The sequence below is a fragment of the Lemur catta genome, chromosome 5, assembly GCF_020740605.2.
Source record: "Lemur catta isolate mLemCat1 chromosome 5, mLemCat1.pri, whole genome shotgun sequence".
Taxonomy (NCBI): domain Eukaryota; kingdom Metazoa; phylum Chordata; class Mammalia; order Primates; family Lemuridae; genus Lemur; species Lemur catta.
Window position 1 is genome coordinate 3,356,456 of NC_059132.1, and position 69,652 is coordinate 3,426,107.

Consider the following 69,652-nt stretch of genomic DNA (forward strand, 5'->3'; position numbering starts at 1 on the left):
CTGGCACACCCAAATCTGCGCCTTCACCAGGTGCCCCATGCAGGCTTTGGGTCCTTCCAGCTCTGAGCCTCGAGGTTACCTCTGCCTCCTCCCTCTCCCTGGCCCTCCCTGCCCCAGGGGTTTCCAAGTCTAGTCGATGCTACCACTGAAACCTCCCTTACCCTGTCCCCTCCTCTCCACTCGCTCCACCATTCCCCACCAGCCCTCCATAGCTTGCAGCCCTCCGTGCCACACCCTCCTCCAGCACCCAAGCTGCTTTGCTCCATGCCTCTCCTTGCTCCTGTCCCCTCACTCTCATTATCCCTCCCTCCCAAGGCTTTGACCCCTCCTTCCCACCTTCTTCCTATCAGGATTCAACATCTCCAAGTCTCTCTTGACTTTTGCCTTTCCATGGCTTCCATCATCCTAACTCCCCCCTTCCCTTCTCAGATAAGCCTCCGGACAGGACTGTCTAGAAGCTGCTCTCTCTCCATCAAGCCACCATAACCTGGCTTGGGCCATCCTTCTCGCCACAGCCAAGACCCCAGTGACCTCTCTGTTTGCAGCATAGCGGACGGGATGCGGATCTGTCCTGGTGCACAGCGTTCCTCATTCCTGGCTGTCAGCAGAGCTCTCCTCCTAGGCTCCCCTCCCCCCGCTGCAGTGCCACACTCCCCACTTCCTCCTGCTCTCCTGTTGTGGAAGGATGACCCCAGGTGTGAATGTCCTTCCTGGATCCCTTGCTCCAGCCAGCTTAGATCTCATGGGATGCTCCACCTGGGTGAATCACAAGCATCTCAAACTCAGTGTGTCTGAAACCACGTGTCTGTTCCCTGCAAGCCTGCACCCCTCTGTGTCCCTCATTCTAAAAATGGCACCATCCTGCCACCATGCCCATGCCACAGACACCTCCATCATCCCTGACTCTCCCTCCTCCCCCACTCTGTCTGCACAGCCTCCGAGTTCCAGTGAGTACATTGCCTCCCAGGCGCCCTCAAATTTGCCCACCCCTCTCCGTCTCTGCCTCTACCACGAGTCAAGCTCTCACACTGTCCCTTCCTGCTCACCTGATCTTCTTGCCTCCTTAAGCCTGCTCCTGACACTGACCATGTCATCTGTAGGACTCCTAGCTGGGGTCTGGCCCTGCTACAGTCTACCCCTCCTCTTCCACCCTTGACTCCAAGTCCCCATGCTTCAGACAACAGGGTGACTTGAGTCCCTGAACAAAGGTCTCATCTTGCCTTGCTAACTCCTTCTCATCCTTCAGGCCTAAGAGCAGGTGTCCCCTCCTGTTGGGGCAGGTGCCTCCTCTGGGCCCCCAAGGCCCCAGCTGCCCCTCTCCATGGCACATTGTTGGATGGTCCATGGATCTCCTTGACTGTGAGCTTTTCCGGAAAGGGCCTGGGTCTCATCCACTCTTCCATCTTTGTGCCCTCAGGGCTAGCGGTGCCAGGTAACTGGTGGGTGATTAATAGGTGCTTGGGTGAGTGCTACCGCCCCAGCCACCGTATGACTAGCTGTCTGCTTGCTCTGAGCTGCTCCAGGGCAGGGATCTCGCCTTTTCCATGTCTGCACAGCATCTACCTGGCAGGTGGCCCGCAGCCAGGTGGCCCGCAGGGACGTTTACCGAAGGAAGGAATGAGTGAGGACCCCACCCTTCCCCAGAGCCAAACCTGCCCCACATTTTCTGGCTTCTGTCACTCGCAAGATTTACACCTCATCTGTGTTTCAATGAGCATGGTTGGGGGGGGGGAGACAAGTCCGTTGGGCCAGGTGTCCTGGGGGTGGCACTGCCCCCCCCAGGGTCAGCGAGGGGTCTTCGGGCTCAGGCCGTGCAGGACCCGAGCCCGGGGTGAGGTTGGAGGGAGCGGCAGAGACAGCTGCCCCTGCCCCGCATGTGGAAGGACCCGCGCGGCGGGGGAGGGCGGCGGTGGGCGCGGGGCCGGCGGCCCGCGTAGACGCGAGCGCGGCGGGGGAGCGGGGCTGGGAGGCGCCAGGCGGCCGCTCCCGCCCTCGGCCGCTCCCCCGCCGCTTACTTAACGTGGCCGGCGGCGGAGGCGCCCTCACTTCCCGAGCCTCGCCGCCGCCGCCCGGTGCGCGACCCCGCTCCATGGCGCTCCTCGTGCGGTTGCTGGCTGTCGCCCTGGCGCTGGCCCTGGGCCCCGCCGCGACCCTGGCGGGCCCCGCCAAGTCGCCCTACCAGCTGGTGCTGCAGCACAGCCGGCTCCGGGGCCGCCAGCACGGGTAAGCCGAGCCGCCCGCCGGGACAGACGGCCGAGGGACGGGTCGCTGGGGCCCCCAAGCGCTCGCCGCGGGGGCTTCCGAGCGGGCTGGGGGCGCAGGGGACAAAGATCGAAGGAAAAGCAGGCAGCGTTCGCTCGGAGACCAGCCCTGCACGCGGTGGAGGGAAGGAGGGAGGGGACCCTGGAGGGAAAGCGGCGGGGACGCTTTGTAGAGGAAGCAAGTGGGGGCGCTGACAGCGACCTGCTCGGACCAGGAGCGTGGCCCGCTCCCAGCCTCTCCTCCCAGCCCACGGGGGAGGACGAGTTGGCAGCCGTCTGCCCAGAATCACCGTGGGAAGGCGCCCAGGCCAAGGTGGAAGCCCACCCAGCAGTTCACAGCCAGGTCCCTGGCCCGCGACTTCAGACAGGCGCCTGGGGGCCACACAAGGTGGCAGCATCCAAGGCGCCCCAGGTCCCTGTGCACCTGGCCATGCCCTGCACTCACACTACCCGGGCACAGCAAAGGCAGCAGGCTGGTGAAAAGCAGGAGAATTCAGTGGGCCTCACATTGTACAGATGGGGAAACTGAGTCCTGAGCGGTCAGGCCACTTTCCTGCAGTCCTGCAGAATGCACTGGAGCCAGGACTGGAGTCTTTCTTAAAGCAATAGCTGGGTTTGTAAATACGGGACATTATCATTCCAAGTGACACTGAAGATGGGTTGGCTTTAGGAGACAACTCAGGCCGATGGGCTCACGTGGTAAAGACCCTAGCACAGACCCAGGCAGAGCTGGGCAAGATTTCTACACCCGACACCAGGCCACGCCTGCTTCACACACAGCCAGGCTTTGCCGCGGCTTCCAGCCGGCGTCCCCTTCACAGCTAGGTCAAACTGCATGTGAGTAAAGTCGTGTCACGGCTCCTCAGAGGAAGGCCAGGTGCCGCTGGGGTCTGGCATTCACAGCCCCAGGCACTGCCCGCACCTCCGAGGGACTGGGCCGATCTGTGCTCTGGTCAGAACTCATTGTGGGGGTGACAGAGTGGACTTCACAGCCCCAGCAAAGCCCTGGCCCTCCACGCCCAGGAGCGCTCCGGTGTGGGCACAGGCTGCCTGTCCTAGGGAGGACTTGCCCTGGTTTCCTCTGCCTGTGGTTTTTATGGTCTAACTTGGCCTTTCAGGTGCTTAGGGCTTCAGGGAAGAGGGGCTGCTGGGAACAGGTCTAGGTGCCCTGCAGAGCGAGATCAAGCCAGGCTGGGCCACAGCTCCACACCCTCCTGGGACAAGGAGAGCACAGGGCAGCCCTGGGGTCGCTGGGGAAGCGGGAGAATCCCTCTGACTTAGGCTGTGTGCACCAGAGGGAGCGGGCAGGTGGGAAAGACAAGGGGGATGTGAGGCCTCAAAGTCAGGATGTGAGCCACCGGCATTTTTACTGTCGCTGTCCACCCCACCCTCCGTCCCTCTGCCTCTCTGGCAAATGAACCGCGTTGTGTTTGGGGCCATAGTCTGCCTGGGAGGTTTCTGTTTCTTCTGTTTCTTGTCCACTAAGTCAGGAGAAGATCCCCACAGCATGCCCTGCAACACTGTCACCCGTAAGGGCATCTCTGGGCACAGCCACAGTGAAGGGGCCCCCAAGGTATTGAGGGCCTTTCCCCCAAGAACCTTCTTTTTAGCAAACCTCTCCTTCGCCTCAGAGCCAAGAGGAGACACTGACCAGCTGGAAATAGGACTTTCTTTTTTTTTTAATGCAGATGCTCTTCATTATGAGTTTCAGATACTAGATCAACTTCCCCACCAGCCCCTGCAGGCCAATCCTCTTGATTAACTTCTTGCAGTGCAGTTGGAAAGGCCTAGAGTAATTTGTGCTGGGCAGAATGATCTGAGAAGTCACAGGAGTACCCCTCCCCCAGTAAAATCTGGACGTACAGGCACACGAAGCATGACAAAAGGGTTGCAGGCACAGTGGCACTAACTCTGAACTAACTGTCCCTGAAAATAGCACAGGGCTGCCTGGCCTTGCACACATGGGTGTGGCCCCTGTGCAAATGGATAACCTTGCTCGAGCTCCAGCCCTTCATTCAAAGCGAGAACGGGTGCAGAGGGAAGGAAAACTTCTTTGCTGTTTTAAGGAAATGCGGTGTGCTTCAAGATGCGATGAAAGAAGCACTGTGTCATGTTGGTGTGCAGCACTTTGTCACCCATCACCACTGGTGCTCTCATTGTCACCACAATACAGTCAGAGCTATTGCTCATGTTCCCATTTTACAGATGCGGAAACATCAGCTTAGTGATTTAGTCCAAACACAGAAAGCTGTTGAGAGATAGTTATTGTGACATGGTCTCTCGACTGTGTTGCTATGGGGAAAGGAAGGGGGAAAATAATACTGAACAAGAAGTAAAAATGTGATCGCATTTCCAAATATCAACAACCAAAGACTGGACCGGATTTCCTGAAGCACTTGATTTTTAAAGCCAAGTTGACCAGCAACACTGTTATGCTTGAGGCAGAGGGTCTAGGAGTGGCTTGCTCATTTCAATTCAGCTTCAGCATAAATCTCCTACGTGCACAGCCCACCCACACCCCCCTGACGTGGGAGGGAGAGAGAGGGTCACGGCCGCCCCCAGCCTCTGCCCCGGTTACAGGGGCGGCAGCAGTGGAAACACTCTGCAGAGGAATGTTGGAGCCACACTCACAAGAGGCTCGCTGAAGAGTCGCCAAACGCCTACGGAAAGTTGCAGGGAATTCATCGACAGTAATTGTTTCCTGCTTGGGCAGATAGAAGAACTTCTGGGATTATACAACAATAAATAAAACCCAGGGCTGGAGGATGGCCAGCAGGGACTCCTCGGGGTTATTTGGGGACTGTCTAACCTGTGAATTCTAGGCAACAAACAGAGAAGCCAGGACTTTAGAAATCTGGGGGCTGCGGTCATTTGGTCAGAGCTGGCTAGAACTAGGGAGGCAGGGACCCTCCCTCTGCTGGCCTGGGGTCTCTTCTCCAGAATTCACCTCTCTCGCCCCCAGGTTCTTGCACTGATTCACTAATGCCTATGTGTCTCCTCGGCCTACTCCCTTTTGCCTATTAAAAAAAAAAAAAGCTGGACAAGAGGTGACAGTCATATGATAGAAGACACAGGGCAGAGAAGGAAAGGATCGGAATGAATTCCCAGCCGGTAACCTGGCTGCAGCTAAATGGTGGGTGGTGGTTGTAGCTCTCACTGTAATATCGGTGTGATACCCTGCACAGCAAATGAGGTCTGTGGGTTACATTTTTAATGTGACAGGAGAATTGACACTAAAGGAACACCCCACCCTGTGGATGATACCTGAAGTTCTCTGAGGCCTCAGTTTCTGTTTTCTTGGCTTTCCTCTGACCGGTGATTCAGTCAGATGAGCTGCCTGCCTCCCGCTCGGGAAGGCTGACCCCTCCCGATTGTCACCACACAGCCACAGCTGCCTCCTTTCCCCAGTGGCTCCCAGTGAAGGTCCTGCCGTCACCTGCCTGAGCACAGTTCCGGTCAGGACTTGGTACTCTAGAATGAAACCTACAAGAACAGAATCCTAAGGCCCTGGGAAAGGCTTCTCGGTGAACCCCGGGACATTTGCACTCTGCTCCTCCACAGAGTCCCCGAGGATTGCTGTGATCTGGGTGGCTGGGGGAGCGGTATTTTCAACGAGTTCATTCCAAGCTCCTTCTGCGTCCTGACTGGGTGGTAGGCCCCGTCTAGAGTGTAAAACACACAAGACAGAACACTTGCTCTCAATGTTCTTTTGAGTGTAGTTGAAAAGAAGAGACATCCACTCCACACACACCAGTGACGGGATTCTGTTTGGTACCCAGCATCAAACAAGGACTGAGTCCCAGGTCAGAGGGTGGAGAGAAGCATGTCACCTGGGACGTTGGAAGAAAGCTGTCTGGGGGAAGTGGGACTTGAGTTGGGGTCTACGTGACGAACATGGGAGATCACCCCCATTCCTGGTCCTGACAGCATCCATGGCCTCTAGTTACAGGAAAGACACTCATTACAGGTTGCCTGGGGGCGCCGGGGGCTGGTCTAGGGATGCAGAGTATGTCTGTTTGTGGGGCTGCCCAGAAATGCTTTTATTTACACTCACCAATTGCTCGTGTCAAAAAGGATACGTACATGACATTATACCAATGTGTAAGAGAGTCTTTAACAATTTTTAATTCAAGGGGATGCTTTCATGGGGACCAGTGGGAATCTACATAGACAGGCCCTCCCAGGTACCAAGACTGAAATGGCTGTCTCCTCTTCCAGTTCTAGAACATTCTAATGGCCCAGGAAGGCCAACCTGATGGGAAAGATGTCAAGGTGGGGTGGTCCTGCTAACCGTTTTGCTAACTCTGTTGCTTTTGTTTCCAGCCCGAACGTGTGTGCTGTGCAGAAGCTCATTGGCACTAACAAGAAGTACTTCACCAACTGCAAGCAGTGGTACCAGAGGAAAATCTGCGGCAAATCCACGTGAGTATCTGTAAGCACTCAGGGCCACCCGCCACCAAGGAGGCCCCCTGGGTGCATGCCGGCTGCAGGCGCCCCCAGGCCTGGGCACGCCTTCTAGAAGGTCAGGCTGCCTAAAGAGCCAAGAAGGTGCATGTGCAAACGTGTCGGGACCGTGTGCTGGGGAGTGGCATTTTTAGGAAACTAGGCCAATTTTGTTTTGCATTTTTAAGGCTGCTGACAAGACTTGGATATGTTTTTGGTTGGTTTGGGATTGCAAGAAGCATGAAATATTGGCGGGAGGGGAGGGTGGGATTCTCAGTCATCACAAAATGATACAGATATTCAGTGGAGAAGCCACCTACATGGGACTCTGGAAAAGAGAGCCCCGTGGTGAAGTTATGCTAAGGAACACCACCCCTGCTCTGCAGTCCTAAGGCAAACACCCCAAAAAGACTTCGAGTGCCCAGACATACGCACGGTAGGAGACAGCACAGCACATTTAGAACACTGGCTCAAACCCTGGCTCTACCACTTACCTGGGCCAGGTACTTCATCTTTAGAACCTTCCTTTGCCCTGTCTGTGAAGTGGGAATACCAAAAGGACCTACCTTATGGGGCTGTTATGAGGAATATGGTGCCTGGCGCTTAGTCAGTGCTTAGTAAATGCTAGCCGCTGTTATTATTACCCCAGAATTTGCAAATCTACACCACACAAGCAGAAGTAAGAGTGGCGATGGGGTGTGGAACAGTGTGGCTGCCACAGGCTGGTTGGTTGGTGCCTCTGTCATAAGGAGGGAGCAGCCTTCGCCCCAACTGCCTGCTGGAAACAGGGTAGCATCGTGTTCTGACAGATTCCGGGGAAACATAATCTGTTTTAGCACTAACTGTCGACAGATCTCAAAGCGGGCTTTCGCCTACAGATAGGAAGATGTGCTGTGGGAAACCTCCTGAGCCACTGGGGAGGGCCTGACCTTCCTCTCGTCTGCATCGTAGGAGGATTAAGACACCCTAAGCCATGATCTTGAACACTTTCCAATGTCAGGGATTTTTAAGTTTATTGCTTGTGACGTTGCTTTTGAGCAGACATCTCCTCCAATTTAATAACAAATGGAAAGCAGGGGAAATGCTCTTTCCTTAAAAGTACATGTAACTAAATAGCCCCGTGTGCAACCCTGATTATGTTGGGCAGTTGTTGTCAGTCCCTGGGAGCCTGACCAGGGCAGGTCTGTGGCAGCTGGCTGCCCGGCCTTCAAGCTGGAGTTGAGTGAGCTAGTACACACCTCCTGGTTTCAGTGAACAGATACTCAGCTACAATTCTTGCTGCCATGAGCAAAAAGATTACGCAAATTCCTCCTCCACCCATCCTTCCATTACATCCAAGATAAAAAAAAAGAAAAGAAAGAAAAAGAAATACCTTTAGTACTAATGGATTTTTTTCATGTGCATATATTACTTCCTCAATCACAAAGTTAAGTAATTGCTTAATTAAACATTAAGCCAGGCCCCGCGTAACTGCTTGGACCAGGAAGAAGCCCAGAGCGCTGGTGCCGAGCAAACCTCCTCCCCATCTCAGTGCCCTCGGTTTCAAAGGGCACCACCTCCCTGTTGGTTCAGGTTTCTCTAGCAATGCGGCCCACTGGTGATGGCAAGCCGGCCACAGGGCGGCACCTGCCGTGCCGTTTCGGGCACCCCGTGTTGGAGCACTTGCCCGCCTGGTTAACAGCAGCTGGATCTCATTCCCCGGCGGTTCCCAGGCTTGCCCTGTGGCTGGTGATGAGTCACCTTAGCTCTTGGCTCTTGCTACCCGCCTCTTCCTCCACGTGCCAGCACCAGGCACCAGCAACAGAGCTGTGTGTTGGCACACTGCACCAAGGCATCCCCGCTAAGGCAGGGGTGGCTTTGGGAGTTCAGTGACATGGGGCAGTGTCCTTCCTCCAGTGACCTCAGAGGCCAGGCACCAGGAAAGGGAAGAAATGTACGGGTGGGGTGCGGGTTTCTAAACACGTAATTGAGGTTTAGAGCAGCCGCGGGCAAAGCCCAGTGTCCAGGCCCAGCTCTCGTCCTGGTCTTGCGAAGCCAGAGGGAGGTAGTGCTCACATTCAACTCTCGAATGTGGCCGCCGCTTTGGCCACATTCAAAAAGAGGAAATGAAGATAGAAAAACATGAGCTGATGTAAAACTTCATGATCCAGGACAAGAGAGGCCCTTCCTGGAACATCACGTGCAGTACCAGGAAGGTGGAGCTGACTTGGAAAAATCCAGAAACTCAGAGAGGGGAAGAGGAAGAGGTTGAACCCATCTCCATTGTCTCGGAGAGCTGAGTAAGAGCAGCTTGGCCGGGCTCCCCTGGACCCGGGACTGAGACCAGTGAGGGGGCCACTGTCCGACCACCGTGTGGCCAGAGCTAAGTGCCACGGGTGGTCAGGTGGGAGGGGGAGAGGGCTCAGGTGCTGGCTGGAGTTGACACCGTCCTGGGGAAAGGGGGTCCCAAATGCCTCTGGCTGGGTGAGGACCAGACTGGGAAACGGGGCATGGTTGTGAGTGATTAGAGCAACAGAATTGTCCCAGCGTGGGGCCAGCGTGGGCAGGGGGGCTTTTCTCAGCAAGACTCCAGAGCAGAGGCCGGAGCAGAAGCGTGAGCTGGGATGAAAGGGAGCAAAGTGTCTTCAATGAGGGGCAGCATGGGTCATCGAGGGGCCCAAGACTGAGGAAAGCAGAGTAGGGGCAGCCAGCACAGTGGCCGTGTGAGGTCACAGAGTCACAGGGACAGGCCTGGTGAGACAGGAGCCTGGAGCCACCCGCCTGCTGCTGTGGGACCCTGGACTCTGCCTCCCCGAGGGGGGTCCTGGCCACACGCAGCACCGCTGTCCTCAGGTGGAGCTGTGGTAGCCCCAGAAAACAGCTTTTCTGCATTTACAGAGAGAGCAGGACCCTGGTGTTGTGCATCAAGCCTGACGTACAGGTTTTATTACGGGAAGTGGTTACCAGTGGGCCCCTATTTAGTGGCTTGAGTGAATTTTGTTACCTGGAAATTCACTTTAGCATTTGTTTCAGATCCTAAAGCTCACCGGAGTGATACAATGGCGAATCGAACAAAGAGGGTTGTAGGGGGCAGACGGCATCCCCCTCCTTGATTTCAGGCCCTAGTTTGATTAGTAGCCATAAAATTTTTATATGTCGCACTTTGAGAAAAAGGTGCAGGAAATTGTGGTCAGGGAGCCTGGCTCCTCTCGACAGGCCTCCTTTGTGGGAGCCCCAGGGAGAGGAGGCCTGTTTAACAGCCAAGTCTGAGCTGACATCACGGGGCTGGGACAGTCACAGCAGGAGCACAGACATCATAGACGTGGCACAGGGAGGGCCGGCGCGGGAGCTGGCGGGTCGGGGTGGCAGCTCTCTGTTCCAAAGTCTTGAAATTGTTTCGTGAGCGACACATTTCACAAGTGCCAAAGCCGTTCCCTGGAGCCCAGATGAGCTGGCAGGACACTCCCGCCTCTCTAGTGGCAAGCCTGGCTTTGCCCAGGGGCTGACATGCTAAAGCTGACAGACTGAACTTCACCAGAGCCAGCTGGTGCATGGTCGAGCTTTGCCATCAGCTGGCAGGGCTCATTCCAGCAGTTGTCATTCTGGGCAGGGCACCCAGAGACATCTGACATGACGCTGAGGAAGAGCCATCCTTTCCCTCCGGTTCTCATATCCCACGACCTTGGTCCCAGGGGAAAAAGAAGAAGATGGTGAGAAGCCACCTAGGCTGTCCCCAGACCCACACCAGCACCTCCTTCCTTGTCACCCATTCCCTGTGCAGCCAGCTGGGACCCCCTGGGTAATTTGCTCCAAGGTAACTGAGACATAACCAAACACCAAATATCTTCCTGAAGGTTCCATCCCGTTCTAGAAACTAAGAGGCTGCTTAGCTGACATGGAGTTTTGTTATGTTGGGCACTTAGGTGAACCCGTGTACCACCAGGGTAAGGTCCTGTGGTCGGTAGGAAAATGACCTCCCAAAGAGGTCCACATTCCAGTCCCCAAACCTGTAGATGCGGTTCCTTCCATGGACAAGGGGGCTTTGCAGATATGATTAAGGATCTTAAGAGGGGGGTTATCCTAGATTACCTGCTGAGTCCAGTGTAATCGTAAGAGGCCAGGTAGGAGGGAGGCGTGATGACAAAAGCTGAAGTTGGAGTGATGCGACCACAAGCCGAGGAATGAAGGCAGCCACTAGGCACTGAAAAAGGGAAGGAATAGAGTTTCCCCCCACAGCCTCTGGTAGGAACGTAGCCTTTGATTTTAGCCTCATAAGGCCAATGTCTGACTCTAACCTCCAGAATTGTAAGATAATAAATTTGTGTTATTGTAAGCCATTAAATTTGTTACAAGGAGTGGGGAAGTAACACAGACCCTATCTATTGAGTTCTAGGGATGCGTTGTGGGGAGTTTATTTGCTACAATGTGATTTGATCAGTGGTCTGATGTAAGACATTGCTTCCAATGACGTTATTAACCTGGCTTCAATCTTAAAGTTTATACCTGGAGTTTTTTTGTTTGTTGTTTGTTTTGTTTTGTCTTGTTTTTGAAATGGGGTCTTGCTCTGTTGTCTGGACTAAGGTTCAATGGCACGATCATAGCTCACTGCAGCCTCAAACTCCTGGGCTCAAGTGATCCTCCCACCTTAGCCTCCCAGTAGCTGGTGCATCCCACCACACCCAGCCAATTTTTAAAACATTTTGTGTAGAGACAGAGTTTTGCTTTGTTGCCCGGGCTGGTCTCAAACTCCTGGCCTCAAGCAGTCCTCCTGTCTCCACCTCCCAAAGTGCTGGGATTACAGGTGTGAGTGACTGTGCTCAGCCCATAGTTTTTTTTAGAGGAAGCTCAACAATTATCACTTAGTAAATATCAACCATCACATGTAAACTCATTCAATTCTCAGTTACCCTATAAGGTCAGTATGATTATTGGCCCATTTACAGATGGGGAGACTGAGGCTCAGAAGGCCATGTGACTTGCTCAAAGCCATCCACTGGTCAGCAGGGCAGGTCAGCCCTCTTTTCTGTGCTGCCCCCAGGGACAGTCGAGCCCAGCAGCTAATGTCAGTGACTCAGGGGGTACGCAGTGAGCAGGCCTGTAGGGCGGGCGCGAACTGCCCCAGGTACAGCCCGGAGCCTGTGGCTGTGGGTCCCAGAGACAAGGCCGCCTCTGGGTCAGAGAAGGAAGCCTTTGGCTCAGAGCAACCTTCCCCCAGGTGCTTGCCTGCTGCTGCACGGGGGGATCGAATGCGGGGCGTGGGAACTGAGTCAGCATCCAGGAGCCCCCAGAATGCCCTGGCACCCTGCACACAGATTCCCACCAGAAATGTGTGTCTGTTTTCTGAAGACTCCACCCCCATCACTAAGCAGGCAGTGGCCTGCGGTGTGGACGGGAGGTTAAAGCAAGCCCTGGTTTCTGCCGGGAAACTCAAGAATCAGCTCAACTGTGTTTCCAAGGTGAGGAGCGCAGAAAATGAACCTCTCGGGGGTCCGGGGGGCGAGGCAGATGTCTAGACGCTGTGGGTCTGTTTGCTCTGCGATTCCTCTTGGAGACGATGACATCCGACGGTTTGCTGTTGGTCACAGGAGACTGGCTTGCAGGCTGCTCCGCCGAGTGAGTCCCCGGCACTGGCGGCCGGAACGGCGGCCAAACCCGGGAAGCGCCTGGGAGAGAGCGATTGTTTTAACTTTTGTTACCTTCTTGGGAAATTATTGTAAGGAGACAAATATCAGTGATTGTCTCTATCCAGTCGTGAGTGGAACGTTAGAGGGGAACGGCGGGGAGCTTCCCGAACGTCTCTACGCGGAGACCGTGGGTCAACGCTGTCGTCTTGCCCCCCTTAAATCTGCTCAGACACCTTTCCTCACGTTCTTTGTCAAATTATTCTTTTGAACGGGGAAGCTGGAACAAAATAACTAGCAGTTCGTTACTCCAGAAGGCCTGCTTTTTCTAACTTGAGGTTTTTCTTTATTAGACTGTGTCTGGCCACCAAGAAGCCAGGAGACTTTAGTCAGAACAGCTGTGGCTGATGAGCTTAGATTCAGAGACCAACAGGTTAGTCTTTTCTCTGCAGGGAAGCCCAGGAACTGGGGGTGGGGGTCATAGCCGGGAGGCCCCATTGTTTCTGTCCTTCCTGCCTGCACCCGAGAGAGATGGCAGCAGACCCACGACTCTGTCCCCTGGCCCATCTCCCCAAAGAGTCTGTTCTCCTAGGACCAGAGCCCAAGTAGGGTGGCACACTGGGCTGAGCCTGGGGGACTGCCAGCCTGGAGAGGTTTGGTCGAGATTGTCTCAGTGGGTGGCTGTCTCAGTCTGCCGTTCCCAGCTGCCCTGTGCGTCTCTGGGGTGTGCAGACCAGTCCTGACAAGGCTGGTATTGCCAGGGAAGTAGGGAGCAGGTGACCTGCCAGCTGTGGCACCTGCTCAATCCACAGGCTGCTGTGCTCGGGCTGAGAGGCATGGATGAGCCCGGCACTCCTCGAGAGTGGCGGAGGTGCCAGACCGTGGGCAGCAGGAGGATGGACAGGGAGGGGTCACCAGGGCAGGAGGATTAGGGCAGAGCTTCCTGGCAGAGAGCCACACTTGGTTAGCCAGGAACAAGCCTTTGACTGGGGAGGCGGTGGCCTCAGGGACTGAGCCTCGGCTGTGGGGAGTGTGTTAGGCAAGCCATCCACTTGTGACAGCACAGCGTGGTCCAGCCACTGGAGGACACAGGTGCAGAAAGCCCACGTGGAGAGGACAGTGAGTGCTGACAGCGGTTAGTCGTGACCACCTCGGAGACACTACTTGTGTCGTCTAGATGTCAAACTTTCCCACTCAGTTTACTGTCCTCCAGATATGTGCATTGTCAAGAGCAGTGGAGAGAGGATTGGACTTGAAAGCAAGGAGAGTCCTGGGTCTCTCCGTCCCCACCTGTGATCTTAAGAAACCCCTTTGCCCCTCAGAGCCCTGGCAGCTTTCTGATTGCATCCTAAGTTACCCTGCTCCATGCTGAGACTTTTCTGCGTAGATCTGTCCCTCCCTCCCCAGCCCCTCAGCTCCCCGTTTCTCCTGGTGTCGTTCTCTGCGTGCCCCTCCCCCCCAATCCCCAACACACACGCAGACATACACCTGGCCACAGACAAGTATGTTCACATTTGGGGAGTTGGTTTTCTTTTGTCCTCAGTGAAATCCTGGTGAGGCCACTTGAGCCGTTCAGCTCTTTTGAGGTTTCTTGGGGTGAGACTCAGAAGCCAGCATTATGGAAGAAAAGTCTTTGGCTGGCTCGGCTGAGGCTTCCAGCTGTGGGTATGCAGCGCCCACGTGCGTGGGGCACCAGAAATGAGGACTCTGAGGATAAGACTGTCCCTCCAACTGTGCTTCCCCAGCTCCATGGAGTTTCACACAGACACTTTGAGAAAGGAACTAAGTTTGGGGGACTTGACCTAATCCCACCTCCACAACCCCAGCCATGGAGCCCTGGCATTTGTCAGAGAAAGCCTGGGATCCCATGCATGGGTGTCCGCTGGTCCTGTGGGTCAAAGACTTGGAGCTCTCCCTGGGTTTAGCTGGAAGAAGTTGGCACTGTTCTCTGAAAGATTGCATCTCTACTCCCTAGAAATAAGCCTTTTGAGTAGGATTGGGAGTGTGAGATTGGAAGGAATTTTAGAAATCATCTAGTTTAACTTCACCCCATTTTATAATCAGGAAACTGAGTCCAGAGAGAGAAATGGACTTTCAAGGTCACCCTGCTAGGTGCTCATGGATCGCAAGGCAAGTCTCCTCGTCCTAGTACCATTCCTCTTACACCAGGATGCCCCTGGAAATGTGCCAATCAAATCTTGCTTTGGTTGCAGGAATGACTTTAGTTTCTGAAGATAAAACTGTGGGTTAGTGGAAGGCAGTCCTGAGACCACAGCCTTATAAAGAGGGACGGCAGGTTATCAAGGGACAGGGCAGGAGGAGGGCTGGAGAAGAGGTGGGGAGCGGAAGGCAGGAGGATGGAGCGAGCAGGGTGAACAAGAAGGTGCACACTCGTCACTCCTCAGTCATTTCCTGGGGAGCCCAATTCTAGCAAAGCCCCAACTGCAGCTCCCTGGCTGCCTAGCTAATCAATCCCTGAAACAGCCCCCGGGTAACATGTGAGCTGGGCTTCAGCTTCACTTGACTGACTAAGTCTTCCCGGAGACGACTCCAGCTGAATTAACCAGGGCAGAATGTCCTGGGCACACTGAGTGCATCCTCCAGAGCCCAGAGCCCCAGCCCTTATTTCTTCCCCATCTGCCCGCCTCTCTTCTGCTAACGTCGTTAAACATCCCGGAGAGCCCCCCAGCGAGCAGTTCTGCGGTAAAACCCACTGCAGTTAAAGGCTGTGCTCCCTCCTGTCCCGGAGGGCACAGCGTGGATGAGAAAGAAAGGGGAAGGATGTGGCTGTTTGCGTTTGGCCCCAGGCCCTCCAAGGAGAGGCCACGCTCACGCTGCCGTGCGGGCTGGCCTTCTGCAGAACTCGGGGATTTGATTTTAGGCGAGTCTGTTTTAGGTGTAGCCTCCCTTCCTTGCAATGTCATCTGAAATCCCCAGTCTTTCTGGGCTTCCCCAGAATTCTGGGTCAGCTGAAGCTGTGTATCTCAGACCTCTCTCTACACAGTGGCCAATGTCCCATGATGGACTGGTCTGAGTTAGGAGCAGAGAAAGTTTGTGGTTTTCCAGAACAAATGATTTCAAAGGCTGAAACTGTGCACTGCTGGCCTGGTATTCATCCAAATATAAAGAATCTTGCAAACCGGCCATGTTGGCTGACTCCTGGAATGACCACAGGATAGTTGAAGGATGAGGGTGGGTAGGGAACACTTTACTATAGAATCCTTTGTATATTTTCAATTTGAACCCGGAAAAATGTTTTTTATTAATTTGTTTAATTTAAAGAAATACAAAACCAAGCATATTCATAAGAGGAGCTTTGTTTTTATTTTAATGTTTAAAGTTTGTGAAGACTGGGAAAAACCCGATGGTCATATATACGCTGCCCTTTTTGGTTATGAAATCAGAAAGCTGGAAGGCCACGAGAGATTGAATCCCATGACCATTGCAGGGTACACACATGCATTTTACAGATGGGGAGACTGAGGCCCAGAGAGGCGACAGAGCTGGCTGGGGATGCCCCAGCTAGTTGGCAGCAGACTCAGAGCCAGGACGGGTGCAGGGCTGTTTCTGCTCCTCCCTGCTCCATTTCAGGAGTGCTAACTGCTGGGCTCCCCTGTGTAACGTTGGAGATCAAGTCTCGGTGAGTGATGTTGGTTAATCACAACTTTGAATATGCTGCCAGAGTCCTTTGTTGTCCCAGCTGGTTTGCTGTAGGTGTTGGTAACCATCAGGAACATTCTACGAAGCTGAGGAGGGGTGAGAAGCTCCTTGCTAACGAAAGGCACAGATACGATTTAGCAAATGATCTCCCAAGAGGAGGATGTCTCACCCACCATTCCCCTTTCTTGGCCGGGGGTGATTCTTCCTGGGGGGGGGCCCACAGTGTGTGAGCAGCATCGCCCCGCCTAATACGCACGTGTGTTGGTCTCATTCCAGAGTCATCAGCTACGAGTGCTGTCCTGGATATGAAAAGGTCCCCGGAGAGAAGGGCTGTCCAGCAGGTGAATAAGCCAGGCCCGGCGTGCGGGCGTGGACGGAGGGGAGAGGTGGGAGAGAGGAGCAGGAGTGGCGTGTGACAGCAGTCAGTGGCGTGGGGAGGTGCTGGCGTTCTCCCTGTGTGCTCGCTGCCCACCTCCATCTGCTGTTTTTTCAGTTAAGAATGTGAGACTGAGACTTAAAAAGGAGGGGGGCAATTTGGTTGGTGCCAAGGTCACAGGGAGGGCGTGGTCGGCCCGGGCAGGGCTGTGGCCGTACAGACTCAAGTGCAAGGACAGGCAGGGACTGGGGTGGGAAAAGGAGATGAGCCTGGAAGAGGAGCTCAGCCTCTGCATCCCAGTTCCAGACCCTGCACAGTGAACGTTCAACTGCCTGTCTGAGAAAGCCCTTCTAAACCTCGGGCTACTTTTAAGAAATAACATTTTATTAACTGCAAATATTCACGGTACTTTGAAGATTTATAAACTTCTTTTATTCCAGTAGAGGCCATCAGGGAACCAGTTTCAATAACTAGGTAAATCTGCAAGACTAGTTTGTGATTAGGATTATCTATTTCTGTATATTCCTGCCTGTATTATCTAAATATCTAGGAACACTAGCTTTGCGCTGCTGTGTTTGAAATGATAAAAATTCCCAATTAGTTGAGTTCACAGAGGCAAGTAACTTGCTGAGTCATTTTAAGAAGCATGGAGCGAGCTTTCGGCTCCCCGGCGTCAGACTGTCTCCAGGCTTTGCACCTGGCGGGGGGGCACCGGCACTCTGGCAGAGAAGGGCTGGGCTGGCCTGGCTGGGCTGGACCCCCAGCGGCCCACCCCTCCCTCTGTCCTCTGCCCCTGCAGCCCTGCCGCTCTCAAACCTTTACGAGACCCTGGGCGTCGTTGGATCGACCACCACCCAGCTGTACACGGACCGCACGGAGAAGCTGCGGCCTGAGATGGAGGGCCCGGGCAGCTTCACCATCTTCGCCCCCAGCAACGAGGCCTGGGCCTCCCTGCCTGCCGTGAGTGACCTCCTTCTGCCCAGGGGACTCTTGCGGGGGACCGCCTGCCTCCCCGAGGGGTGGGCATGAAGAACGGGAGTCTGGAGCCATTTCCCACTGCTGCAGGAAGCTGTTCCCTTAAGCCCTCAAAGGGCACTTGTGTTAAAATGCACCTCACCAGATGGGGCAGATGCCACCTCTGCCACCTTGGACAGGCCGCCCTTGGTCCTCCCTGGGGGGGATCCGTGGCAGAAGAGAGGCCTGGGTGCCCAGGGGCTGGGGAGCAAGCTGCCCACGGTTGCCAGGACCCGCCTCTTGAACACAGGGTCTGCAGCTCCTGACTGTCACCCTGTCCTTCCTTGCAGGAAGTGCTGGACTCCCTGGTCAGCAACGTCAACATCGAGCTGCTCAACGCCCTTCGCTACCACATGGTGGGCAGGCGGGTCCTGACGGACGAGCTGAAGCACGGCATGGCGCTCACCTCCATGTACCAGAATTCCAACATCCAAATCCACCACTATCCCAACGGGGTAGGGGCACAGCGTGGTCCTTTGTCCCCAGCGAGCCCCGTGCTGGTCCTCTGCGGGGCTGGTTTCTGGGGTCCTGGCCTGTGGCAGTGATGGCTGTAGGCAGCCCTGCCGCTGTGCCCGCTTCTCCCCAGCCCGCTAGTTCCACAGAGACTGCGCCTCTGCTGTGCTAACTGCGTGTCCCTGCTGCTTCTCCCTGCAGATCGTCACCGTCAACTGTGCCCGGCTGCTGAAAGCCGACCACCATGCAACCAACGGAGTGGTGCACCTCATCGACAAGGTCATCTCGACCGTCACCAACAACATCCAGCAGATCATCGAGATTGAGGACACCTTCGAGACCCTTCGGGTGAGAGCCTGCCCTGGGTGGAAGCCGAGGCGGGGGACACACCACCTCCCAGAGGGGCCTGGCAGGGCCTCTCCCACAGGAGGAGCAGAGGTAGCTCATGCAGGGAAGCTCAGAGCAAGTGCCCCTGAATGCCCGTGACCATGGACAGTCCCCTCACCAGACACTCTGCTTGACCTACCCCGTGCAACCCCGTCTGCCTTCTCCTTTGTGAGCCGCTCTTTCCCTGGCTCCCCGGGAAAGGTCTCTGGTTTGTGGCTGCAGCAGCACAGGGTCCTCTGAGCCCCAGGCCACCTGGGCCTGCCCCACAGGTGCCAGAAGTGGGAGGGCCCTTGCTCCAGGGGGCAGCTCCCACGAGGGGACTTGTGGACCACAGTGGCCACCCTGGGACCCCTGCTCCAGCCATTCCCATGTTTCCTCGGAGTCCAGACCAGCAGAGAAGCTACCGGTGTGGACCCCAGAGTCTGGCCTGGCTTCTGCCTGCCCTGGGGCCTCTAGAACACCATCCCCTCTCCCCAGCCTGGCAGGCGCTTGTCCCGCAACTGGAGGGGCAGGTGGCGTCCTCTTGGCAGCGGCCGCTCGGGAGGAAGTGGGTGCAGGCTGCCTTGTCAGGGCTTTTGCTCCGATTCAGGGAGAACTTCCTGACCACAAAGGATGCCAGTGGGAGTGGGGCAGGCCCTCCCTGGAGATCTCCAACACAGAGAGACAAACACGCTGCGCCAGCTGGCGTCGCTGAGCCCCGGCAAGTGGGGACTGCTCTTAGCCAGTGCTGGGGGTCGGGGGTCCTGGCTCTCTCAGCTCTTCTCCCCTGATTTTCTGGGTCACTCAGAGGGCAGGGGACTGCAAGGGAATGATGTCCCCACAAAGTTGGTGACACGTATGTTACTTAATGGCATTCGATCCCGTCGAGTAACCAGCTTTTACCACTAATAGTTCGGTTCGGCGATATCCTTCCTCTTGGAGCGTCCCTCACGTCCATCTTTTCTTCCAACACGTGCCGCGTAGGCACCTCTGCTTCCCAGCGGTTGCGTGTGCCAGGGGTACGGAGGGGACCGAGGCAGACACATGTCTATCCTCAGTGGAGCCAGTGTTCCATCTGGGGAGACAGACAAGAAACAAATCGACGAGGTAGCCACGACTGCGATAAGCAGTGTGGAGTGAGAAGCCCGCGGAGAGCGGCAGTCGCGGGGAGGCCAGGTGGGACTGCGGGGCCAGGCAGGTGTCGGGGAGGGTGGTCTCTGAGCTGCAGCCTGCCGGGCACAGACACGGGGCGGGAGCACACCCGGCGGCCGGGGTCAGGGTGAAGAGCACGCAACAGGCACGGGCAGGGCAGCGTGGCCAGGCCGCGTCCTGCGGGGCCTTGCAGGCTGGGCAGACCAGGGGAGGGTCTGTCTGCATCCCGAGAGCAGCAGGAGGCCACGCAGGCTCTTAGAAGCTCCTTCAGGCTGCCGTGCAGGGGACGGGTGATGTGACCCTTGGATGCACGGGGCTGGCGTGAGCGATCGCCCATCACTACCGGATCGCGGCGTGACGGCCGCAGGCTGCGAGAGTAGGCGCAGCAGACGGACTCACTTTCATCCGGGGCCAGGATGGGCTGGGAGATGTGCCACGTTGACGCTCCAGAGAAATGACAATTTAGTGGACGAAGGAGTAGAGTCAGAGAAGCTAAGGAAGGCGGAAGGGAGAGGGAACAGCAGGGACAGAGGCGTAGGGGGAAGGTCCTGTTAGTGCCTGGAAGGGGCCCCGTGGCCGAAGCTGAGACCAGGCAGGGCCCCCGAGGCTGCGGTAGGAGCGAGCTTCCGTTCCGTCCTGTGTCCATCCCGGGCTCCTGTGAAAGCCTCGCGCCCTGCGGGGAGGGTGGTGCCCAGAGCCCTCAGGGAGCACGCTGTCTGTCCTCCCCTCCCGCAGGCTGCCGTGGCCGCGGCAGGGCTCAACACCGTGCTCGAGGGTGACGGCCAGTTCACGCTCTTGGCCCCGACCAACGAGGCCTTTGAGAAGATCCCTGCTGAGACCTTGAACCGGATCCTCGGCGACCCGGAGGCCCTCAGAGGTGAGCACCCTTCGGCCCCCGCTGCTGCCGCACTGGAGCGGCCAGACTGAGCCTAAGTCCTGCTCTCGTCCAAGATGGCCATGCCACCTGCCCTGAGGTGACTCTCGGGACGCCCACTGCAGCGGTGGCTCAGAACTGTCCTGTCCTGTTGCTCCCTGCCAGCCATATCTGTACAGAAGCCAGAGCAGAGCCCCACCCTGGCTCTAAGGGGACAAGGGCAAGTACAGAATCCAGGAGCCTTTGTCTGGGGACACAGTTGGGCTGAGAAGGGAGGCAGAGCTGGAGGTCCAGGCGGGCCGGGCCAGGCACAGGGGAGCGGAAGGCTCCGATGGCCGAGGCCAGAGCAAGGCCGCCAGGCGGAGCGGCAGCTGGGAGGTGTGGGCGGGGACGGCAGGTCCCGGCATCCTTGGAATGGAATCCTCGTGCCGACCCTTAACTCTTCCTGTGTGTGGCCACGGGCCTCAGGGATGAGCCAAAATGACAGGTAAAAACCGGTGACAGTCGATTCTCGACTCCCCGCTGGTGGTTCCATCTTCCCCTCCCCAGCGAGCTGCTGGTCAGGCGGTGCCCCTCTGCGGCAGGACCCCTGAAGGGCCACAAGCGTAGCTGCTGCCTGCTGGTGCCAGAGTCCCCTGAAGAGGACAGCAGGCCCAGGTCCCCTGCGTACCCCCAACCACACTGTCCTTCCCCACATACTCCAGGGCGGCTCCATTTCTTTTGAGTTCATTTAAACCCACCTTTGCGATGTGCCGTATAAAATGGCAAGTGCATTTCAGACACTCTGTGAATTTAAAATGCTCACCTGTGGCCATGCAGGATGGCAAAGGGCACGTTCTGAAAGCGCAGATGGGACCTGCTCTGTGTCCCGGTGACTGTGGGGCCTCGGTGTGCCCAGCCTGTGGAGAACTGAGGCCACAGCAGTGAGGACAGGACAGGGTCGCCTTCAAGGAAGCGCAGGCCTGGTGGGGATGGCAGGAGTCAAAGCAGGCTGTCGGGGTCTGACGTGGTCACTGTGACAACAGAGATGTCCCCAGCACGTCCTGGGAGTGAGGGCAGGGGTGCACACAGGCCTGCTGCGGGAGAGGGGACCAGGCGCCTCTCAGCATCCCTTGCTTTCCGTTCAGAGCCGCGCTCCCCACTAAAATGTGTTGTACACACACAGTTTTATCTTCACCAATTTTAGAACTCCTTATTATAAATTATAAGGGCAGAAAAAAAGGCCCCAAATTCATCCCTTTTGCAAATCTGCCTTTTCCTGCTCAGTAACCGGCTTGCTCAAAGCAAGGGCCTCTGTCCGGTGCTGTAGCTGCAGACTTGAAGGATGAGGGTCATGGTCCCCACCAACCCTGCTCACCCTCTGAGCCCTGGCAGGGCCCCCTATGCCACCCTTCTCTGAGAAGCTACATCCCCAAGGCCTCGTTCCCACGGGGCCCTGCCACCTTCTCTCCCCCCGGCGGAGTGTGGTCAGCCCCGCTGTCAAGGCCGTGGGCACGTCTGCGGCAGCCTGATGCCTCTGCGGGCTGAGCTTCCTCCTGCCCGTGACAGTGTGGTTTCGGTTCCCATGTCAGGGACAGATTGAAACTCACCTCTTTGGTGAGAATGTGAGACAAAGAGCCTTGGTGATCTTGGTGAGGAACCTGGTCGTCCAGGAACCTGCCTGGCCTGGGGTGGGGCTCATCCTCCTTGACTGGTCCTTGCGGCGGCTCCCGTCCCGCCCCCCCGGGGCCCTCCAAGGTGATGGAGGCCAGCGAGAGCCGTGGCCGGGTCAGCAGCCCCCTCGGGCCCCCTCCGGCCCCCAGCCCCGCCCTGCCCCTAAAATAGCACTCGGACGAGCAAATCAACAGTTCTATTCGTTACTCATGAGTGTGGTGATCCGGATGGCCAAGGCTGTGTCTTGCTGATCACCATTCTAACCCCTGAGACAGAGCCCAGAAACTAGTCGACCCTTGGGTAAAATGAACACAAACCGGACAAATAAAATGTACAAATAATTCAAAACTGCCATTTGCCACAATTTCCATCTTTTCCTACCACATTGTACATTTTTATACAGGTCAGTAGACTTAAAAAATCCCGTGGCAGACTCTGTGGGGTTCTTCCTTCATCCCTGGGATTCAGCTACTGACAAGCTACCTCCTAGCTGTGCTGTAAGGCGCTGCACCGTGCCAGGTGCTTCACCTTCAGGATTTCACGTCATCCCTACACCCACCCTGGGAGATGATGCTGATCTTATCTCCCCCTGACGGATGAGGGGAGTTGACAATCAAAGAGGCTAAATGACTTACCCAGGGTCCCACAGCTGGAGGTGGCCGTGGGACTCCAGCCCGGGCTGTCTGACCGCAGAGCCGCAGCTAGTGTTTGAGGGCAGCAGGCAGGAGGGCAGGAGGATCCGGGTCCCATGGTGCCCCGGCCGCTTCTGAAGGCCACACCCAAGAGAACAGAATCGTGGGGCTGACCCTGGCTTGACCTGAGTCCGTTTGGCCCCCAGACCTGCTGAACAACCACATCCTGAAGTCGGCCATGTGTGCCGAAGCCATCGTCGCTGGGCTGTCTGTGGAGACCCTGGAGGGCACTACCCTGGAGGTGGGCTGCAGTGGGGACATGCTCACCATCAACGGGAAGGCCATCATCTCCAACAAAGACATCCTGGCCACCAACGGTGTCATCCACTTCATCGACGAGCTGCTCATCCCAGACTCAGGTAGGCCAGACCTCAGGGGGCCTCGTCCCTTCTGCCATCCCTGGTGGCAGTGTTAGGGAGATCTTGGGGACCACTTCTCTGCTGGGACCCAGCTCACAGCCTCTCAGCCACCACACACAGGTGGGTTGTGGCCAGATTGTGAAGAGTCGTGAACTTCAGGCATGGGAGTCCACACTTGGTCTTGGAGGTAGTGGGGAGCCATTGAAGGTTTCTGGGGAGGGAGATGCAATCTCAGAAGCCTTTCAGAAGGTCTGCCTGCTGTGGTTGTGCACAGAGGGCCATCTGCAGAATATTTGCTTTCTCAGTAATGCCCGAGCCGTACCAGGGTCACTGATCCAGGGTGAACAACTGGATGGGCTTTGGCTTGTGTTTCATTCAGCATCCTGGCCCCATTCTGGAATCCTGCCCCTGAGTGAAAGAATCTCACGGGAAAAAAGCACAATACTTTCTCTACGGGCGGGCGTGGCCCTGGCCTTACCTACCCTCCAGAGACCACACAGACAATGCTGCCCTCCTCCCCAGCGGGAGACAGGGGCCTGGCCACGCCTGCCCGGGGCCTGGGACACAGGCTGACCTCTGCCGAGCCGACACGAACCTCGACCGGGCAGATTTTTCTGGGCCCCCGTTCCCCTGATGACACAAACCCGCTGGGCCCCCACCGTGTTGAGAGGGATTGTTGACTCACGAGATGACATTCCTGCTGGTGTATGTCATGCCGGGTAGATGAGTGATAAACGAAAACACACTTTTAACTTTTGAACCCACTTTCTCCTTCCTTGAAGCCAAGACGCTGTTTGAGTTGGCTGCAGAGTCGGACGTTTCCACAGCCATCGACCTTTTTAGACAAGCTGGCCTCGGCACTCATCTCTCCGGGAGCGAGCGGGTGACCCTCCTGGCTCCCCTGAATTCTGTATTCAAAGGTAACGTGGGGAAAGCGTCCCGCCTGTCTGTCCCTGGAGGCAGCTTCCCCGTCCCCTGCACAGCCCTCTCCCTGAGCTGCAGCGCCCCACGGGACCTTAGGGATTCCACCCAGCTCGGCCAAAAGCAGATGTGACAGCAGGAGGAACTTCAGGGCTCTGTTAGGCGGAGCAGAGAATGCATTTGGGGATCGGTTCCTCAGAACGCAAGGCTTTGCTCCTGCCAGGAGAGCGCCAGAACAATTGACCCTGGCTTTTTATTTGCAGGATCAATTGCCAGTGTGTAGCCAGGAGGTCAGAGTGAGCTTACAGCTGTGCCGCAGCCACGGGGAGGGCAGAGGGGGCCACGTTGTGTGCGCGCCTGCCCCTCCCTCCTAGGGCAAAACTCCAAACACCCTCGAATTTCTGGGTTTCTTTTTTTCCCCTCCGCAGAGGATGCCAGATGTTAAGGAATATTGGCAGCCTCTGTTGATTTCTCAGTCTCCATTTCCAGACGCTAGGAGGGACGGGCTTTTCACTGTGTCTGTCTCTCGTCATCCCCTTCATCCCAAGAGCACGTCTCTCCGGACCTAACCACACCTTCTCTTGCAGATGGGACCCCTCCAATTAATGCCAATACAAAGAATTTGCTTCTGAACCACATCATTAAAGACCAGCTGGCTTCCAAGTACCTGTACCACGGACAGACCCTGGAAACCCTGGGTGGCAAAAAGCTGAGAGTCTTTGTTTATCGTAATGTAAGTTCTGGGTCCTGAATCTACTTCCTTGTTTGGCTCAGCTCTAAGTGCAAGTTGTATTCACGTAAAACAGACAAACCAAAAAGTCCTCAATAAGCAGGAGCTTGTATGATAAGGAGGGAAATAATTTCTGGGAAGTCTATATGATATTGAAATGAGATCTTGCAGGATTAGAATCTCTTTTCCTGGAGGCCTTAGAGAATAAACCACACACCTGTCTGACCGGGATTGTTAAGCAGTAAGTCCACCTTGAACTCGGGGATGAACACACGGAGGAGGGTTTGGAATCCTTCTGAGCTTATGTGAAGAGAAACCCCCTGGGCTGAAGCACGGCCCTCCTTGGTCCGGAAGGTCTCTTCTCTCTTCTCCTGTCTCTTCGGCTTCAAACCCGACATTACTCTGGAATATCACGTAGGAACTATAGCTCAACACAGCTCTTTCCTGGGAGCAGCCAGCGCCATTTGGCTAAAGATGGTCGTCATGTGTTAAATCAGTACATAGCTGGGCTCGGTCTACTTATGTGCTTGTGGTCAGTGGACCTCAGGTGTAACTGCTATTCTCATTTTGGGGCCTCTGTGGCCAGTCTTTCCTCAAAGATGACCGTTTTTATTGTTTTATTCCCTGGAGAAAAATATTATTTCAGCCGTTTGTCCCAGTCTCAATTCCCCACCCACTGTGCATGCATTGCTCTGTGGGTGAAGCCGTCAGCGCGTGCCTGAGCCAAGCAGGAGGCCGACAGCCCCTCTCTCCTGCCCTCCCCCCAGAGCCTGTGCATCGAGAACAGCTGCATCGCCGCCCATGACAAGAGGGGGCGCTACGGGACCCTGTTCACCATGGACCGGGTGCTGACTCCCCCCATGGGGACCGTCATGGATGTCCTGAAGGGGGACAGTCGCTTTAGGTAAAGAGTCCCACCCCAGGGCAGGTCTTCTGCCAGGCAGTCATGCGGGGCAGGGCGGGGTGCCTGGCTGTGTGTCAATCTCCCCCCATCTCTGGGGTTCAGTTAACACTGTCGCACACTGGGGCGACCTTCCAGGCAGGGGCAAAGGGTGAGGGTCACCTCGAAAGCCTGAGCTGGGAAGAAAGTTACTGCTGGGGTGTGACCCTCACGTGCACGGGAAGCAGGGCAGGGGCTACGTTTCTATCACTGAAGCGCGAGGAAAACCTCCCTCTCTGGTAAAGTCCCAAGTGAGCCGAGAGTGCCTGGCTTGGAGGATGGGACCAGTGTCTTGCTCTCTGGCAGTGTCTACTCACGGCAGCTGGAGCCCTCAGTCAGCGCACCTGCTTCCCCGCCCCCTCCGTCTCTGACATGCTCGTTCACCCCTGGGCGCTTCCCTGTCACTGGCTTCAGCCACCTTCCTGGGCTGGAGACCCCGAGCCTGCTGCCCCCCGCCCCCACCCCGGGAGCCACATGCCCAGGCCCAGCGGCGCGGCCAGTCTCTGGGTCGGCCATGCCTCTGCGCTTTCCTCTCCTTCCCTCCCCTCCAGCCTCGGACTCCCGGCCTCCTGGCTGGTCTTAGCGTTGGCGCCTGGTGGGGACTGGAATTGTCCCCCGTGTGCACAGGGAGCGTGTGCAAGCCGAGCGGTGTGCACTGCGGTGGTCTGGGCTCTGCCCCCCAGTGGGGAGGGACTGGAGGGAAATGCCCCCGTGCCCTGCAGGCAGGTGACGTGCTCTGTGTGTGCGTCCGCAGCATGCTGGTGGCCGCCATCCAGTCTGCAGGGCTGACGGAGACCCTCAACCGAGAAGGGGTCTACACGGTCTTTGCTCCCACAAATGAAGCCTTCCAAGCCTTGCCGCCGGGAGAACTGAACAAACTCTTGGGTAAAGATCGACTTACGCACATAGTCCTGCTTTTCCGAAGCCACATTCCATCGGGGTTCCAGCAGGAAACAGCTGGCACGTCACAAAGGGGTTGACTCAGAGGGATTTAATGACGAGGCTGTTTGTACAAGTGTGGGCAGGATTAAGGGAACCAGCAAACGGTGGTGACACACAGGCAGTAGCAGCCGGGGGAGCCTTTACCACCCCTAGGGGCTGAGAGGGTGCAGGCAGGAATGGGGAGGGCTGAGCCTTGGACAGAGGGTGCAGGACAGAGGCCGGAGCCATACGCAGCCACTGTCGGAACCATGTCAAGGGGACACTGAGTGTCCCAGCCTCCCTGTCCTCCCACACGACAGTTGCCCACGGGGCCCCTGTTAGCCGATTACAGGGGGCGAGGCCAGCTGGATGGCGTAGTTCACAGAGGACAGCCTCCTGGGCCCCCGGCCAGGCAGAGAAGAAAGGAGCTGAGGCTGGGAACGACCAGCCTGTTCACTGAGGCGCGTTTTCCACCAGAGACCTGGGAGGACAGTGATAACGAAGCCAGTCACCTGCAGTAAATGTCCCTGGGGATAAAAGCTTTCCCTGAGAATCTCGTTGAGGCTGTTTGGGAGGCAACCCAGTGGTTAAGAAATAGGTGGACGGTCAGAGTTCCTCGCTCGCTGTGTCGTGAGGTCCAGGGTGCGGCGGTGCCAGGCACCCGTGCTCCATCAGCAGCAGCTCTGATGACGGGGACGCGGGCAGGAGCTGCAGTGCTTGGCTCTGATGCCTGCCTGCGAGGGACACTGCCACTGTCCCCCCAAGGTTAGTCTGAGCAGGAGGAGGAAGGACCTTGAACAAACCTCAGGGCCCGTGTTGCCGATGGCAGGCAGCTCCGAGGTGAATGCTTGTCCTGTTTAATTTTCTTTATTGCTGAATGAATGCCTGTGTGTGCGATGCGGACGTACGTTCCTGAGGGAGAAGTTCCTGCTGAACATAAACTTTCCATCCTCTCTCTGTCCAGCTAGAATGGAATATCCCCCGGGTGGCCTGAGCCTGCTCAGCTTCCTGTTCGTTTCTAATTGTGCGGGAGCAGAGGAAGGGCATGAGGAAAGCTTCCCAAACATCCTTCCCGCAGGCCTGCAGGCTCCCGTCGGGGAGGGAGGGGGGTCCAGGAGCTAGAGATCTAGAAAGAAGGTGGCCCCTTGAGCCCTGGGGGCTAGCTTAGCTCTGCACCTCCGGGCAGTATTTTTGTGGAAGGGGAACTTTGCCAGCTCCGGGTTATGGATGTTTGGAAATCACTTGGTACCCGGTGGCTCCATCCCTGGCACTAACATGGAATTTGTCCATAACCACTGAACTCCCCAAAATGCTTTAAAACTTCCTCCATCCTCAGTCTCAAGGTGCTGGAAACTGCCATCCAGAAGCCCTGGGGACAGTCAGCCATTTGCTGGGTGACAGGAGTGTCAGGGATGAGAGGGCAGCTGGAAACGTTAGGAATCGCCGCCCACACTTACTCTGGGAAATGCCTGTGCACCTTTATGGGCAACCAGATGCCTGGCCCAGTCGCCAGAGATGCTGATGTGGGCTGGAAGGAATGCCGGGCCGTGCCCGGGAGGGACCCGCGGAGGGAACACCCCCTCGGCCCTGACCTCATCGGCTCCGCGGCTCCTTCACCGTGCAGCTGTTGACTCTTTTAAGTTCTCCTTTCAGGAAATAGCTGTCTCAAACAGAATATGCATTTGGGGGCAGAATGTGTAAATATTGCACTACTGTGTTATAACCGCCGGGAGCCACACTGATGATGAAACGTCCCAGATGCCGGTGCTGGAAAAGTCCCTGGCTTTCCAGGCAAATATTTAGCTCATGGAAACATGAGTCATGCTCACAGAGGAGTATGGATTAACTCCTTCCCGGCAGCCGGGAGCCCCGCAGCCCAGAGAGCACGTATTTAACCCAGCAGCCTGCCGGCTGCAGGGGCAGATTCGTGGCCACGCGCCTTGTGTCCACTGAGCATTAGGCAGACGGTGGGTCACAGAGCTGGGCACCCCGTGGGTGCTCCCTGAGTGCTCATTACCTGGGCAGGGAGTTCTCCGTCTCAGGGGTGACAGCTTGCATCTTCTCCTCTGGGCCTCCTTGACCATGTAATTCCCAACCTTGGGATTAATTCTGTCTCCTTTTCCCACAAACCTGCAGGAAATGCCAAGGAACTTGCCAACATCCTGAAATACCACGTTGGCGATGAAATCCTGGTTAGTGGAGGCATCGGGGCCCTGGTGCGGCTGAAATCTCTCCAGGGTGACAAGCTGGAAGTCAGCTCGGTGAGTGTGCCTGCCACCAGGGCTCCAGGGCACAGCTCACCCTGGCACTAGACACAAACACAACCTGTAAGATGTATCCTGAATCTCTGAGTACAGTTTGTCCAAAGAAAGAGAGAAAAGAGAGAATAGGGTCTTCAGGGAAATCAAGTGAGACTGTAATTAGACATGAGTAAGAACTTCCAGATTTGCAGGGGAACAGAGCGTCTGATTTGGCATCCGGGACAGGCAGAAGATCTTCCTTCTCTTAAGGAGATGGTAGGCAATTACCTATGCGGCTTGCGAGATTAATGCCCTGTCCTCAGCCCATCCCCAAACCCAGGGGTTCCCTGAGCCACGCCGTGCAGCAGACCCTCGCGAGGGGCTATTTCAGGGCTGCTGCCTGCTCCGTGCACCGTCCCTTGCTCTGCGTGTTAATGACACTCGTTCCACGCTGGAACTGTGCTCAGCATCCCTACCTTGGCAGGAGAGAACAGACAGCCCAGCACCACGAACCTCTCTGCTGTGCTGGCCAAGGCCTCCGACCTCCCTTTGGAGGCCGCCCCTCCGTGTGGAGCCGGCCTCTCCCCCTCTGTCCTGACCTCCAGTCACCCTTCGCTCACCGGATCCTCTCGGGAGCATGGGAGTGACTTGTTTGACCTCAGCAGGTCACCCGAAATCTCCCAGCATCCGGGTTCAGGGGCTGGGGTCCTGTTTGTCACAGGTGTCGTTGCATGGGCCCTTCAGGAAGGCCTGAGGCAGATTCCCCCTGGGCGGGCCTCCTGGGAACGTCTGGAGTGGGCGCCCGGGCACAGGGAAGGAGCTGGGGCCTGGCTGTGCTCCCAGCTGTCCCGTCTACTTAGCTTACAGGAGACACTTGCCCTCTCTTGGGTCTCAGTCTCCTCTTCTGTTAAATGGGCCAACAACATCTACCCTCCTTGCCACACGCTGTGAGGACTGAGTGGCAGTGGCCGTGTGCTGCGGCCACACCAGGGTTAGAGCGAATCCCCAGACTGAAGGTCATTCACCAAAGCACCCCGACACTTCCGCAGGACCTGGCAGATGTCAGCGTTCAGGAAACGCTGGCTGAATCCATAAAATAAACACTTTTGACATTCAACAACCACCGTCCATTTTTCTCTTAGAAAAACAACGTGGTGAATGTCAATAAGGAGCCCGTGGCCGAAGCCGACATCATGGCCACGAACGGCGTGGTCCACGTCATCACCAGCGTGTTGCAGCCACCAGGTACGCCCGAGCGTCCCGTCCCCGCCGCCTGTGCAGCTGGTCCTTCTCTGCACATGGCAGCTGGTGCTCGGTAGAAAAACTGAGCTAAACAACATGCAACTGCGATGGTCGCCCTGTGCCCGCGTGGGTGGCATCCCTGTGGCTGACGGAAGAGTGAGCTGGGAACTGCTGGTTTCGGAGGCAACACAATAAGGAAAGCAAGGACACTGCTCGTGCCCGGCTGTCTCAGCTCCCCCCAGACACGGCCCCATTTGTCATTGTCGTGTACCTGTGGACGCCGGTCACGTGGTTCCCGGCACTGGTCTGTAGCCTCTTGCCTTGTGTGTGCCCTTTGCCTCCAGCACACTTGAACTTGAGTCCCGCCTCTCTCCTCACGTGTGCATTCGCCCTTCTTGGAGCTCTCCCATGGGCCAGACGCCACCATGAGCCATGACAAGCTGTAGAGGAAACATTTATTTGAAACGCCAGCTGGAAAGCCCACCCGTGCCTCTCAGTAGCACGCTACGAATGACGCGCCAACGGTTTCTCTCCCTTACTAAGGCTGCCTTTTCTTTCCTCTCCAGCCACCAGACCTCAGGAACGAGGGGATGAACTTGCAGACTCTGCGCTTGAGATCTTCAGACAGGCCTCGGCCTTCTCCAGGGTACGTCGCCTGCGAGGGTTGCGCCCCACCGGAGCAGCTTCGGGTCTCTGCAGGGCTTTCCAGCCCCTGTCGCCCTCGGCTGCCTCCCCCCGGGGCTCTCTCAAAACCTCTCCCCACTCCCACTGGGCATCCTCAGCCCCAGCCTGGGTCCAATTCAGAGAAAGGAACCCCGGCAGCTCCAGCTTCCTCTGTGGGCCAAAGCCCAGGCCTTCTCACAGGCCTCGGAGCTCCGGGTCAGGGGAAGCCACTGCTGGTGAGAAGAGGTGCAGCTCGGAATCCGCCTCTCCGAGTCTGTCCTACCGTGGCCTGGCCTGGCCTGGCCTCGCCCGGCCTCCGAGTGGCTCATCTGCGTTCCGTAGCACTGCCCATCCTGGGAGACGTGGGGGCTCTCCTAGGCAGCGTGCGGACTGGGCACAGGGACACTGAGCCAGCCCTGGGTGTGGAGCCTCAGCCCCACCTCCCTCTCAGCGCCTCCCCGACTCCCCCCTGAGCTTCCTCTCCTGCTCCCCAGCTTGCCCGGGGCCCAGGAACCCCACTTGAGCTGCTTGGCTGCTTTGGGTTGGGTGGAGCCTCAGGAATGTGGGTGCCTTACGGAGGGTTTGCATTTCCAGACAAGAGGCTGCAGGGTGCGGTTCTGAACCCAGAGGCCTGGAGTTCTAACATGTCATTTCACTCTTGAACAGAGGAGTCTCCGTAGTGCCATCAAGAAGGGACCTTGGCCCTGAGCCGCTGCTCCTGAGAGCCAGCCCTGTGCTGTCCCAGCTCCCCCAGCTCTGGGCTTTGGTCTCAGTGGGAGAGGCTGGCTTGGGGGTCTCCCAGGAATGTCCACCTTAACCCCCACTTGATAGGGGCTTGCACACCTCCCTGGGGCCCGTCAGTTCCACTCTCCCCTTCTGCTTCCTCTCCCGGCCTCTTTTCTGAGTAGGGGTGGCAGTGGGCACCCAGGCTGTCCCCAGGTCTCTCTCAGGAAAGCAGAGGGGCTTGCAGGTGTCCCCACCCCCAGGGAAGGCCTCTTTGGCTAAGAAGGCTCCCTGACTGAGAAAGGCATAATTTTCACCAGAAAAGCTGACACCTTGTGTTTCCTTTCAGGCTTCCCAGAGGTCTGTGCGACTAGGTAAGTCGGCTGGGTTTGAAGTCCTCGCAGACCTGTCTGAGCCTCACCCCAGCAGGCCCGAGCCCGCCATCTGCTGTGTGCAGATAAGAACATCACGGTGCGGGGAAACAGGCCTGGCCTTTGGGGTCAGTGCAGCGGGGTGCATTGGGGTCAGACCCAGAACACCCAGTTTCCTTCTGCATGAGACGGAGATAACAAGAGTAATGACCTTTTAGGGTGATGAGAATTTTGGGCTTTACGAGCCTGGGAATGCTGCACAGGGGCTTGGCAGGAGCCCATGGGGAGGACGTGACTCCAAGCTGGTAGATGTAGAAAACCCCAGGACATCAGGCATTGAGTAAGATGTGACGTTTCACAAACCAAAAAGCACCCTCTCTGTGCAAGAGCACTCGGTCCCTGCCCCCAAGACTCTGGCAGCGTCCTGGGCAGACATGGGGAAGTCTGCATCTCTTTTACCTTCCCAACTTCTCTTTCCAGCCCCCGTCTATCAGATGCTACTAGAGAGGATGAAGCATTAGCACGACGGACGCCGCAGTCTGCACCTCGGCAGCTCCCCGCCAGTTTCTCCCAGTTTGCCAAAGAGACTGCTTGAATGTTTCTGAAACCAGATATCACACTCGGTGTGCACGGGCCAAACCATAATGAGATCTGAGCCTCGGGCGGTGGGGGGGGAGGGAAAGCGATGTACTTTTTTATTTTTTTCTTCTCCCTAAACATGGCTGTTAACCCACTGCATGCAGAACCTTGGATGTCACTGCCTGACATTCACTCCCAGAAAGTCCCTGTCCCAAGCGTGGAATTTCGTGCCTATGCCAAGTGCCTGAGGAAGGGAGCTGCAGTACCGTGGGGCTCACAAACGTGAATCAAGCAGCGCAGCGTCATGGGAAGTCCTGGCACGGTTTTTGTAAAGCTCTTGCGCAGCTGGAGAAATGGCATCATTATAAGCTGAGTTGAACTGTTCTGTCAAATGCGTCTCACATCTACATGTGGCTTGGACGCTTCTATGGGGCCCTGTCCAGGTAGAAAAGCAATGGTAGGTAGAGCATAGATTCCCCAAGTGTGACGGCGCCATGGTGGGTTTGTAATAATAAAACCAAAGAAATGTCTGCCCCACGCGTGCAGTGCGGTGTGCTGGCCTGGGTGCTCGGGAGGGTGCGTTTCTCTCCTCGGGAGCAGGTGCCCCTCCATCATGCGTCGATTCCACGCAGGAGCAGCTTGGCGAGGAGCCCTGAGGCCAGGGCTGGGGGGGTTCCGGCAGAGGCCCTCGACACCCAGACACACGTGGGGGGTTGAACTGAGTCTTTTCTGAACTCCTTTGCATCTCGCCCTTCACCAGCACTGGGGTTTCACTTCACCCGGCACTTCACTCCCTAATCTCTCTGAAGCATCTGCCCCCCAGCACGGTGGCCCCCCCGCTGTTGTGTCAGCCTTCTGAGTCCCCAGTACCACCCTGTGAAGTGGTCGCCAGCACAGTCCCATCATACAGATGAAGAGACTGAGGCTCCGGAAAGGGAGAACCACTGATCACACAGAAAATGGCTGAGCTGGGACAGGAACCCACGTCTCCTGACTGCCAGGGACCCCCATGTGACAAGAGAGCAAGTTCAGGTTTTCCAGGCCTGTCCCCTCTGTGACAACCCAGGTTCAAATGCTTTCCCTGCTCCCTCAATCTCCACCATCTAGAATGTCCTCAGCACTGACAGGCAGGATCATGTGGCTGTGGTGTCACTGCTCCCTACCTGTGTGGCCTTGGCCCAGTCATGGGACCTCTCTGGGCCGCCTCCTCTGTAACAGGGAGATTCCTGTCACATCTATGTGGGCCTGTCACGAGGAAGAAATGAGATGACCCATATGAAAAGCCTGCGTGACGTTAGGTGGCCTCACTCTTACCGGGCCGTGTGGGACTGCTCAGGCTCGGTGCAGCTGCGAGCCCCCTGTCTTTCCCAAAGGAGGACAGGACAGACCCCCACCTGCCCACAGCCCCTCTGCCACGGCCGATTCACTGCAGCAGGTGGAGCTCGGTCCTCTTCCTGGACCCAGTGACCCAAGACGTGTCTCCAGCAGCACAGCTGCTCAGCCCGTCACCGCTGGGGACAGAGCGACAGTGGAGGCGGACACAGTCCCTTCCTTACATAGCTCCCAGCCTGGGGGGGGACAGACATGACATCAAGCCATGAAAATCATTCATCCATTCGTTCCACAAATATTTGTTGAGGGCCACCTATGTGCGCCCCCACATTAGGCCCTGGGGGACAGACATGTCCTTGTTCCCATGAGGCTTCCCTACTGATGGGGAAGAGAATCATCAGTCCGCTGATGGCACTGCGGACGTGCTCCCTGGGGACGCAAGGACAGCCCTGTGGTTCTGTGGCAGACAATGAAGGAAGCAGAAGGAGGGGCACCCAGGAGCTCCCAGAGTCGGGGGAGAGGAGAGAAACGGAAGGGGCGCACCCGGAGGGACGGTGTCCTGCAAGGTGAGGCTTAGCCTTATGCGTGCACCTGGTCCCGGGACGCCCACGGCTCTGCCCGGCTCAGCTGCCTCCTGGGCAGTCACGCGGGCTCGGGCTGCCAGGGCCGGCCTCGCCGTGCTGGGTGTCCCGCAACTCTGCCTCGCTCTGAGCACCCGGAATACGCACCTGGGCCTTCCCAGGACACCATCAGAACCCGAAGAGATGATTAGTATAACTTTTAAAGATGCTTAAGTTTAAAATAAAACCACCACAAAACCCCTTATAAATGCCAAATGCTAAAATGTGTGTTTAAGGCCCTTCCCACTTCCCCCTTCTGCTTGTCCCTGCCACCCCCCAACCCCCTTGCCCCAGGCCCCCAGTAAGGGGGGCTCCACTCTGCTCTCTGAACTCTCCCTGCAGAGTCCTCCTGCAGCTGAGAACCATGTACACCCTTCCCCGCCCAGCCAAAGACGGTCAAGTTCCCTTTTTGGGGTGCTAAACGCCCACGCCCCTTCTGTGTCTCATGGAGACCCTGCTGGGTGCTACTCAGGGCTGCCACCTGGAGGATGGGCCCCTGGGGCTCAGGGGTCAGCCAGGGTACCTCCCGGGCTGGGTGCCTGGGGGAGGGAGGTGTGCGCTGGCCCGTGCTCCAGCCCACCAGAAGGCCAGAGGGCAGCTGAGCCGGACGAGGTAGCCCAGGCCTCAGCTGAGTCTTGACCTCTGGGCCCCAGCCAAGGAAGAGGAGGGGGAGGGACGGGGGAGGGGGGCTCTGGTCCACTTCTCTCTCTGCTCTGGCTCTGGGACTGCAAGGCCTTCTGGGATATGAAAAGGACTGCACAGACCCTCAACATTGGGCCCAGAGACCTGCAGGACAGGGTGTGCTTTCCCCACACAGGAGGCAGGGACTGTCTAAGCCTGGCCTCATTGGCCAGCTGCGAAGCCAGCTCAGCTACGGGCCAGAGAGGCCCACTACACCGGGCTGTGCACCTATGTGCATTTTCTTGTCTATTCCTTACACCAGTGCTATGACATGGCTGAGGACTGTTAGAATTCTCACGCTACTGCTGCAGCAGTGAAAGCTTAGAGAGCTAAGGTAGGTAGTTTGCCAGGTCACAGCATAGCAAGAGGCTGGAACACAAACCTGGCCCATGTCTCTCTGGAGCTCACACTCTCAACCGCTGCCCCCTCTGCCCAACCACCCCGGGGTCCAGTGAGCTAAGCCCAGGCAGCCCCAGGCAAGTAGATGTGGGTGCCACCAGCCAGAAAGGGCTCAACTCACCGCCCTCCCCCACCCCAGCCCTCCTGGGAAGCCCCTGCAGGCCTGATCTCTGCTTGTCCCGCCTGGACCACAACTCGGGAGGGGACCTGTTACCTGGGATGCCCCAGCTGCGTGTCAGGAAAAAAGAGAGAGGAAAACAAGCCTCTGTGCTGGAAACCATAATCCGCTGTTGCGCTCACAGCGCAGCTGCCTGGAATACTGTGCTCAGGATTCTGTCCAGAGCCAGGAGAGAAAGCCATGGAATGAGGGATGGGCCGGGACCTTGTCCAGAGAAGTCAAATGGGGCCGCCTTTGGCCATCCCTCCCTGGCAAGCAAAGAAACACGTCCACCCAGAGAGCCAGTCCAGAGACTAAGGGGTAGGAGGCCGGAGTCTGGGAAAACCTGCCCCACACACGCACGCACACTCACGCACCCCCACCCACGCTCACGCTCACACACACCCACCCACGCATGGGTGGGGAGGGGACTTGATGTAACTTTCTGGGGGGCTCTTGCACATGTGAGTTGGAGGAAGCCTGCACCCAGGCTGTCCCCAGGTCTCTCTCAAGAAAGCAGAGGGGCCTGCAGGTGTCCCCACCCCCAGGGAAGGCCTCTTTGGCCAAGAAGGCTCCCTGACTGAGAAGGGCACCCGGGGGTCAGCAGGCCCCGGGCCCAGGGCGGGGAGAACCCTGGGTCTGCAGAACATACAAACGGCTGCCCAGTCACACTGCAGAATGGGTCGCTTCATCTTGAGCAGGTGACCCCACCCTCTAACCCTTTTGGGAAGTGTCCTGCTCAGAGGGTTTTTCCCTACTCCCAGGATCCTCTTGCCCCGGTTCTATTCGATGGAAGACAGAGGGGAAAGACTTGTAATTAAATATCCTCATTTGGGCAGAAATGAGTTTTTGAGTGAACAGATGGAAAACTACTCTCTTCCCCTGTCAGTGGGGCCAGTGAGTCCCTGTGGCTTCTTGGCCACAGCCCATAAATAATTCAAGTTCAAGGAAGCCATCTGCACGCAGGGACCTTTCCCCAGTGACAGCTCTCCGTCCGTCCGGCTCCAGCGGGGAAAGCCCTGCTGGCGGAGCTGTTCTCGCCGGCTCTGGAGTGGAAACGAGGGCCAGGGACAAGCACCCCTGGGTCCTCATTTCCTCACTCGTGCAGGGGCTGCCCCTCCGAACATGCTGACAACTAAGAAAAAACAGGGTCCTCCTGGCAGCTTCGAATCCCAGCCCTACTTGGAGAGGCATCACCTACGTTCCAATTCTATTCGCTTCTGCTTCCGGCCTAGATCAGAAGCTCCTAATCCTCCCCAGCCAGGGACTCCTGATGAAAGCCGTGACCCGCCCCCCAGGAAAACACACAGGTGTCTGCAACACGTGCGGTTTGGCTGGAACCCGCCCCTGAGCCCCCACTGGAAACACGTTTCACACAGACCTGAATCTGCGGCACCGTGTGCGCCCGGCGGGCGGCCAGTGAGTGCTCTGCCCCTAAGGCGTCCTGCTTAGTCTCCGCACGAAGCAGGCCGCAGAGAAATGCAGAATGACAGGGCCATTCAACCACCGCCCAGTTTCTTTGCCGGCAATGGGGCATGGAGGGTGTTCCTCAGTGGCACCGTGGGGGCCCGACAGCAAGAGAGGGAAGAGAAGGGCAATAACTGGGTGTGCGGGAAAGACCCCCAGACAGAGCTCAGGGTGCCACCCACCCCAACAGATGCACGCGTGGACAAGCCCTGTCCCTGTGACCTTTATTCACAACACGAAACTATCAAAAGCAGGGAACAAACGAACACTGGTGGGAAACCCTGGAAACTTGAGTTTATCATTTATATACTCCAGAGAATTCAACCAGGTAGTAAACCCTCAAAGGCATTCATCAGTGGCCTAGCCTTTTTTGAAGATCCTGGCATTTATACCAGTGATTTATTAATAAAATAAAAAAGCCCTTTTCTCATCTTTCTAACCAGATTTTCAGCTTTAGAAAAATCATATTTGTGAATTTAGTTCTTATTTCCTAATGTATCTATCATTTTCTTTTTAACCTAACTTTTTAATCCAATTTGAATTTGATTGACTCTACAATGGAAATTTAGAGCCTTGATGAATTCATTTCACCTCACAATTTAGCCCATCATCAGGAATTTATCAATCACTCCTTGCATCGTTCTGCCTCCTTGGAGATAAGTTTTATTCTCACTCGTGAGCTTGTGTGTCTCTGGGCCATGTTTCCTGTGCCTTTGATCTACATACCTGTGCTTGCACCTGCACCACACCACTTAAATTGGTGTTAATTTAGTATCTTTTAATGTCTCACTTAGATCTCTTTGCTTTTGAAGATAACTTTTTTCTTTTTACAAAATTAATACTTTCTCCTTGCCAAAGTTTTAGAAAATGTAGAGAAGCAGAAAGAATAAGTGAAAGTAGATGATCATGATTCTGACCATAACAACCACTGGCAGATCACTGAAGCAGACCCTTCCAGATTTGGTTTTTGAGGAAAACGTGAGCACACATAATATATTGCAATCTTCCTTCATTGTGCTGTAAGTCTTAAAATAAAAATAAAATGGGCATTGTGGGAGGCAGAATTTTAAGAAAGATGGCTTCATGACTTTCACCCCTTAGTGTTATTTTCTTGATGACAAAAGGGAGATTACCCAGGTGGGCCCAATCTAACCCCACAGCCCTTTAAAAGCAAAGGGTTTTCTCTCCAGCTGGCGGCAGAAGTGGCAATCAGAAAGCTTTGAAGCCTGGGAAAGACCTGCTGCGAGGTGCTGGTTTGAAGACAGAAGGGAAGGGTGTGAGAGGCATGCAGGCAGCCCCTAGGGGACAGCGGCCCAGGGCTGACAGCCAGCGAGGACGTGGGGACCTCAGACCTTCAGCCACAAGGAACTGAATTCTGCCACAACCCTAAATGCACTTGGAAAGGGAATCTTCTCTACAGCACCCAAGTAAGAACCCTGCTGACACCGTGGTTTCTGCTTGTGAGACCCTGAGTAGAGAATCTAGCCGAGACCACCCAGAATTCTGACTTTACAGAACTGTGAAATAATTGACGGGTGTTGTTTTAAGGTACTAAGTTAGTGGGAACTTGCTAGGCATCAATAGAAAACTAATATAGATATGCATTTAAACTAGTGAGTGATAGAAAAGCCCTTTATCGTCTAACTATGTTTTTAGCATTAGAAAAAATCATATTTGGGAATAATCCTATGGATTTTGTTCCATTTTATTCACTCAGCATCTGCAGAGGCCTCTAAGTTGCCTTTGCTCCACAGAACGCTGGGGCCCAGGGCCAAGATGGGGTCTCTGGGCCTGGGAGTCGGGGCCAGGCCTGTGAGGCCCTACTGTGCAGGTAAAGGCCCTTCCTCCAGGAATCGGGTGATGTCCCCAGCCCTCACGCCACCCCAGACCCAGCACAGACTTGGTGAGAGCTTGGGTACAGAACCCCCCTGCTGCTTTGGGTGCACCCCTCTGCCACATGGTGTCCCTGGGCTCCCTCCCTGGTAGGCTGACAGCCCAAGGACGTCCCCACAGTGGGATGACAATTGACTGACAATCTGTGATCCCCATCAGCTAAGCCTATGAGATTTCACAGGGCCTTCTGGGAATAAGTGCCCACCTTTGCATTTTAACACATTTAAATCTTCAAATTTCTGCTCTATAGCAGCTTAGTGTGGCCCTGGGGCTGGCTGGAGACAGAGAGGTTCAGTAACAAAAGGCCCTGGCCCTCCTCCAATCACACCCTCTGAGGCCAATGATAATCATCAAAGCCAGCTCTTACTGAAGGTCTGGTGTGTACAAAGCCTCATACTGAGTAGTTTATACTCACATTCGCATTTATTATCGTATTGTTTCTAGTTTGTAGAGGAGAAAACTGGGCTCAGAGAGATTGAGTCAGTGTTATGGACTGAATGCTGTGTCCCTCCAGGGTTCACATGTTGGAACCCTAACCCCAGTGTGACGGTATTTGGGGCCTTTGAGAGGTGATTGGGTCGTGAGGGTGGAGTCTTCATGATGGGATTAGTGCCCTTATAAGAAGGGACCGACTGGAGAGCTCTTGCTTCCCCTTTCTCTCCACCGAGTGAGGACACAGCAAGAAGGCTGTATCCAGTTTAAGGCTGTTTCTCAATGTGATGGAAATTGTGAAAAGGGGATATACTAGAAATTGAATTGATTGGCACATCGATCTTGGATCTTGGACTTTCTACCTGCAGAACTGTGAGTAATCTCTTTTGTGTAAGCCACCCAATCTATAATATTTTTGTTATAGCAGCCTGAGCTAACGTAGTCATTTACCCAAGGAAACACTAGTCAATAAATGATGGAGTCAGGATTCTGCCCCAACTCTGACTCTAGACGCTTCTCACCACTACCTTGGGTGGCCAATGGGGGAGGTGTGCATTCAGCAGCAACACACAGGGAAGTGGTTCTCAATCCTGGCTGCATGTTGGAGTCCCCTGAGGAGCTTTTTAACATTCTGATAATTCGATCTCAAGTCTAGAGATTCTGATTTTTAATTGGTCATAAGAGAACCGAGACCTCCGTAGTTTTAAAATCTCCCCAAGTGATTTTATTGTTCAGAGCAATGGTTCCCCAATATTGCTATGCATAAGAACCCCCTTAGAACCTAGTTACATATGATGAGTTTCTAGACCTTACTCTGTCGGATTCTGTTTGGGGGGTGCCCAGGAATTAGCATCTTCAATATACACCCCAGCTCAAACTTGTTAAAACAAAAATTCTGATTCAAGAGATCTGGGATGGAACCTCAAATTCTGCATTTTAAGCACGTTTTCGGGTGACACTGCTACTGGTCCAGGGGCCACGTTTTAAGGGGCAAAGGCCCCAGCAGGTTTGGGAGAACTGTCCTAGACCAATGTTTCTCAAAGTCTAGTCCTGGGAACTTGTCAGAAATGAAAATTTAGGGGCCCTTCCTCAGCCCTGTTGGATCAGAAATTCAGGGGGCGGAGCCCAGCAGTTTTGGAAAGCCCCCCAGGTGATGCAGGTACAGCCCGAGAACCCCCAGGGGAAGGGCCACGTCAGCCGAGGCAGCAGCTCAGGGCCCGCAGACAGTGAGCAGTGGCTCTCAGAGGTCCCTTCCCTGCTCCAAAGGCAAAGCCGTGCTTCCCCAGGGGCCCTATCAGGTTGGGCAGGCAACGGAGCAGGGTCCTGCCAGCCGCATCTGGAACTGGGCATGAATTCTCCAGTTTTCTGATAAGGTCGGGGGCAGCCACATTGGTATCATTATGTAAATATGCAAAAAACATTCTTGAAGGAAAGGCCTTGACTTTGATTTTAATGAGATCTGGCGCAGCCCTCGCTCCAGATGTTTATTTCTGCTTTACCAACAGACAGCAGGGAGATGCGATGCAGGGTTGATTTGTTTTTTCTCAATTTAATGCAGTAGTTTCTGAAGCCCAAACACCCGTTTTTGGAAAGCCATGGGATTTCCGTGGCCTGGGGAGGCAGGGAAAGTTAGTTTCTCCCTGAAAGGAGGGGGTAGGATTATCATTCTGAACATTCATTCATTCTTTCCATAAATGCATGTTGAATGCCTGCCATGTGCCAAGCACTTTGCCGGGTACTGGAGGGAGGAATGGCAACATCATTTATTGTGTTAGTTAAGGGTGTCTTTACAATTATTATTTTCTCACCTCACCTTTATGAGGTAGGCAGTATCATTATTAACCTCCCCCTTCCCCATTTTGCAGATGAATAAACTGAGGCTCAGAGAAATCACCACATGCCCCAGGTCATGCAGTCAGCCAGCGGTGGGGCCGTGGGGTGGGGAGGGAGGTGGGGAGCAGCCTGCTTTATCTGTTACCTGGGGTCCCTACAAAACCCTAGACTGGGACACTTGGTTAACAATCCTAAAGGAGACGGTTACTTGTACTGTGAAGAATTAGCCTGCTTGTCTCTGCTAGGTTAGCCCACGCCGACTCCATGTGCCTCCACGCCAGCCCCAGGAGCGCTAGAGAAGGGAAGAGCGATTTGACTCTGAAAATCCTCCTCCTGGGACAACTGCTATCTGGTAGGTCACCTCTGCGTCATTCATTTATTCACTGTCTCTTCACGGTTTCTACTCCCTACCAGCTGCAGCTGATCATGGAGGAGGAGGAGGGAAAAACAAGGGCCATGGGGGTAGAGGGGCAGAAGTGGCCCCTTCTGCTTTCTTGGAGAAAGGGCCCTGGCCTGGAGCTCCTCACCCCCTGGGCTCTGGGGAGATCACATGAGGCTCACATTTAAAGCCCAGCTGCTCCCCTTGGCCCTGACATGGAAGCTTTTAAATACCAGGACGCCAGCAAGATGGGCCAAACATGCAGCAAGACACAGCCCCACCCAGAAGTCTCTGGTAGCAGAGAGATGACCTCTTCACTAAGAAGAGAAGTTGTGTTGCTATAAAGCTATTTCAAGTCTGAAACAAAGGGAGCATTAAGAGTCACACACTAACTAGATGCACTTGAGCGAAGAGAGGACCGCTCTGTCTCCACCTCGTCTTCTGCCAGATGCGTGCGTTTTTCATCAGCCAGTGGTTTCCTGCCTGAGGCTCTTGCATTAAGTTGGGGTGTGTCCCCAGCGGTCCTCCCAAGGTTCATATCATCTCCCCATGTCCCTCTAGGCCAGCTAGCTTCTGTATCCTAATATGACCCAGTAGCTTTGAGCATTTCCTTGCCTTTTTCATAACAAAACATTAGAAGGGAAGATCACTCCACTGTGTGCAGAGTGGGCTTGAGGATGCTACAAGAAAGCAGAGAGCCCAGATGGATGGCTGTCAAGTAGTCCCGGGGAAACAGGATGGAGCCGGGATTTATTTGGATGAGATTGCCATGGCAATGATGAGATGTGATTGAATTCAGGATATGTTTTAGAAGTAGAACCAGCAAGACTTTGTGAATGGAGTGAATTTGGGGTGAGGAGGATCAAAGATAGCACCCAAATTTCTGATGTAAGCAACCTAGTAGATGGTGCTGCCATTTCCTGAGAAGCCCAAGGTTAAAGGTAGAACCAGTCGGGGGGGTGGGGGGGGGGGGTGGGAAGGGATCAAGAGTTTTGGTTTGTCAAGTTTGAAATGTCTCTGAAACATTTCAAGTAGGGAATTAGAATTCAAAGGTCAGAAAAGACCTGGGCTTGAGGTATATACTGGGAAATCCTCCGACAGTTTAGTGCCCCAGACTGAACGGGGCACAAGAGAGAGAGCAGGGGTAGGGAAGAGGCTTGCAGAGCACTGGGCCTGTGGAGGTCTGACAGAGAAGAGCCAGCAGGAATGCGGGAAAGACTGGCTCCCCACATAGGAGGGAGAGGGAAGGGTGGTGTTGGGGGTGCTTGGAGGAGAATGTATGGCTACGGTTGTTGGGATGGAATCGGATTAAGGAGAGAGAATTGGATTTGGCCTGAGGTCATCGTATGAAAAGCTAGTGGCTGGTAGAAAAGCATTTGGAATGGGGTGAGAAGAGAATGGAAAGCAACAGAGATGCTTTGCCAAGAAGAAGGCCAAGAAAATGGGGTGTCGTCAGGAACAGACATGGTTAGGGAAGGTGTGTGTGTGTGGGGCCGTATCCATTTCCCACTGACGGACAATATTAGGCAAGTGTACAGGCCGACAGGAACAATCCGGCAGGGGCGGGGAGCTGGCGCTGTAGGTTAGGGCCTGGCACCCAGAGTCGAAGGGTCACCTGTGGTGGACGCCCAGACACCTTCTCCCCTGGAGATGGACAGAGGCCGCAGAGAGTGCAGGATGGGGTGGAAAAGGCATTGGCTTAGGTGCTGGGGAGCCCAGTTCCCACTACCCAAGGAAATTCTCCTCGATTCACACGAACTCATTTAATGAAATATAAGGCAGAGTCAACAGCTAGGGAGGAGTTTTGAGAGGGGATGTAGGGAATAGTCCACTAGAGTTCTTTAACGGTGCCGGTTCCTGGGCACCACCCAGTTTGGGGGGATGGGGGAGTCTGAAGTTTTGACAAGGTCCTCAGTTGATGTTTGGTGTGGGGAATCCTTACCCACAGCAAGGATTTGTTGTCATTTTTGTTTTACAGTAAGTAATCGGTGTTCTTTATAGGAAATTGGAAAATGAGATTGAGCAAAATGTCAGGTTGAATCCCCCTACCTGCTCACTCCACCACACCCACTGCCAGGATCTCAGCCTCCAGGCTGGGTCGAGCTCAATAGTTCCCCTGTTGGCTCAGCTCTCTCCCTTGCCAGGTTCAAGGTCGGCCGGTAGTTGGGCCCCTCTTCACCAGGATTGTTTTTCTCCCAGGTGGAGGTGCTTGCTCCTGGCGGGTCGCTGCTCCTAGCCCCCGTGGGGGATCCTGCGGCTGCTCGGGTTGGGGGCAGAGCGGGTGTACGAGCCCCCAGGGCCCTTTCCCACCTGCCAGACAGAGGGAGGGACTCGGGACTCGCCCTGACTCCGCCTCCTGCTGGCGCTAGGTGCGGTCCTGCCGGCTCCATGCCCAGGTGCGGGAGGAAGGAGAGGCGCGCGCCCGGCCCTGGCAGCCGAGGAGCGCGCACCGGGCAGGCGGGGGGGCGGGCACCGGGCAGGCGGGGGCACCGGGCAGGCGGGGGCACCGGCACCGCCGTGCGAAGACTCAGTCCGACCACAGACAGCGGGGCCTGATCACAGGCACGTGTGGTGTCCCCAGAGCCGAGAGAAGGGTGGACGGCAAGGCAAGGCTGCTGCTCAGTGGTCCCCAAAGGGGTCCGAGGGCCCACAGGAGCGGTCCGGACCGTAGGCAGAGGGCGGCTGCAGGATTCCTTCCCGGGAGCCCTTGCACCCCCTGCCGCCGCAGCCTCTGCCTCCCTGGGGCCGCAGGGATTTCTTCCGCTGAGAAACACCCTTCTCCAAACCGACCTTTCCCGACGCAGCTGGGGCCCCACGATCTAAACCCTGAGTACGGACAAGTTCTGACCCACAACTCCACTTGCAGGAGTCGAATGTGGAAAACACTTGTGCGTGTCTATGCGCATTAATCTCAAATGTGGCCTAGAAGGTGCTAGATGCTGTGGAAACAGCGAGGAGGTGGAGGGTTCCTGCCCTGGGCGGCTTGTCTGGGCGGAATGCAAAGCGCTGGGTGGAGGGAAGGAGAGAGGGGACAGCTGCTTTTAGCGTCCCACGTGAGAACCCCCGCAGGCCCAGGCCACCAGGGGAGAAGAAACTTGGGGCTTCAGGGACCTAAAGAAAAATCCTGCGCGGCTGCAAGGTGCGAGGGGAGGTCTCACTAGCGGTGGTCGTTCGGGCGGTACCTGGTGGACCACGACATGTGCGAGGAAAATAGTCTGTGCGGATAAAACAATAGCAGGTGGATAAAACAATAGCAGCTGGCGTCTGCTGTTGCTAAAGTTGCAGGGGCCTCCCATCGTGCTTGGAGTGAATGCTGATAACGCACACCGAGGCCGGAAGGTCCCGCAGGGCTGTGACCTGCGCGGTGTGTCGCGTGAACCACGCGATCATTTTTATTGTCCGTGTGTGTCCGACCTGGCAGCGGAGGCTGGACAGCGCGCCCTGCATGACCAGGGCGACTCGGGCCGAGGAGTGTCCCCCACCATAACTTTCACCAGGCTCTCAAAGCCACCCCACATGATACCAACTTATTAATTGAGCAAAATTAAAAAGGACAAAGAACACATCTGAAATCCTCAAAGTAGGGGATTACACCGAGCTCAGGGAGGGGCGAGCCGAACACAAAAGGGTCAGAAAGCACCCGCGGGTCTCGAACCCCAGCGCAGGGATTAGATGGATGCAAAGTCCAGCGTGAGGAAGTAACCGCTTGAGCTAATGCCGACCCGGGGAGAAGTGTGCGATCAAAACTTCTAAACCCTAGTGGAGTGACGCGGAGGGGGCCGGGCCGCGTGTGTTCCCCGCCCCCCGAGGCCTGCGTCACCCGATCCCACCGATCCGCCCGCCCCGCCCGCCCTGCGCCGGCGACCGAGAGCGCGTCCTGCAGGACCGGTCGCCCCGCTTCCTGCCTGCAAGGGGCAAAGTCCGCCGGGGAGGAGGGGAGGCTGGGCACGGACCTCAGGCCGTCTGTCCAGAGCCGGCGGCGGGACGGCAGGGGAGCCTCCTACTCCTGGGAGCCTTTTGGGGTGTTCCTGAGCAGACGGTGGGATTGTGGGGTAGACGTAGGCCCCCCACAATCGCCCAGGAGCAGCCTGCGAACTTGCCGAAGGCAGGGCCCGCCCTTTCACCTCTGTGCCAGGTCCTGCGTGACCAGGGTCCACAAGAAAGCCCGCAGCCGGGGAATTTAAACCTGTAGCTCAAGAGAAACTCTCCGTTAAGGCTGCAGTGGGATGAGCCGTTCCTCCTTTTCCCCATTCTACCCCGAGTCCATACTTCTTTTCTTTCCAAGGATTCAGGAGCTGGATGGAGGCCTCACGCATAGGATTGCTACACCTCAAGGGTAATGACGACTGTCCCGGTTTATGTAGCGCACACACGACATGCAGGCCAAGTTCTGGGTTAAGCATTTACCTCTAATGGCCAGAACAATTCTGTGAGGTCAGTGCTGTTGCCCTATTTTGCAGATGAATACACTGAGAATCAGTGGGTTTCAGTAACTGAGATGTTAGGAATATTGCAAAGTAACACAGTTATTCAGAGACACCACCAAAGTTTGAACTCGCAAGAAAGAGGAAGAGTTAACTGTGGTGTCTGCGTATCTTGCTTTAGAGTATTCCAAACAGCTCGTGCTCTGCGTCCGACGGGGACCTTCCGTGTTGTTCTTTGCTGTCTCTCTAGTCCCCAGCACAGTGCCCCATCCGCAGCAAACATTCCACAAACATTTGTTCAGAGAGTGAGTGGCTGGGTAGAGCAGGGCAGGGTTACACTAGAAACTGTGCTGCCCCCAGCCTAGGTGTGAACTCCGGCTCCCCCTCTTCATAGCGGTGTGACTTCAAGCTCTTTATTAATTGTATCTTACATTCATTTTGTATTAAACAAAAACCGCACGAGTACAGTAAACATTAGAACCAGCAGAGGTAGTGAAAGCCACCCGTGACCTACTCCAGGTAGCAATCCAGACCCCTCCCCAGAGGTAACCACTGTTTTAAAAAGTTTTCTGTGCCTCCTTCTAGTCCCCTTTCCACAATGATAAATGAAAATACGAGCTTTATTTTTGTTGAGGCTGCTTTGTTTGATATGAGGATCGGCACTGCACAAATGATTCTGCATTTGCTTTGTGGGAAATTCCACGGCACGTCTGGGAGATCTTCCCATAACAGCGTCTGGAGGTCTCTCCTTATTTAAACAGCTCCCCAAGATTATGTGAACCATCATTTGTTTTGCCATTCCCCATTAGGACTGGACATGGAAGTTGTTTCTGGTTTTTTTCATGAGTTGACAAATGGTGCTCCAATGAACATCTTTGTACAAGCCTTTTTATGTACACAGGCAAGTATTTCTTGAGGATAAATTGTAGAATTTGTTAGGCTGAAGTAGAATTGCTGGGCTGAATAGCACATACATTAAAATTGTAATTGCCAAATTGTCATCCCCAAATGGGGCCATTAATAGGATGGACCCGATGGAGGCATGGGAGGTTAGGCTGAAATAATGCTCCTTATTCAGGCCAGACACACAGTAGGCTTGGTGAACGATTACAACAGTAATTGCCAGCGTCTGTTTCCCTGCTACCCCTTCCCAGCCCCCATCCCATCCAGCCCTGGCCGCGGTGCCGGAGCCCGAGTGCAGGGATGAGAACTGGCCAGCAGCAAGGCGAGGACCCAGTGGGCGCGTTCCAGGTGCTCCCCCTGGTGGGCAAATGTCCCTCGATCGTAAGGAAATCCCTCATCTTGGTAAACCCTAAATCAGATCACATCGCTCCCTACCTGGAGAGACCTCTCCTCATTCCTGTAATCTAATCCAGACGCCATTCCCTGGAGGGCTGGTGCCCGCCTGCCTTTCCCACAGCACCTGCTGCCCCTCCTCTTCCCTCGCTTTGCTGCCACCTTCTCTGGTCCCTCAGGTGTGCCCTTCCCAGCCTATCTGCTCCTTCTCAGAGACGTCCCACCCTCCAATCTCACTCTCTCACACTCGATCCATAGGCCACCTCCTCCGACAGCCCTTCCGGGAACGCTGTCTAAAGGGCCACCTCTCTCCGCTCCACACACCACTCGCTTACTCTTTGCCACACCAGCCTGTGTTTTCTCTCCATTAACAATACAAACCCAGGCATTGCCAAGTGCAGTAGAGAGAAGTGTCATTACAGACACCATATCTGTCTCAGTTAGGATCCTCATCTCCCCAGGGCCTGCCACAGCACCTGGCAGTAGCAAGCACTCAATGTTTGTGAAATGAATGGGTGAATTAATAAATAATATTAACAAGCAGGAGTAGAATAGAAACTGAGGGCTAGTGGGGGTGACGCAGGAAACATCTCCCAGGGTTTTTGTTCCCTCCCTTCCCAGTGCTCTTCTATGATCAATAAGAAAGTTTTTCCTGGGAGAGCCTTTAGCCAGATGCATCTTCCCAAGTGTCCCAGAGCACAGAAAAGGGGACAGAAGGTAGAGGAGCTTTGCACACGTTTGCTGCAGCAATCCTCACCACAATCTGCAAGGTAGACCCTATTTTGTGCTGGATGAGAAAACTGAGGTTCAAAGAGGCAAAGTAGGATGGACAGCTAGTGTCAGGCTCCAAGAACGGTGGTGCCTGGTAAGGGGAAGATTAGAAAACAGTCTCTTCCTTTAGTCTAAGAGGATGTATAGTCCAAAAGGTAGTTCAATCCCATGCTTGTGGCATGGTGGCCCTTCCCAATGGGGAAATCTATGCTGGCTGGAACGCAGTGGCAGGCTTGTCCCTTTAGCACACCTTTAAAGATCATCTATTAATACTGTGTGCCAAGCCCTTCAAAATTGGTGAAGGGGCAATTCTAGCCTTCAAAAGCCTTATAGCCAAGAGATGTAACAGACCATTATAGGATGTCAAGTAATGTGTTTGGAGTATGTACAAACAGGACTGTCACATATGGCAAGGTTGTGCATAACTCACATCTGGGCATTGTACTTCAGAATGACTGCAGTGTAAATGATGGTTTCTGGAGTCATGCAGTGCACAACCTGGGCAAACATACATGGCTGCTGGTGGGAATGGGATATGTCATCTGGAATTAGGCACTCAATCTGAGGAGAGAGAAGAGATCTCAGATGAGCAGCAATATGTAGGGGTCTGTGAAAGAAGCAAAAGTCAGGAAAACCAGGGTGTTAGAGAAGTCAACAGAAGAGGAACCAAGAAGCCAACAGTGCCAGGGGTTATGAACAGTCAAGCAAAGAAACAGGGCTTCCAAGTGACTGTGGCAAAAAGGAGTTTGTTGGTAACCTGGGCAGGAGTCATAAGGATGAGAATCAGATTTCTGTTTGTTGAAGGGTGAATGGGACGTGGGGTCAGAGTGAGGATGTTCAGCTCTTTCTTGCAGCTGGGCTGTGAAAAGAGAGAGGGAGCCAGGGTTGTGAGGGTCTTCAGGACCAGGAGGGGGTCTGTTTTGTTGTCAGTCTTTCAGATGGGAGCCTTGAGTGGTACCTCCCACCACATACAAAATGGAATCATTAAAAACAAAAAAGTAATAATGGATCCTAGATTTAAATGTGTAGTCTAAAAACCATAAAACTTCTGGGAGAAAATCTTTTTGACCTTGAATTAGAAAAGATTTCTTAGATACAAAGAAGTACGATTTGCAAAAGCAAAAATTGATCAATTCCATCAAAATTTAAAACTCTGCTCTTTGAAAGATGCTAAAAGAATAAAAAGACAAGCCATGCACAGATAGAAAATCTTTGCAAATGGTATACCTGATAAAGGGCTGTGTAGAGAATATAAAAGAACTCTCAAAAGTCAATAGTAAGAAAACAGCTCATTTTTTAATGGACCAAAGATTTGAGTAGACATTTTACCAAGGAAGATATATGGATAGCAAATAAGCACAGGAAGCATCGTTAGCGTCTAGGGAAATGCAAGTTAAAACCACAATGAGGTGCTACGACACATTTATTAGAATGATTGGAACAAAAAAGACTGACCATTCTAAGTGTTGGCAAGGATGTGAAGGAACTGGAGCTCTCATACTGATGGTGAGCACGTAAAATGTAAGAAAAGAGTTTGACAGTTTCTTAAAAAGCTAAACACCCCCTTATCATATCATCCAGCCATTCTACTACAAGGTATTTACTCAAGAGAAAAGAAAGTGTATATAGAAACTACAGATTGTCCATGAATATTCCTAGCACTTTCTTTCATTAGAGCCCCACACTGGAAACAACTCAAATGTTCATGAACAGGTCAATGAATAAACACTCTGTGTGACAGTCATACAATGGAAAACTACTCAGCAATAAAAGGGAATGGAACATCGATACATGCATCGACATGGATGAATCTCAAAATAATTATGCTGAGAGAAGCCAAATGAAGAGTACTAAATTGTTCCATTTACAAAGAACTCTAAAAAATGCAAATTAATCTATCCTGACAGCAAATAGATGCAGAACAAAGGTTGGCTGGAGATGGGGGATGGGCAGAGTGGAAGGTGGGAGGGTGAGATTACACACGGGTGGGGGGGTCTCTGGGGGGAGTATTCACTGTGCTCTCTATCTTGACTGTGGTGATGTTTTCATGGGGGCACGCACATGTCAAAATCCATCATGGGAAGTTTATCGTGTGTCAATTACACCTCAATAAAGCTGTTAAAAGACTTCCAGTATATGGGCCTCCTTATGTACCTGAGCCTTGGGCCGCACAAAGGCTAGGAACTTGCTTAGTGGTAGGACATTGGTGGAAAAGAGTTAAACATTAAGATGAGGAGCAGAGTCTTTCCTGAGTGTATGTGTGTGAGTATGTTGTTTGTGAGACACAGAAAAAGATATTTCTCTCAGTTGCCCAAACACCCAAAGATTTCAAAAAGTCACTGGATAATATTAACGTATTTAACAGCAAGTATTTATTAATATTTAGCAACCACCATGACCCCAGCCTTGTATCAGATTCTTGACAAACATATACATTAATCCTTTGGATCCTCTCAACAAATTTATACTATTTTGACAGTTTAGACAACTAAGGCTCAGAGACCTCAAGTTAGCTGTCCAAAGTTGCACAGCAGGGAAGTGACAGGGCCAGGACCAGTGGGGCCTGCAATGGCTGGAACTGCTTCCTTTCCCTTTCTCCCGGCCACTCCCTGCAGACAGCTCCCAGCCGGGCGGCTCCAGGTCTCTGGCTGCACGTGGGCGGGTGTTGAGACAATGGGCCAAGCCTGTCCAAGTGTGCAGCCCTCAAGGTTAGCTATTGTGTGCAGAGCTATATATAGCTGATTGTTGGAAAGAAAGAGAAAATAAGATTTACTTTTTGGAGGTTCAGAGGGTCTGAGCAACTTGAAAGGTACTGAAGGCCTTTGCACAACGGCACCGAGAGGTCACTGTCTAAGTGCGTTTGGAGTGTGGTTTCTTGGCAAGGGAGGAGTGTCCTGGCCCAGGACCTGTGACACGTTCCTCTGCTCAAAATAGAGACTGGCCATTTCCTGAGTGGGAGTCCGCTTGCAGTGGGAAGGCAGGCCCAGCCCTGTCGCTCTGGTGGGCAGGGGGCAAACCCTCGGGGCCCCGAGGGTCTCAGGCCGGGGTTGAAGGGTGACAGGCAAGTGCGATGAGGTGGCTGCTCTACTGCTGTGCGTGTGGGCAGGGTGGGCAGGAGTGAGGCCCGAGGCCCGAGTCGAGCTGGCACAAAGGCAAAGTTTTCCAGGGAAGGGTTTCCAGGGAGAGGTCAGTCCCTGCAAAAGGAGGAGAGGAGGTGGCGTCCAGGGTGCACGTCGCTGGGCGGGGTGGTGGATGGTTCCTGTGCAGGAAGTGGCTGGAAAAGGGTGAGGAAAAGGAGGCAGAGGCCAGATGATGACCCAGATGGTGCAAGTGAGCGTTCGGAGGTGACGTTCTCACCAAGTGAGCACCGACGGCCCTTGGGTCTAAGTGCTCCACCTGATCCAACTCAGCCGTTCTCTTGGTTAAACGTAGAATAACTGGCTGGTAACTAGCCACTGCTCAGACCCCCCAAAATACCTCCCACCATAGGGCCATCCCTGTCCTCCCCCTCATCCATGGGACCCTCATCCTCACCTCCCACATATCCAACCACTGGAAGCTCTGTGCCAGGCCTCCCTCTCATCAGCTGGTGCCAGCGTTGCTAAATATTTGAATATCATTTTTGTTGGACCCAAAAGAGCAATGGCTATTAGTTAATATTTGCTATGTGCTGGGCCCTATTCTAGGGGATTTACCCACATAAACTACAACAGCAATAACAACAAGAAAACAACAATAGCTAGTAAGTACTGAGCGCTCATAAGGTACCAGACACTGTGCTGTGTTTTGCATTGAATATGACAGTTAATGCCTACTTAGTCACTGCAGCCCTATAGGTGAGGTTCTGATATCATCCCCCACTTTCAGAAGAAAAAAAAATGCCGAGGCCCAGAAAGGTTAAGTCACTTGCTTTGGGTCACACAGGTAGTAAGTGGCAGGGCCTGATTCAAACCCAGGTCTTGCTGACTCCAAAGCCCTTGCTCTGGAGTTTGGATTGTGAGAAATAATACAAAAAATGCTCATAAAATTGTCTTAAACACCATGGTTCTAATATTAAAAGCACTCCCTTCCCTTCTGATCTCAGAGTTTAACACCTTCATGAGGGAGTCCCTCCAACTTTGCTGCTTAATGTTTCTGTTTTCTGGATTTGATGGATACCATTCTCACACTGTGAAAATAAACGTGATTGTACCAAGCCTCCCAGTTAACCTGATTTCACAGCGCCCTGTAACACTCTGTACAGAGGACGCGAGTGAGTCCAGGCCAGCGTCTGCAAGGGGCTGACGGGAATCCAGAGCCTTCCCCAGCTCTGCGCCACCCACTTGCTCTTTAGACTAGAGCTTTCCTGGAAACTCTGCTTCCTGATTCTTTTCTTACTGTTGTGCTGAGGCCAGTGCACAGGCCATTCATCCCTGCGGTGTCTCCGTGGCAAGCCTCGTAAAAGATGCCCTGTTCCTGAAGGCAGGCCTCCTGCGGACCGTGTTCCAGGAACTGTCCAAAGCATTAAACCGCTGGTCATGAGCACGCATCCATCCATTGCACAGCTACCTAGAGAGCGCCAACCACCTGTCAGGCACCGTGCTAGATACGAGGAACAGGGCCATGGACCGCACGGACCCTGCCTTGCCCTCACGGGGTTTCCTGTCTAGGGAAAGAGAGGGATATTAGACACAGGATTACGGAAATATGCCTAACTGTGTAATTATGTTCTGTGATAAGTGCTATGAAATTAAAGAGTGAAATGAAGTGGATGTCAGATCTTAGATTGGAGAGCCAAGAAAGTAGGAAGACAGCCGGGCGCAGTGGCTCACGCCTGTAATCCTAGCACTCTGGGAGGCCGAGGCGGGTGAATGGCTCGAGGTCAGGAGTTCGAGACCAGCCTGAGCAACAGCGAGACCCCCGTCTCTACTAAAAATAGAAAGAAATTATCTGGCCAACTAAAATATATATAGAAAAAATTAGCTGGGCGTGGTGGCGCATGCCTGTAGTCCCAGCTACTCAGGAGGCTGAGGCAGGAGGATTGCTTAAGCCCAGGAGTGTGAGGTTGCTGTGAGCTAGGCTGACGCCACGGCACTCACTCTAGCCCGGGCAACAAAGCGACACTCTGTTTCAAAAAAAAAAAGAAAAGAAAAGAAAGTAGGAAGAGGGCATATTACAAGTAAGATTCAACCAGATGCACGAAGAGTTGGCCACATGAAAGAAGGAGGGAGTCTCGGAAGGAAGTTCTGGGCATGCAAACAGCATGGGCAAAGGCCCTGGGGTGAGATAAGAGTGTTGCATCGCTGAGGGCATGAAAGGAAACCACTGTCTACAGTGCAGTGAGCAGGGGCTACCGTGAGAGGGGTGAGGGGGAGATGGGGTGGGCAGAGTTTCTAGGATGGGGATCTTGGTTAGGAAGTCAGTTAACAGTGACGGAACCAGCTCCATCAGCGGAAGTGAAAGGAGAAATGTATTGACTCAGACATGAGGAGTTCCAGCAGTAAGCCAGGTAGAGAGGTTCGGCTTGTTACCAGGTCTCTTTCTTTTGGTCTTTCTACCTCTCTGTGTTCCTCTCCCTTCTCTTCTCTCTCCTTGCTGATTTACCCTGCAGTGGCTTTATTCCAGGACAGGCAAAGGTGACCTCATGCCATTTCAGATAGAAGAGCCAGGCTGTCATCTGAATTCTGAGTGTCTGACTTGGATCTTGTACCCCTGCCGGAACCAACGGCCAGGACAGAGCAGTCTGACGGCTCCGGGTCAGTCCCACCCAGATCAAATGGGTCAGACTTGAATTCCAGGAGTGTGAAATGTGAGAGGGGTCATTCCCCAAGGGGTACTGGCAGACAGAAATAGACCACCTAGTACCAAGGGGTGCAAAACTTGTCCTTGCCTCCACATGTAGAATTTCATTGTTCCATTATTTTCATAAATAATAAGAAATGAGTTACCTATAATAGTTCTACCATTGATTGTTAATATGTCACTGTATATCCTATCAATTATACACACATACTTACACACACATAGACATACACATATTTTATTGGTTTGTTCCTTTTTTAAAAAAGCAGTCATTTGGTAGGAGAATTTAATTGCAACAGTATTAATATTTAATTTTTCTGAAGAAACTTAAATCTATATTCCTCTAATCAGTGATGGCCCAAATGAAAGTTCTGTTGGAAGTCCTCTATGGAAACCTCTTGTAAAAGCTTTTCCTTAAGACCTTCTTGCTCAGTACTGATACCACTATCCCCAGTCATGTCATCATCGTTGGTTTTAGATTCACCCGAAAATGTTACAATGTTCATGTGACCATTTCTTATACTCCTCACCTTACCTTGGCTTGCAATCTTCATTTTATAATTTAAATTTAACCTGGTGAGAATACTTAGAACTTTCTCCCAGAAAACACTGGCGTGCTTTCTGAATTCTTGCACAGCCAGAAAAAAAAAAATGGTCTTTATACATAAATGATAACTTGTCTGTACATAGGATTTTAGGAATGTAGTCCTTTCCTTTCAAAATCTAGCATCATTGTTTCATTGTCTTCTAGTTTCTACTGTTGCAGATGAGAAGTTTCATACCAATCTGATTCATTTTCCTTTATAAGTAGCTTTCTCTGTGCCCAGAAAGGTATTGGACTTTCTCTTTAGTCTTGGATTTGAGAAATTTCACCAGGATGTGACTGCTTTGGGTTTTTTTGTGCGCTTGAAAATTGATTTGATATGTAGCCCTTTAGTTTTAAAAATGAAAGTTTTTCTACAGCTTAGAGTTTCTTTGAATTATTTCTTTAGTTATTATTTTTCTGTGCCTTTTGCTTTAAGGACCTCCTGTTATTTGCGTATCAGATCTCCCAGAGCTACTCTTTATGAATCTTATCTTGTACACATTATTTGCATTTATTTGTTTGCTTTTTTTGTATGTGGGAATTTTGGATGTTTTTTTTTTTTTTTTTGCCTTTTTTTTATTGTATGTACGAGAAAGAGACGCTTCTTTCATTTGATTTTCCAGGACACAAATTCCATTTTCATCAGTAATTGTTCTCCTTTTCCAGTTCCTTGGTTAGTTGTTGATTTTTTTTTTTTAAGTTTTTGCAGCCTTCAGGTCATAACATCTATAAAGTATTCTATTTTAGAGACCTCGTATCCTTCTGTTAGAACTGCTTTTGCAGGCTCATCATTGCGTGTTAGGGATGTGACTTCCTTCCTTAAAATAGCTTGTGAGCTTTCTTTCCTGGAAACGCTGACAATTTTGGCAAAGTGTCTTCTGCTATTTAGTATTGTTAAGGAAAAGTCTGACACGAGCTTGATTTCTGTTCTTTTGTAGGGCACAAATTTTCCTTTGCTCGAGTGCCTGGAACGCACTCAGAAAGCAGAGCCTATGGTGGGTGGCTCATGGGACAGCCTCTTTCTTTATTAGAGAAAGAGTCATCCAGCAGGTGTAGATGCCACCGACAGCAGTGGGAAACCTCCTTTTACCTCTTATTTTCCTCCCTGTGGCCCAGCAATCAGCCTTTGGACTTCATCCAGGCTGTCACTTATGGAGAGGCCGCCTGATGTCCAGAATTATTGCCTAATAGTCTGGTGTCTAATGTTCTGATGAAATGTCAATTTTTTTTTGTATGTTTGCATGGGAATTTCCATGAGAAGATGGTGTGGGGGGAGGAGAAATGTGGTAGTTAAGCTGCTTTATTGCAAACAACATAAACTATTCAGCAGCTGTTGGGGAGCTCCAAGAACTGATGGACAGATGAAAGAAGCAGGCTTGGAAAATGGGTTGGAACCAATAGAAGTGGGATGGCAAGGAATGAGACTCCGGGAACAGTCTGGTCACCACACTTTTCCCAGGTCTGCTGCCCGAGGAGACTCACCATGCTGCTGCAGCACTTGGAACTTGGCTACTGCCACCGTAAATAGTTGCTGACTGGCCCTGAATCTTGGTGCCACTGCTTGCTCTGATACGCAGTAGGCAGAGTATAAACATTCCCCATTCGGGCTTTCACCGTGGCAAAGGGGGCTCAGTCTCCCTCACGGACCTGCAGAGTAAAGAAGTCTCCCCCAAAGAAAGGGTTTTATATTCCGGGCAGCCAAAAAGTGGTGTGTGTCCATCCAGGCAAACATCAGCAGGTTTCTGATTTCTTCCTCGAAGTGGGCAATCCGCAGTTCTGCCTGGGGACTGTGATGCCTCCTGAGCGGTGATGAGGCGGAGTTCACAGTTTAAATACCTTATAGAAGCACTTTTCTCCATTGACTCATAAAAGACCTAATGTGAAGATAACATTATAGACGTATATTTGTGTGTGTGTATATGTGCAAACATATATAGAGTTTTCTGACTGTAACAGAACCTGGATAACCTTATTCCCTTTTGCACTGTTTGAATTTTTACCCTGAGGACGAGTTACTTTTATAATATAAAAAGCATACTGTAATAGTTCATAAAAAATACTTGACACGCACACACATTCTTCTCTGTCACAGAGCTGTCCCTTCGGTGACTGGCTCTCTGGCAGCTTTGCCCCGTGGTCGCTCACTGCCACGCCGGACACGCACGGCCTGCTGTGAACTATCCGGCCCGGCAGGGCAGGGGGGAAGTCCTGTTCAACCTCCTGATCTGACTGTTTTCTTTTCTCCGGTGCCCTAACAATGATCTCTCTTCCAGAGATAGTTCCAGAGGACGAGGAAGAAAGCAGGGGAGCATTTTAGAACCATTCTGAGTTCATAGCTTGAATACCTTGATAAAAGCTTTAAGAAATGTTTTTCTTCATAAAAGGCTTAAGTTGAAGGAAAACGTACCCCGTCATATTTTCCGAAGCCCCACCCTGTGCATGCCCGGCACGAGGAGGTGTGCACTGTAAAGCTGTGGCCATTCTGACTCCTACCACAAATTCACTCACCCCAGGAAGCCACGCTGCTCCATAAAGGGGGGAAACAATGGGGTCTTTTACGTTCCCAGTGCTTCGGAGCTCATTAGCTAAATGCTGACTTTGTTGGGCTTTGAAACAGAGCAAAATATCCTACAGCAAGGTCACGGCTGTAGCAAGCTGGGAGGGAAGGGGTCCCTGACACCTGTGTGTGAGCCTGGGCGGGAGAGGGGCCAGGCTGGCTAGTCGGGGGCAGGAGCCCGGCTGCCCGGGTGGCCGCCGCCCCCTCGCCAGGAGGCCTGGGCCCAGAAGAAAGCGTGAAGGAGGGAAGGCGACAGGTGACACTTAGAACCTCCTGGGCTGGAGGTGCCAGCGTGTCTGACAGAACCAGTGACTTCCATGCTATTTTTTCTCCAGGCTGTTTTAATCACAACTACCTGGATCGGTAAAAATGTCTGAGCATATACTTCCGATGTACATTGTGATGCTATAGTGAATATTTTATAGCTTAAAAATGTCAAAAATGTAAAGATAATTATAAAGACCACTTCTACAGATGAGCCAGGAGCAGTCCTGTGGTCCCATGGTCTCTGCTGAATCAGGAAACGACCCTTGGCACTTGCAGTTTTAAACATGAGCAAGCAGCCTCACACTAACTCCTGTCCCCAATTTCCCACCCAAAAATCTGTGAAGGTTCAGAAAAGGCCCAAAATTCACCGCCTGGCAAATAGCCTATAAACTGAATTTGGGGAGAATTTCCACCGAATACAGGGGAAATGGAGTAGGACTAAGGGCAAAAATGCTGCCAACCATGCTTCACCCATGAAACAGGGCCATCCATCCCTGCTTCCTCAAAGAATCTTCAGCAGCCTCCAGTTTTTAGCTCTCCAGGGGGTTCTGCCCCAGACATGAAATCAGGCAGGCATTTCAGAACACCAGGAGGCTGCTCTGGAAACCATCATTTCCTGCTCCCGGCCAACACCACAGGTCTCTACATCTATTCAGAGAGTGCAAGTCCCAGAAGGGAGGAGGGCAGGGAGGTTGGGGGTGAGCAAGAGGGGGCGTGGCGCTTTTTAGAGAGCTGAAGTGCTTTAATGAAGATTCAGTGCTTCAAGGAAGGGAGAGGAGATCTCTGTGGCAGCACCCGACGAGGGTTGGCAAAGCTCACGTGTTCTCTGTCATTTCAACCCAGCCAGGAGCCGGGAAGTCGGAGAAAACGCACCTTAGAACCAGAGGGGCGTGATGGGTGGGATTTGGGGCCATTATCCCTCACTTCACTCAAGCCTGAGTGATTTTATACATTTTTATGTTGAGGTTCTAAGTCAGACTTTTTTTTCCTGGAAAAGAGTTTTACTGAAAACCACAACAGTTATTCCTGCCGGACATTGGGAATTGGGTCATGAGCTATTCCAGCCACCAGCTCTGCCGCTGAATTCGTGAAGAACGGGGCCAGACAGCCATGATCTCCCCTGCCCCGGTGGTTCCCTCTTTGTGCAGAGCCAGGTGGGGCAGGGGGACCGGGCAGTGGGGCAGCTAGAACCTGAGTGAGGACTATAGGAACACAAGTAACATAAATGCAGAAGAAGAACATAACAATGAAAATGACTTAGGGCAAAACACAGAAGAAAGTTTTAGAAAACTGTTTGGTACTTTCAATAAACATAGCCTCTGTGAACTAGAAGTAGAAAGCCATGAGGACAAAACTAGGGGAGATGAAAAGGCACAGAAGGAGGGCAGGGAAACTCCCGTATTAATGGCAAGATTAAAATCCTCAAATTGAAGGCAATATGAAACTAGAACGAATGCCCAGAAAATTAATTCATTGACATGGAGGATAAACTTTAGCAGTCTTTACAAAATGCAGAGGAAATGGGAAAAGCAATAAAGATTATGAGAAAGGAAATGGTCTACTCGGAGGATAAATAACGGAGACAAATTCCAAGAACTGTAGGCTATCCTAAGGAAGAATCAAAGTATGTGGGTGTAGAACCAATAAAGCATAATTGAAGAAAACATTGCAGACATTTAAAAACATTTTATAAGTATATGAGTCAACTGAAACCATAAAAAAAGGAAGAAGAAAATAAGGGTGCATGCTTATCTTATGTCAGAAGGGGCTAGAGCCCTCTAAAGAGATAAACAACATCAACAACAGCAAATTATATACACAAATATATGTGTTTAGGGAGAGAGAAAGTCTTGGGTATATAAATTTTTTAAAGTTTAAACATTACAACATTGACGTAAATTATAAATTTGGAAAAATGTCTATGATTCATATGACAGAGGATTAATATACTTAATACATATAAAGAGCTTTTTAAAAATAAATAAGAAAACCCAGCTACTCAGGGGGCTGAGGAAGGAGGATCCCTTGAGCGTAGGAGTTTGAGACCAGCCTGGACAACATAGCAAGACTCTGTCTCTCAGTATGTAAGAAAAATACAGATACCTCCCAATAAGAAACATGAACAAAAATCATAAATAAAATAATGAAAGACTCAAATGTCTGCTAAATATTTGAAAACAGATTTAACCTCATTACAGAGTCTAAACTCTGTAGCTTTCCTGTGTGCCTGTGGGCAAGTTTTTTTAACCTTATTGAGCACAACTCTCCCATAAAATTGAGATAATAAAAGGGACTCGTTTATATGGTTGTCATGAGAGGTCTGTGAGATAAATAAGAAATAGCCCAGAGCCTGGCATGTCATACACTTTCAATAAACATGAAGCATTAATATTTCATAGAGGCAAGTCAACCTGTCAGTGAAAATAATCCTTTCCTTCACATCTTAATTATTTTTATTTATACCTTAATTATTTTTAATGGAAGCATTCTAAGCTGAAGTGCTTATTTTCCAGGCTCATTAAATAGAACACACTGAATATAGCGAATGCTCTTGTTTTTGTCAGGCTTTTGTTACCTCACTGCACAAACCTAATGCACAGGTCTGTGTAGTTGAGGCTGAAAGTCTTGCCCAGGCTGCTCCTGTCCTCCAGGTAACCACCCATAACTGTCTGTGGCATGTCCCTCCTGACTGAACTGTCCCAAAGCCCCATCCAGTGCTATGCTGCAGGGAGCCCGAGTGGGGATGGTGTGTGGGGCAGTCCACGCTTATACAGCGTGGCCCAGCCGGTCACCTCCCACGAGCCCCCGGCCTGCTTCTCCGTCTGCTTCCTCCCTCTCTTCCTGCAGCTGATGCATCAGCCTTTCCCTAATGCCCCTTCCCACATTAGTTATGGTTTCTAAGCTCCTTTGTTTGGAAAACTAAAAATTGAGTTGATTATAAGGGTGGGCTATTAGGACAACCATTTCAGGTATTTCTGATATATGATTATATATTTCTAAGCTTATGATTGTGCTACGGAAAGAGGAGTGGTATCCCAGAAAACGTCCTAGAGGAGATATCTGAAGATGTGATTTCTAGGGCTGCTCCTACTATTTAAAACCTGTAAGAACTTGGAAGAGTTACCAAATTTTGCTAAGCCTCAGTTGCCCCATCTGTAAAATGGGATTCGTTAATTAATTCATGAAACTCATAGTTACTGACGGCTTACTCTAGGCCGGGCATGTTTCTAGGTGCTGTGCACACAACAGTGAGCCAGACAGACAGGTCTCCTCAAGGTTACATTCCAGAGGTGGGAAAAGAGGAGATCAAGAAAATACATTCACGAGTTTATACCTGATGTTGCTATCGGATAAGGTCTGCGAAGGCTGGTTTGATGGAACACGGCGGGCTGCCTGCTTCCCAGGGTGCTTGGGCCTTTATCAGAGGATTTTGTAAACTGTAAAATGGGACATAAAGCATAATTTAACTCTTAGAAAACTAGAAAACACCCGGACATTTATAGTACCAAGCACCCAAGATTCCGTGATTCTCAAGGAGAAAGGGCCCCCCGGAGGGCGTAGGGACGAGACACACTGCCTGACAGCCGGGAAAACGCTTTTCCCGGACTTGTCTCAGCGTGTCCTCTAAGTTCTCAAAATGTCGTCCAAACACGGACACAGAGAGCGACATGAGAGGAGAAAGGGCTTTTCCTTCTACACACACGAAGCAGCCTTGCGTGTGGCTTTAGCCAGACCCACACGGCTGGTGCTGGGATTGTTTCCTGCAACACGGGGGGCGACACGGTGCCCCCGACCAAAGCTCTGCAGCATCTTCGTGCGGGGCAGCCCCTCACGTGTGTGTTTCCAGACCACTTAATAATTTGGCCCTAGGAGAAACCCAAAGCAAAGCGCTCCGACCGTCACTGTTGGGGGCCACTAAGACAGTACCACGCAGCGGATCTTGGTTTGGGATTTTCATTTTACTGGGCTGGAACCTGACGTTTCTCTCAAACATCCAGTGAGCTGTGCGTCACTCTCTGCACTTCACAGGTGAGAGGATGGGGGTTCACAGGGAGAGCACCCCACAACGTGCTGCTGAACGCGCTTGTGGGTTTGGCTGCCTCCTCCCCAGCTCCCACCCCCGGGACCCACCTCGCCCTTGCCCGTCTCGGGCCTTCGCTGGTGGCCTTTTGTTCATTGCAGCCTCCCTCGTGGCCTCCCTGCCTCCCTCCTCGTCTCGAATACAAGTCCTCCCGTTCATGCTTCTCCCCCGGCACTCTTGACTTCTTCCAGGCCCTGATGAAGAGACATCACTGTGTTTTCAGACGTGTTTGTGTGTTGTCCGTCTTCCTGCTCCTGCAGTCAGGGTTCAAGCCTGTCTGGTTCACTGTGGTGTCCCCAGCTCCAGGCACAGCGCGTCATACATAGCTGTGAGATGACGGATGGAAAAAGGGAAGGAAGGAAGAAGGAAGGCCAATGCAGCATTTTTATTTAAAAGTTTAAACATAAAATAAAAACTATTTTCCCTGCTACTGTATTATGAAGACGTTCAAATATTAGAACGTGGAAAGAATTGTACAGTATTGATTTAACAATCATTAACATAAAATAAATATTAATAACTTGAAGTTCATTTCAAGAAAAACTGGATTTCAATTGGGTTGGTTGGTTGTGACACAAATATTCGCCGGATCAGCATCACCATGAAATGCTTCAGGAGTCCCCAGTGTCAAGGAATTAGCTCTGCACCGTGTGGCTCAGAGGCAGCCCCCTGGTCAGAAAGCGACAGGTGCCCAGGCTTCTTTGCAGATAGTGGTGACACAAAGTGATGGTGGGACAAGTCTGGGCCCGCAGGCCCACTCAAACCCACGAGGCTCTGCAGTGTGGGTCTGCTTCTTCCCTCGGATCCTGTTTCTTCCTCTGTGAAATGGGGGTCACTATCCTCGATCTGCCCAGCTCATCTGTCACCAGCATGGGATGGTGGGAATCAGATACAGGACATTATATAAAAGTATAAAGCACTGAGTGCTGTTAAAATGGAAAGGATTATGGCTGTAAAGCACACACACAAAGCATCCGGGTATCTGGTTTTTGTCCTTCTTCCTAATTTGCACTGTTAATGAAGAATTCCAAGTTAACTCCCAACTTCTGTTATCAGGCAGGACTTTGGATCACAGCCGGTGGCTCCTCCCGAAAACACGGACCTGAGCCAAGGACAAACCTGTAAGGGCCTCGCAGATACTGCCCACTCCCCGGAAGCCGGATTGCTTTGAATATTTTGCCAAATCTCCTTCCCACTCTTAGAAGATCTGAGCCAAAACATATAGAACAGTTGTCTTCGCCCGCCCCTCCCCCGCCCGGCTGCAGGATTCCTGTCTCCCAACTACCCTTCTGCTCCCTTTCTCCTCCCTCCCAAACCCAAACTCGAAGGGGACCTTTTGCCCTGAATTTTAGCAGGAAACATAACCAGCAACCAGATGTCTGACTTTTTCACCCCATTGGCAAGGATTAGCCATCTTCCCTGTAAACTTCCGGCGTTTCCTCTCCGTTAGATCTTTCAGCTTCTTCATGCTCCATCTCCTTTAGCTCAGATGCCTGAAATCCTCCAGAGGAGAAACAAAAGGTGGCCTGTAAAGCACTGCAGACGTGCAGAGTATTCATATACCCTGCCCAGAGAGCGCATTGTTGGGGGTGTCGGAGCCGGGGGTGGGGGGAGTGCAGCAGTTCAGCTCTTGGATTCATTGGGTCTATCACTAGATTTAGATTCAATGAAAAATAGCTGGCTTTGATCAAAGACACAGATAATTTACTACATTCACAACTGAAAATAACACGTTGAGGAAAACAAACACAGATTCTGTTACCATCAAAGTATTTAAGTGTGAGAAGATAATAGGTAAGACAGCTTTCTCAGCTGCAGGAATCTTGAGATACCCAGATCTCCTGTGACACAGCAGAGGACTTTGGAATGGGGAGAGACCTTAGAGCTCATTCAGTTGCTTCACTTTCCAGGTGGAGAAACTGAGGCCCTGCTTGAGTAGGAAGGATTTGCCCCACGTCCCTTGCTTGATGGCAGAGTGGGGTGTCCCAGCTCAAGGGCACCTCTTGGCTCTGCTTGTATCTTCCCTGAGACATTTCTGGGAGAGGACAGCATCACAGGCCTGGGGTCTGCCTGCCTACTCTCTCTGCGTCCTGTCCTCCCGCTCTTGGCAGGGCTGGCTGGGCCCCTTCTCGGGGGGCCACTCTGGTCCACAGCTCCCAGCCGTGACACAGCCGCGGCAACGGGGCTTTTCTCTCCTGGGTCTACCGGCCACCTGATGAACACCCTGGAGGGGAGAAGCAGAAGCCTTTTTTTAATGTAAGAGGAAACGTACCCAGAAACAACTCTGGTCTTCAAGTCCACACTCCTGGACACCTACATCCAGCAAGGAGCACGTGTTTCTCAAAGAGATGCACAAAAAGCAGGTAGGTCACGCAGGAAGCCTTGAAAATGCCGTGTTAAGGAATTATCACTCAAATGCAATGAGTCCTGTACCCTTGAGCACCTCCCAACTTCCCCACGCACCTCTGTTTTACTGGTGTAACCCCCGTTCCACCCATCCGAGGTGTGTGATTTGGTCAAGTCACCGACCCTCTCTGTGCCTCAGTTTCAGTTTCCTCACCTATAAAATGGGGATAATAGTTCTTACCTGGTATACCTGGTATAGCTGGGATTATGTGAAATGAGGGCCATCACACTTGGCATGGTGGATGGCCTCTTCCAGTTCTCTTCCTTCTGTGATAAAAGATTATGTGTGTGTCCCTTGGGCAGTGGGTGACAACAGAACAGGAGCCCTATAGCACCTTGCCTCCTCCCCAACCTGCACCTTCGTCCTGCAGCCCCAGCTCCCGCAGGAAGAAGGACTGATCTGGGCCTTGGAGAATGTGCTCCAGCTGTCTGGGTGGTGAGGGCACCTCACCCTGGCAGGGTCACCGTGGGAAGTACGTTTCCCTCTGTCCCAGGCCCCAACCAGAGGCTGTAGCCCTGATGTTTCTAATTGTTCACTTCACAAAACCTGAATTTTTTTCTTAAAAAAAGAAAAGAAAAAAGAAAAAAACTGGAAAAAGAGAAACCAGGGCCCCAACTTTAATGTAAGTGAATCCTGAGGGGGCTGTTAACTTTGGGCTCAGAACAATGAGTTAATTGAAAGCCGTAATGGGAAAAAGCAGCCGACACGCAGAAACCCACGGCCAAGGAGCAGTTTGATTCCTGGGCAGCGGTGAGAGCCAGGCTTTCTAGCCAACCAAGATGTCAATGGTTCCCAAACATAATTGCCCGAGGAATACCAAGCAGTAGGCAAGGACCCCACATCCTGTCACCTGACTGGGAGCCGCCTGTGATGGCCCAGTGCCCAGGGCTTCAAGCCCTGAGCTTCAAAACTGTGCTTTGAGGACATACCTGAGACCTAAGGACACACACCTATGGCAGACACTCAACAGGGGAGTCCTGTGAAAAGCCCCAAAGTCAAGGGACTTGCTTCACATTCAGGCCCCACCACTCCCGTGGGAATGGGGCTAGAGGCAAGGCATACCTCCGGGCCTTAGTTTCACCAACTGTCAAGTGAGCACATTAATATCCGTCCTCCCAGCCTCCCAGCATTGCTTTGTTTGAACACCAAATGAGACGACATATATGGAATGGTCTGTAAAATAAGAGACAAACTGTGAAAATAGGAGAGCTTGGCAGAGGGAACCAGGGATCAGACTGCATGGCCAAGTCAGGTTAGACTCAGGAAATAATAACTCATACCTCGTAAGATTGATGAGAGAATAAAATAAAAAATATATGTATATATAAAGTATTTGGAATGGTAAGCACATACGGGAGGAATTAAATAAATATTAAGTATCATTGATTATAAGTTAGTCTGTTCAGGACCACCTTGTCTTGTAGTGACTAATCCAGGCTTACAGCCAGAGGCCCAGTCTGGACTTCTACATGCTTTGCTTCTTTTGCTAATCATTTCTGGTTGCATTGATCAAATACTCATTCTGCCCACAGCAGTCCTGCACCACACAAAGACGGGGAGGCTGAGTAGCCAAAGCAGTGAAGGATTTTAAAGACAAAATGATTCACAACACAGCTGAGATCCAGCCAATTGAAATGCCATTTCTTTCCGGGACCAGGAATTGCAGTGCACCGGGAGCTCATGGGCTCCTTGTCCACCTGCTGGGCCAGGGAGGGGTGTAATGGGATCTTCAGCGAGCCTTGTATCTGGACAAGTGATGGAGTCCAGGGCACAAGAGACTGCGAAGTGTGATTGTGCATGTGTGTGTGTGTATTGGAGGAGGAACGTGGAACATCCGCTAAGGAAAAATGACATGCTCCTTGGATGAGACAGAGGACGCTTCCCACAGGGGTCTCCCTGGCTATCTCTCTGCCCAGCTCTCTCCGGCCTCTGCCTGCCTCTTAGGGCTTCTCAGAAAGCCCTTCTCAGAAAGGTTCCTTAGATCATCTCTTTGTTCATTTGCAGCCTCAAGTGGGACTTACGGCAAGTGCTGAGTGACGTTGACCATACCGTGCTGAGAACAAATCCCACGGCAAGTGCAAGAATGGAGTCTACGTGGCTGTGTCTTAGCATGTCCTTCAGCAAAAGCCAAGGGCAACATGAAAGCACAACTGTGTAATTCATACACTGCCCGGAGGAGTGAACATTGGCACAGCCTTTCTAGAGCATATTTGGCAATATTTTTCAAAACTAAAGACATACCTACTCTTGAACTCAGCATTTCCTTCAAAAACGCTATCCTACGGGAACATGCACGTGCATGCACAGAGGCGTGGGCACAAGCCTGTTTATCACAGCGCGCCAGTAACAGAAGAGAACTGGAAACAACCCAAGTCCTCATCCAAACGCAGAGATGTAACGATGCTCATGACACCAGGTTTGTAACAGCAAAAAAGAAAGCTTGATGATGCAAAATCCATTTATAGGAGCTTTTTAAAAAATTGAGGTGATTTTGTATATAGATTAAAATGGCATAGAAAGCCTCCAAATATATATTGAGTGGAAAATTAGATTGCAAAATGTTAAATGTAGTAAAATCCTTTTTGATGTATACATATAGGAACAAGATCTACATGAATAAACAGAGAACTATTAAGAGTTCTCATCTTGGTGGGGGAGGAAGGGAAGGCCACAGGAGACTAGCACTTTCTATATTATTTATTTCTATAATGCTGACTTCACAGTGACAGTATATTAACTTTGAATATTTTAAAAAACAGGATGATTAAGGAAATATGCATGGATAATCCTAAGGGTAAGTGCTGAGGCTACAGTGGCACATGCATGGCCTTTGGGGCACACAGCCAGGTTTGAGAATGGTTTCAAGGCTCCAGAGAGGTGGTTGGTTTGGGCTCTTTTGTAGGAGCTCTGAACAGCGGGTCTCCCTTCTGTCTTTCTTCCCACAGAACCCCTGAAAAACCTCTGCATTTCCCCTTATACCACTCTAATTCTTTAAAGTTTGGTTCAGGGTGAGCTGGACAGGAAAGTCAGATCACACGCGGGGGGACTGTCAATTCTGGGAACCGGCTGGCTGGGCAGACCCTGCTCATAGCTCCGCATGTTCTGCAGGAGTCTCGGTCCATTCAGGCTGCCAGGACAAAATACCTTAGATCGGGTCATTTATAAACAACGGGAATTTATTGCTCACGTTCCGGAGGCTGGGGAAGTCCGAGATCAAGACACCAGCAGATTTGGTGTCTGGTGAGGGCCGTTCCTCATGGATGGCATCTTCTATGTGTCTTCAGGTGGTGGCAGGGACGGAGAAGCTCCCTCGGCCCTTTGATAAGGGCACTAATCCCATTCATGAGGTCCGAGGGCTCATAACCTAATCACCCCCAGAGCCCCACCTCCTAATACCATTACCTTGGGGGTCAGGTTTCAACGTGAATTCTTGGGGGGGTGGAACACGAACCACAGCAGCTGGTTCTCACAGATAAGCAGGTGGGGTAGAGTCCTCCTCCCCAGCAAGACATTAGCAGCTGCTCGAGGACCACCACTCCCTGAGTTTGAGGAATAGAATATGTGCCTCTCTTGATTCGTAAGGTCAGTGGGACCCGCTGAGAAGGTGGCATGGGGTGGGAAGTCTTTGGTTCCCTTAAGCCTACCTCACCTGAGGGCTTCCACCAATTTTAATGTTGTTTCTGAGGCTTTTTGACAATGAGAAGATTTAAAGGGGGTCGTGTGAATTGCCACTCGTGATAAGTGGCATTCGACCCGTTGGGTGGGTTTCCAGAGGATCTGCATCCCTGGGATAATCGGTGTGAGTTACAGGGGAAGGGGGGACATTTTTGTCCCCTGTAAGGAATTATCTTTGTAAGAAACTGAGTAAAGAAAGCAATGAGCCATTTCTGCAGCAGTGAGCTCCCTGTCACAGGAAGTATGTAAGCAGAGAGCTGATGGCCGTTTGTCAGGCTGGTTAGAGGGTGACTAAGACCCTCCAACAAGGAACTGCATTAGAATGTGGGCTTCAAGAACAGGGGCCACACCCAGTTGTTGGTGGCTATACACCAAGTACTTGGGCAGTGCTTGTGCGGGGGATGTTTGGTGTGTACTTTTCAAACAAGGAAGTGAAAGAATGAAGGAAGGAAGGAAATTGAAGCTCAGTGTCTTCTTAACCTAGCACACATCCTGTTGCAGAGCAGTGGAAACTTACCTCTCAGGTATCTACTTAGACCCTCAGAATTCTCTTTTTTTCCCCACAAATCCAAGTTACTAGTCCCACCATCTGGAAACCTGAATACTCTGTGATCTTCAGAGTCATTCAAATCTGTCTGAATTTCAGAAATGACTACTCAACCACATGGATAAACTAGCATTTAAAACACTCAAATGCGGGCTGTCCTGTCTCCCAGCCACACGGTGGAGGCTCTCCATTGTAAGTTGCTCGTTATCCCTAGACGGCTAGTCCAGGCTCAGAGCTTGGTGACAGCTTGAATTGTGGACCTATGAAAACAGTTTGGGAGCAGTCTAGGCTCATAGGCAGTTGCCAGGCAGTGAAGATGGACTGGCCAGTAGGGGACAAGATTATCACCCACTGATAAGCATTTGGAAGCAGATTGAGGACCGAAAAAAAAAGCCTTCTTATGTTCAGAACTCCTTTATGAACCAGACAGTTGGGAGTGAGGGCCCTCGCTAAAAGAACGTGTTCTTCTATGAGAGGTGGTCCCAAAGAGATTGTCACTATGGGGAAGTGTCCCTGGACTCTTAACTTGCAGCTGGGGGAAGGAGAGAGGAGGGAAGCAGGCAGGCAGCCTCTGTGAACCCCACAAGCAAGGGAAACCCCCTAGTATAGCAGTATGGTTTAGCGGGAGTTGGGGGGGCTGTCAGGGAGGACACAGCTCTGGGCGGAGTCCCTGGGATCTGCTGCCTTTTGCCAGCCGGGGGTTCGGCCCATAATCCCAGACCCCTGAGGCTGAGGGAGGTTTGAAGTCTTCTAGGTCACCAGTACCTTGAACTAGAGCTAAGACTGGCACCCAGGGTCGCTGAATTCCAGGCACTGTCATCCCTTTCACCCCTGTCCTTTTCCAGGGGGGCACTCTGCAAAGCTCTGGGGCCCTCTGGTGATGGGGGCGTGTTCATTTAATTCTAGAAACATTTATTGATCCTCTGCTCTGCACCAGGCCTGACGCTAAATCTGAGGGCTACAAGAGCAGAGGTGCACGTTTGTTCCCTCGGTCAGCAAACTCTGAGTGACTGGCTCTGTGCTGGGCCCTGTGTGGGGCGTGTGGACACAAAGACAAGTGACTGCTCATTCCTCCTACAGGCACACATTGAACCCACATTGTGTGACACTGGGGGCAAAGATAAATCTGAGCCTGTATCTACCCTCACGGAGCTCAGTCCGTGGGACAGACAGACACCCAAATGCAGCAGTGTGCAAACGTTGCCCTCCTAGAGGCTTGCAGGCAGGAATGAGTTCTGCCTGGGGTCTCTGGATGTTCTTCACAGTGGGGAGACCCCAAGGCAAAGCTGGTGGCCTGTGGCCAGGCATAAAAGGGCCCGGCACGTTGCAGGGATGGTGTAGCTGGGGCCAGGTGAGCCAGCCCTGCGGAGACAGTGGCAGGAGATGGGGCTGCAAAGGTGATTTGATGCCTGATGGCGGAGGCCGTGCCAGGGGCCTGAAGGCTGCTGAGAGTCTCCAAAGGCAGCAGCTAGAAACTGCTCAGCACACAAACCTGTGTTCAGCGTGTTTTCCTATGTTCGTTTAGCTGTGGGGCATTAACCTCCTGATGAAATTACTCATGACATCCTAGTAGTTCTGCTGGGGTCTGTAAGATGGAATAGCACAGCTAGATGAAGACATGGCTTGTCTGCGAGTCAGTGGTAATTATCGGCACCCCAGGTGCTAAATCCTTCAGGAGTCAATGCAGGTGTGGGTGCTTAGGTGTCTGGGTGCCTCTAGTTACTCCTTTTGTGTGTGTGTGGCTATGTCAATGTTACAACAACAAGCAAGGCATGAGTGTGTCCATTTGCTCGAGGTTGGTTATGGAGCTCAAAAATGAATTCCAGGCACATGA

General features: G+C 52.9%; 1 protein-coding gene and 2 long non-coding RNA genes across 6 annotated transcripts; 1 reads left to right on the forward strand and 2 right to left on the reverse strand.

The window, feature by feature from the left end:
* The first annotated feature begins 1,975 nt into the window (after positions 1 to 1,975).
* Positions 1,976 to 32,770, forward strand: TGFBI (transforming growth factor beta induced). 2 transcript variants are annotated; one of them, XR_006735067.1, is made up of 18 exons: positions 2,039 to 2,223; positions 6,585 to 6,683; positions 16,241 to 16,305; positions 17,140 to 17,300; positions 17,645 to 17,809; positions 18,009 to 18,155; positions 20,061 to 20,202; positions 22,691 to 22,903; positions 23,686 to 23,823; positions 24,412 to 24,557; positions 25,322 to 25,458; positions 26,249 to 26,379; positions 28,552 to 28,676; positions 29,798 to 29,900; positions 30,464 to 30,543; positions 31,633 to 31,657; positions 32,135 to 32,277; positions 32,398 to 32,770. XR_006735067.1 is itself a non-coding variant. In XM_045550847.1 (17 exons), the coding sequence occupies exons 1-17, from the start codon at positions 2,090 to 2,092 to the stop codon at positions 32,173 to 32,175; spliced, it is 2,052 nt and encodes a 683-aa protein (XP_045406803.1). In that variant the 5' UTR covers positions 1,976 to 2,089; the 3' UTR covers positions 32,176 to 32,770. The 2 variants fall into 2 exon arrangements, 1 of the variants encoding a protein (XP_045406803.1); XM_045550847.1 differs by having other exon boundaries at positions 1,976 to 2,223; positions 32,135 to 32,770.
* Positions 15,606 to 17,813, reverse strand: LOC123637801. Its single transcript, XR_006735071.1, has 2 exons — positions 16,221 to 17,813; positions 15,606 to 16,075 (listed from the first exon to the last, which is right to left on the reverse strand). It is a non-coding gene; the product is annotated as an uncharacterized LOC123637801 (long non-coding RNA).
* On the reverse strand, positions 25,405 to 31,015 carry LOC123637800. 3 transcript variants are annotated; one of them, XR_006735070.1, is made up of 3 exons: positions 30,844 to 31,015; positions 30,169 to 30,337; positions 25,405 to 28,723 (listed from the first exon to the last, which is right to left on the reverse strand). It is a non-coding gene; the product is annotated as an uncharacterized LOC123637800 (long non-coding RNA). The 3 variants fall into 3 exon arrangements; XR_006735069.1 differs by having other exon boundaries at positions 25,405 to 28,545; positions 30,437 to 31,015; XR_006735068.1 differs by having other exon boundaries at positions 30,437 to 31,015.
* Positions 32,771 to 69,652: the final 36,882 nt, after the last annotated feature.

Excerpts from the sequence above, each read along its gene's own strand:
- TGFBI (XM_045550847.1), top strand. The coding sequence starts at position 2,090 with ATGGCGCTCCTCGTGCGGTTGCTGGCTGTCGCCCTGGCGCTGGCCCTG. Across the intron at positions 17,810-18,008 it reads TCCACCACTATCCCAACGGG|ATCGTCACCGTCAACTGTGC; the intron begins GTAGGGGCACAG and ends TTCTCCCTGCAG. Across the intron at positions 25,459-26,248 it reads AAGGGGGACAGTCGCTTTAG|CATGCTGGTGGCCGCCATCC; the intron begins GTAAAGAGTCCC and ends GTGCGTCCGCAG.